We start from the raw sequence: 72,089 nt of genomic DNA, 5'->3' as shown, positions 1-72,089 counted from the left end.
GGCCATGGAACATCACGCTGAGCTCCCGGAACGACAGCGTGTTCCTGGCACAATTTATATTAAACGGCGCGATGTTCCATGGCCAGTAAGCAGTGTGAAAACAGCCCAGGTGTTAAAGAACTTACTGTAAAAGAAAGGGTTTTTTCTCCTACAAGATTAATATCATGGTTAATTTAGCATTTATTTCATTAATATCTTGTCTCATCCTATTCTTAAAGTAGATTACAGATTTAAAGTACCTTTAAAATGGTTGAAGACTATTGTCATACAAATACAAAATCATATACTATATAAACTGATATATTTCAAGTTGTGTAAAAATACCACCCCAATGTGGGTACAATATTTTATCAGCAGAGCAAAGGAACCGTTATATTAGTGGACAGACAGAAATCACAGGCTAATGCCAGTGCAAATTTCTTAAATAAATGAGAAATATCATTCAGGCTGCTCATATCCCAACTCCCCAATTAGCCCTCTTCTGTAATCTTTTTCTCTGCAAAAAGTTCTGCCACAGACAAAAACTGAAATGAAGAATGCTTTTGTTAATTCCAGTAAACCAGTTACAAGTTATAAAGCCAGGGACACATACAGTTCCCTTGACTTCACTGCAAATTAAATATTGTCCCAGTCCATGAAATCTGCTATATATGTCAGTCAGCTACCTAATTAGCAATTTTCTCTTCCTCATAAATCCAGAAGATGCAAGAGCCAAGCCACTGCCATTAACCATGCTTCAGGGCTTTGGAAAATTTTTGGAATTTGGTATAGAAATGGCATATCCATTCTAAGAAATTTAAGAGAGAGCCAGTTTGGTGTAGTGGTTAAGAGTGTGGGACTCTAATCTGGAGAACCGGGTTTGATTCCCCACTCCTCCATTTGAAGCCAACTGGGTGACCTTGGGTCAGTCACAGCTTCTTGGAGCTCTCTCAGCCCCACCCACCTCACAGGGTGACTCTTGCTGTGGGGATAATAATAGCATTCTTTGTAAACCACTCTGAGTGGGTGTTAAGTCATCCTGAAGGGCGGTATATAAATCAAATATTATTCTTATTATTAAGGGAACACAGATTCCCTTTATTTTGTACTAGAATGTCAATGCAATGTTGAGAAGACTCATATTTTTATAATTTATATTTGAAATATAAAAGGCATGCATTGGGGAGAGTTAAAAGCATGCAGTTTTGCTTTTGTTTTTTCACGTAGCTTAAAGAAATGTTTTTCATAAAGTTTTGGTACTTTTCTCAAAAAGGGGTTGGCAATTACTGCTTAGTCTGATGAGGCTTCTCCAAGCCTTGAGCCGCTCCACCTAGTTTGTACTTTTAGGGCTAACTTGGATGATGGAAAATTGCCCCAATGAAACATCATTGGACTGGCTGTGTTGTGCATGTGTGTTTTGATAACACATCTGCTTTTTTAAAACAAAGATTCTGTGTTGACAAAAGTGCAAACCATAATATGAAATTAACATTCAGCTTAGTTCTTAGCCATCTTTCTTTAGAAGCAGATTTTCTGCATCTCCTTCTGAAGACTTGGCCCTGGACAGACAGCAGAAGCCCCACAATCTTACCAAGATGGGTGAGATTTTAAATTGTGCCTCAAAAGTCAAAGACCACGCCCCCCCCCCAAGATTGATTGCCTTGACAACCAACCAGTAATAGTGGCTGTTTCCATACATCCTTAAAGGGACAGCCCCCTCACCAAACACTGCCAGCTTTTCCCCTTCACTCCACATGTCCTCAATTTCAAAATGGTAGCAGGCTGTTTGGCTTCTGTTTTTTTGGTGCCTTTTCTAAGAATGCACTTTCCTGCAGTCCCTGAAAAGGCTTCGACTGGAGATCACCTGAAATTATAACTGATCTCCTGACCATAGAAATCAGTTCCCCCAGAGAAAATGTCTGCTGAGGTCCCTTCTTCCCCAAACCCTGCCCTCTCCAGGCTCCATCCACAAAATCTCCAGGTACTTCCCAACCTGGAGCTGTTAACCATAGATGGGGAGCAAGACCTTTCACGTGAAAGATGTCACTTGTAGCGAGGCTCTCAGTGAGAAGCAAAAGCTAGGCGGTAGTAAGCAGAAGCTGGCAGGGAAAGCAGAAGCCTGAGAGAAGTAGGAACTGGGGAGGGAAGAGGGAGCAGAGGGGGCAGAAATGGATGAGGCAAGTGGAGGGGGAACCACATTTGGTGGAAGGGAATAAGCAGGAGCTAGAGTGGGGTAAGCAGGAGAAGACGATGAAGCAGAGCAGGAAAATAAAAGCCAGCAAGGCAGGGGGATGGGATCACCTTACAATTTGGGGGGTTGCTACGCAACCAAAACAATATTTTCCAGCCTTCCAAGTCTTGGTTTTTGAAAAGCAAAGCTGTGGAGTAGGGTTGCCAGATCCAGACTGGGAAATTCTGGAGAACTGGGGAATGGAGCCTGGAGAGGGCAGGGTTTGGGGAGTGGAGGGATCTTAGCAGGGTATACCTCCCTACGGTCCACTTTCCAAGGCAGCCATTTTCTCTAGAGGAACTGATCTTTTTTTCCGTTGTAATCCTGGGAGATCTCCAGCTACCACCTGGAGGCTGGCCAACGTATTCTGGGGGGTGAGCAGTGAGGCCAAAACAGCTGGAAAAGATCTCCTTCCCCTCCCCTGTCATGTATTCTGATGGAGGAGGACTTGCTGGGGGCAGGCCCTGCAGCAACCACCAGAGATCCACTAACGGCACAACTCTGCTGGGCCGACTGGCAGTGGCCTCCATGCAACTCTGGCAGACTTTTCCCAGCATGCACGCACTCCCAGCACAGCACGACTACGTCACTTCCGGGAATGGCATCCTTGTGCCCCGGAAGCGCTCTCAGGCTTTGCGCTGGGCTGATTTGGGCTCCCAAATGAGACCAATAGGCTCAGCACAAAGCCTGGGAGCACTCCTGGGGCCTGTGTGATGATGTCATCACTCCCAGAACACCATGCTGGGAATGTGCCCCAGGAGGCCTGTTCCTATGCCTTTCCCCCCACTGGCCAGGTGTGTGATGGTGGGGAAATGAGGCTGGGAGCAGGGGATCCGCCACCCTCACCAGGGGAATGGCAACTCTACCAGGGAATGAGGCAAAGATGAATGCAAGAGGCAGACAAAGGTAGGTTGACTCGTGGGTGGGCAGGAGAGAAGGAATCCCAAAAAAGGGAGAGGCCATATGGGGCTTTCAGGGAAAGGAAGAGGAAATAGTGGGGAAGGGGGAAATGAGATGACTCCTGCACGTTCTCAGAGCTCTCCCCCCCACACCTTGCTCATTTATATTTTCAATTAAGCCACTTTTTGCTCTCACCTGGTTCTCCCCTTTCTCCATTTATACCATCTTTGCCTGGTTTTCCTGGGTGTCCTGCCTCACCTAGCAGGGAAAAAAAAACCCCACAACATATTTCCAGTTAAATATTACATTCTCAAATATCTGGTTCTTAGTCTTTCAATTCAGGAGCACAACAGTTGGCTCTCACATTCTGCAAGAACATACGATTTCTATCTCATTTGGGAATACTGGATGCACACAAATCCAAGGTGGAATAGTTCATGGATCGGAATTACTGGCTGGGGTGGGTGACTCCAGCCCTGTGTGCTTTTTTAAAAATCAAATTCTAGCCACCTACTTGTGTTTTAAATTTATAAATAAAAAATGCATACTCAGGATTGATAAGGCATCAATAATCTGTGTTAAGTGACTCTGCAACTTTTCTTTAGGACATACTGAAGTGGGAAGTATGCTAGATCAGATAAAAGTCCACCTAGTTCAGCATTTTTTGAAAAGTCCATCTGGTTGAGCCATCAGCAATGCCTGTATGATCAGCTAGCAATTGGCCACTGGCCTACTGATGAACTGTAACCAACCTCACAATCACCTTTGGATTAGGTGACTTGTCTTTTGGGCAACATGTTGGCTTAGATGAGCACAGATTCTTCTGTTAACCTGACATTTTATTATTTCTGTTTGGTAGTCAACAACACACCTGTTTATTTAGTTATAGTATTTTAGCTTTCTAGCTGAGGCAGTTCTCCAAAGTAGGTAATAATGGGATTAAAAGCAACTAGTTAAGATTATACAAATAGAATGCGAGACAACAGTCAACATACAAAGATAACACAGCAGGCGGTCAAATGAAATTCTTCCAAAAAACTTGAGCAAATGTGGAAGTATTTAATAAGCACCTAAAAATAATCTAGTCATCTGATCAACCAGCTTCGACTGGTTAGCCAATTGCAGCCTTTCCTGGGCAGAAAAGATTGGGCCACTGTAGTGCATGCCCTAGTTACATCTAGATTACATTACTGCCATGCACTTTCTATGGGGCTGCCCTCAATAAGTGCTCAGAATCTTCAATTGGTACAGAATGCTTCATCCAGGATGTTGACTGGAGAGGATTGTAGGCACTGTATCACTCCAATCTTGGCCCATTTACGTTGGCTCTCAATCTGTTTCTGGGCTCAATTCAGGGTTCTGATGCTCACCTTTAAAGCCCTGTATGCCTTGGGACCAGCATACCTGAAGGATTGCCTACTCCCTTGTAAACCTACCTGACCACTATGGTCATCTTTCAAAGCCCTACTTTAGGAGCTCCTGCCTTCTGAAATTAGGCAGGTAGCAATCACAGAGAAGTCATGGCACCAAGGAGCATTGTCTGCCCCCTTCTGTTGCTGTCTTCCACCAGCAGGTAGAGACTTTTTTGTTTTGTCTGGCATTCCCTTAGTGAGCCCTCCCTCCTAATCTATGTTTTAATAAGCTGTTTTTATATTTTTGTGTTTTAATTGTTTTAATAATGTGTTTTTGTTTGGTTTTAATACTTGTTTTTGTTATGTATGTTTTTAGTCTTTAGCTGCCTTGATGGTCCTGATGAGGAAAGAAATCTTGTAAATAAATAAATCTTGTATATAAATAAATTATTGTAAATAAATCAGTCTTGTAAATCACTTAATGAAACTAGAGAGTGTATTAACTTAATGAATTCATGTGTGATCCTCGTGATTGCTGGAGCTTCTCGTGCTCCGCAGAACGAGCCGGGCCACCCCACAAGACCCTTCAGGCTCACAGGTACAGAAATAATCGTCCACTGACGTTATACCGCTGCAGCCTTAATGAAACTGGAGAATGCCACTATCTAGAATGTCCTGTTCTCCATGCCTCCAAAGGTGGGATACACATGAAACAGTGCCCAGTAGAATGAGTGGATTCACATGGGAGGAAGCAGCCCTTCCGATATCCTGGCCCTGGGCTGTTTAAGGCTTTATTTGGTTTTATATCAAGAGGCATGGTCGGACCACGCCGCACGGAGATGGTGGGTGCCTGGTTGTCAGAAGTGAGCTGTGACTACAGCCAAGCTCTCACGGCGCAGGAGGCACAAGTTCCTGCAGAATGGGTCCAGGTCATGAATTCCAGGTTGGGATCAGAGTAGAGGGCAGGTGGGATCTCTAGTCTTCCTAGGCAGGACTCCAAAAGCAGACAGAGGACAGAAGGGGAAACAAATATGAATGTTTGGGAGTACTTGCCGTGGACTCAACAGTCTGCCTGCTGGCCAGGCAAAAACACAAGCCTGACCCAGGAACATTTATATCCAGCCCCCAGGGCTGCTTCAGAGGATAGAGATCTGCCAGAAACGGGAAGGACGAGACTCCTGTTTCAATGCTATTTCTGCACTCACCAGAAGGAGCAGCAGAATATGAGCTCTCCATTTCTAGTCCTTGCTGTGCCTGACATGAGTTAGCTGAGGTGGTCCTGTTAGTTTGTGTAAGAGCTTTGCATGAATCAGAATCCAAACCCACAGAAAACTCTTTAAATTTTTAGGTATCGATTAAGACAATGCTTCAGTTGGGCAACCACTTTTATAGTGCAATCCTAAACAGAGTTAAGCCAGTCTACGCCAATTGAAACCAATGGGTTTAGACTGGGGTAACTATGCTTAGGATTGCACTTTTAGTATTCCATTCTGTAATCTGGATGTCATTCTATAATCTGGATGGCATCAATCAGGACTGCTCTAAGTGCCCCTATATGTGCTATACGCGACCCTGGGTTTCTATTGATTGGATCCCCAGGCACAGAATTTATTGGAAAAAAGCAGCTCTGGAGTGCTGCAGGGGAGGGGGGGGGGTGTTAAGTGCTTTCTTGCCACATAAGTTTTCTAACCAGTTGCTGCTTTAAGCCACAAAAAAGAAAATAATCACCCATACTGTGCCTGTTTCTTTCTTTTCCCGAGTTTAAAGCAGCTGGGAGTGGCATTTCCAATAAGGGGTGACAGCAGAGGGAGGGGAGACTTAATACACCCTTTTCCAGGACCATGCCTTGGGCTCCCTCCCCACTCAGGGTGACTGCTCTTTTGCCAATAAAAGACATGTCTGGAGATCTGATCGTGGGTTTCCAGGGCCATGTGTAGTGTGTGACCCTTAATATGCTGAATGAAAACAAATTCCCTTATGAGTGCAACCATGGACAATATTTGTATTGTAACTTGGTTAAAACTGGGTAGGACATTTAGTGATTATATTAATTAATTCGTTTTTATTTACCAAATTTATATACCCCAGTCTTTCTGCCCAGTCATGACTATATACTGGACTACACACTATTGGTTGACTATCAGTGCTTCAGGCGGAGGGGCTGCAAGTTCATTTGGCAGACTGCATGCTAATGCACCCATCACAAACACAAGTAAACAGAAGTGACCAGATAGTTTGACACCTGGGTCTCCCTTTTCTCCTTTTGTTCCATCTCGGCCATCCCGTCCAGGCAAACCATTGTGTCCAGGGCTTCCAGGCATTCCTGGAAACCCTTCAATGCAACTGTTCTGTTTTTGGATTTCTTCCGCACTGACTGCAACAGCCAGCAAAATAATGCAGAGTTTCATCCTACTTAACTCTGGCTGAAAATTAAAAAAACAAAACATGATTAGCACGCTGCACAAATAAATGTTAAGTGGCAATCATCATCGGCAGAAGGCATGTTGCAATGTTACCTTATTTTGAATATAATTGAGGAATGCAGGACAACATTAGGTCCTGCAATTCTATGCGAAGAAAACTGTGGACACATACTGTCACTTTTGAAGAAAGTCACGTTCGGTTATGTAAGTCCTCCCCTAATAACAATGTGAAGGACACTCATGTGTAGAGCTCATATATGGTGGCCCTCTACTACGTAAGATCAGCACCACATCAAACACACAAACTACATATGCATAGGATCCATTCCTGCAGTCTGGAATCCTGGAAAAAAAAACAGTATTCCTGATCATGATGACAGAGAGCTTGCAGTGGGTATATGTGTATGGTCTAGGCTGCCATTGCACTGAACGTGTGTAGTGGGAAGTGGGAACAGCAGGCACAATACTGTGCCTCCCTCCCTGCCATGTGTACAGGCTATAGGCATAGTATTTATTTACTTATACTACTTCTGCTCCATCATTCTGCTTTAAAAAAATCCATAGGGAACTTGCAAAATGCACAATTAAACAGATCCTAAAGAACACAACAATCACACTCCTGACAGGACACAACGCAACAACAGCATACAATGTGGCAAGAATAGTAAGCATCAGCAATCCTCACTATTAAAATTCCAACATAAAAACCATGAGAACAGTAGTAAAGCCACTCTTACCATAGACCAGATGAGGAGGAGCAGTGGAATAATCATAGCACCTACAGAAGTGGGCTCTAGTCCACAAAAGCTTAAGCTGAAATAAAATATTGTTTCTCTTTAAGGTACCACAAGACTCCTGTTTATTTTTAATGGGAAAAATCAATAATGCATAAACAAACCATAGCAACAATAATAACATGGGCAAATTAGTTAATTTGGGAGAGTGTAGAACAATCAACAATTTTTCAAAAACTCAGCGAAAAGTCTGAGCAAAAAGATGTCTCTCGACTGCTCTCTTGTGCATTCCATGTTCAGGGTGAGTTGCAACCCAAATGACCTACCTCTGGTGTTCACCCACCTTGCTTCTAAACTAAGGGCTTCCATAGCAGGCTCTGGATGGTGAATGGCGATCTTAATCAAAGGGCAGGTTCATATGGGAGGAGATAATCCATAAAATGCCCTGGCCCCAGGCCATAGAGTCTAGGGATCTTGGATAAAATTAATTCAGATTATGGGGAAAGTTTGTTGGAATTCCATAGTTCCTTTAAGTGAGTGAGAGAGACTTCTCTTAGGTTCATGAACTTTTGGAAACACAGCTCATTAAGAGCAGGTTTCCACAGTAGGTATTTTATTTTTACCAAAAAAAAAAAAAGGGAACTTGTTGGAGAAAACTGGCAATAACATGTCTTCTTTCCAAAGACTGGACTATGCTCACAATTTTTTTAAAAGGCCTTTAGCATAGTATATATTTATTTTCTCTCTCTTTCCCCCCACGTCACTTTTCAACCATAATGGTCCCTGTTAATTTTCATTCGTATGTGTAGTTGGCAAATCTCACAATAATCCTAGTGAAATGTTGCCTGTAATCTAGGATCAAATTCCATATAATAAAGTATGCTCTTGAGATATCTACACAGAAAAAGGTGTGGCACATGGAATTAGATGTTGATATACCCTAGTACCTGCAGTAAAAGGTGGATAGCCAGTCAAGGCCAGCCTATTCCCAATAATATTAATACTATTAATTAGAAAATTACCATTAATGCTCATGGAAATGAGTTGGCAGACCTTTTTTTAAAAAAAAATCTGCACAGGACCGTGCATTTATACTCCATTGAGGTTTCTATACGCAGAAGGCATTGCCTTTTCTGTGAACAGAAGAGAATGTCTTTATGAGGGTTTCACGGGGATAGCTATGTTGGTCTGCAGAAGATGAGCAAGGTTTGAGTCCAGTAGCACCTTAAAGAGTTTCCAGGGTATAAGCTTTCCGGAATAAAGCTCCCTTCATCAGATACAAGCAGGAATGAAGATATGAGTCTTTTTATCCCAATCAGAAGGTGGGAGGGGTTTTGCCAAGAAGTAAGATAGTGTGTGGAGGTACAAAGTGAAATGTAATCAGCTTGGTGAAATGTAATTAGCTTGGTTCGGGTTATTGGCTTTAATAGCACCAAGTGGGTTTCACTTTTTTGTTGGATCTTTCAGCAGCATTTGACACGGTCCACTATGAACTATTGACCCATCGCCTCGCCGATGTGGGGATCTGAAGGACTGCCTTGCAGTGGCTTGTCTCCTTTCTCCATGGTCAGGGACAGAGGGTGGCACTTGGGGAGAGCTTATCCACACATCAGCTGTTGGTGTGCGGAGTCCCGCAAGGGGCGATACTCTCCCCTTTGTTATTCAACCTGTATATGTGCCCCCTTGCCCAGTTGGCGTGAAGTTTCAGACCGGATTGTCACCAATATGCGGATGACATCCAGTTGTATCTGTTGATGGGTGGCTGGCCTGACTCTGCCCCTGAGGTCCTAGTGAGAGCTTTGGAGGCCATAGCTGGATGGGTAAAGCAGAGCTGGCTGAAGTTGAACCCAGTAAAGATGGAGGTCCCGTACTTGGGTCGGAGGTTGCCAGATTTGAGAATCCGACTCCCGACCTTTGGTGTGTCATGGTTAGCACCTGTTTCATTGGTCTGGAGTCTCGGAGTGATACCGGATTCCTCCCTATCGATGGAGGGCCAGGTCATGGCATTTGCCCAGTCTACGTTCTTCCATCTTTGACAGGCCACGCAGCTCTCACCCTATCTGTCAGCCCACGACCTAACTACAGTGATCCATGCAATGGTCGCCTCCAGAATAGACTACTGTAACTCGCTCTGTGCAGGGCTTCCCTTCGGCTTGACCTGGAAATTACAGCGGGTCCAGAACACTGCTGCACGTGTCCTGATGGGCATACCATACAGGGCACATATCACTCTAATTCTGCAGCAGCTGCACTGGTTCCCTGTGGAGTTCTGGATCAAGTTCAAGGTTTTGGTTTAAAGACCTAAACAGACTGGGACCAGACTACCTGCGGGACTGCCTTTCCCCATATGTACCCCGAAGAGCACTAAGATGGGCAAATAAAAACCTACTGGTTGTCCCTGGCCCCAGGGAAGCCCAGCTGGCCTTGACCAGAGCCAGGGCATTTTCAGTCCTGGCCCCAACCTGGTGGAACTCTCTGTCGGAAGACACTCGGGCCCGCCAAGATCTCATATCTTTTCGGTGGGCCAGTAAGACAGAGATGTTCCACCAGGCATACAGTTGAAGCCAGTCTTTGATTGTTTTAGGAGCCTCCCTACTGGTCTCCCGCCATGGAGGCGATGAAATCATCTGCCCCCCCCCAACAAGCACAGTCACTGGAATATTATTAACTGTGGCCCCCACCCCCCTCTTTTGTTTACATTATGACTGGGGAAAGTGGAGGTGGTCACCCTCTGAGATGTTGTTCCATATGTATTTTGTAGGTTTTGGATTTTAAATGTATTTATATGTTTTAATATGTACTGAGCATTTTATTGTACCCCTCCTTGAGCCCGTTCGTGGGGAGGGCTAAAAATTGAATGAATGAATGAATAAATAAATAAATAAATAGGGTGTACAACTGCTACCACTGCCCCATATCCACTGACAGACAAAACTAGCTTCATGTGTATTTACATACCACGAGAAGCAAGCTGCTTCTGCTGCCATTTGCTTTCATGTCCAGACAAAAAAAACCCAGACACCTACTGTCATATTCCTATTGATAAAATCTACATACATTTGCTCAATTTGATCACATTTCATTTCCAAACTACTAAACTTCTCAGAATTTTAAAATTCAGTACACACTAGCTATACGGTGAGAGGTCGTCCTTAAAGTACTTCAACATTTACAGTGCATTCCAAAGCAGAGTTGCTATCTTCTAAACCCATTGACTTCAATGAGCTTCGAAGGGTGTGTTTAGGATTGCTCTGTTATTGTTCCAGGGCACATAACTGCACATAAATGCCTGTATTTGGCACAAATCTCATATATTCCTGCATGCCTTGTGAAAAAAGAACATATAACCCAACACACCCAATAAAAGGGGTACAAGTAAAGAATAATTTGCTGCCCATTCCTTGAAATTCTGTGCCTTGATCTCTTTATTATTATCCCCAGCTCTGAGCAGCTGATGTATAGTTCCTGATTATTCTCCCACCCAGGCAGCTTACAGAACCAAGGCTGCAGTCCTTAAGGACCCTTTTGTAGGAATAAGCACCATTGTATAACATGGGGGGTTACTTCTAAACTGACGTACTTAGCATTGCTTTAGCAGAAAAACTGTATTATATTCTTCAGAACACTTTGTTTCCTTTTCCCTTGTGCTATACAACAAGTATGCCAAATAATTTTAAAGGATATGTTATTCATTTGATCTCTATAAGTGCCCTAATTTATAGAGGAAATCTAAGCAAATTGACTCAGAAGTAAGTCCAATTTTATTCAGTGGGGATCTTATTCCTAGGAAAGTGTTCTTAGGACTGCAGCCTTTAGTTACAGACAGGTGTTTAATTAAAGGCTTACCTTTTGCAATACATCCATGCAAGATACTGTTGTCGGGCATCTTTCATCTGCATGCAAAGATTGTACATGAAGGTGAGGTGAGGGCAGTTGTTTGGTTACTGAGTTCCAGAAGCTGTTACTCAGTTTTCAGACATGTTCAATCATTAAAACAGGAGGGTTATACAGAATGGTTGACATGGAATGATGCCAGCATTTAAATATTAATCACCAGGATGCAAGGTTTTGTCTGTTTTCCACTCTTACCTTCCTTCCACATCCATTATGATTAACTGTACAACATTTCACAAAGCTGTGTGCAGCCCACCAAACAGATTCTGACATCTCTGGGCAACTCAACTGGGGGTAGCAATGCAGTGTTACCCTAACAACACTTATCCAACACCGACATATGTTATCATGTGGGAAATAGATTCCTACTGTTTTTGTAAAGGCCATTTATTCCTGGAAAGGAGGGTGGTTATATGGTTTCTCAGAATATATGGTATCTCAGTGTAAAAGAGGCTAAATAATAGCTAATGTCAATAGCTGATGTCAAAAGAAGAAGAACATTTGATTTATATACCACCCTTCAGGACAACTAAATGCCACACTCAGAGCAGTTTACTAAGTGTGTTAATATTATCCTCATGACAATCACCCCTGTGAGGTGGGTGGGGCTGAGAGAGCTCTGAGAGAGCTGTGACTGACCCAAGGTCACCCAACCGGCTTCAAGTGGAGAACCTGGTTCTCCAAATTAGAGTCCTGCTGCCCTTGACCACTACAACAAACTGACTCATAAGAATGAAAGAAGTGCTTTGCTGAATGAGCCTCAAGCCTGTCCAGTCCAGCGATCTGAACCCAAGAGCAGCCAACAAAGTACCTCTGAAAGTCCAAAAGCAGAGCATGGTGGTTAAGGCTGTGCCTGTGTTTTGTTCGTGGTCCCCCAGCTTCTGTTTACAAGGGGTATCCTGTCTCTGAATACAGATATTCCTTGTGTCCCTGTACCAGCACACCTCTGCATCTTATGATTGTTTCATTCAAACATTTTGAAGTTCCCATTTGATTGAGGCAATTGTCCTCTTTGGGTTTTTTTTTTTAATTCACCTTATTTATTTAAATTATTGAGAGTTCATTTATACCCTCCAGAAATCTTTCTAGAGTTAGTGGTTGGAAAATAAACACTTAGGAGTCAGGTCCCTTTGGTCATCATTGGCAAGGGTAAGATTTTCAGAGACATTTAATAAGTGGGAACAGTTACAATCTGCCCTCTAAGAATAAGGAATGGAGAAAACCAGGAGATGTCTGCTTTGTTCCGGCAGAGTCTCCCTTGAGATGATGCATTATCACTTTCCAGGAAACTGTGATTAATAAATGATTCATGGGCCAGAGAGAGAGAGATATTTTCAGGAAAACAGAAACATGAACGAGAACAGAGGTACACTCTTCTAAATCCTTTGAAGCCAATGCTTGGGATTGCGCTACTAGTCTCCAAATAGGGTATCTCCATCTTGTAGCCAAATTAAATGGTATATGAAACTTCATTAGAAGCAAAGCCTCCTGGGGTGGGGGCCTGAAGTTTAATGCGATCTTTTCCTGCACAGCTTCTTTACTTGTCAACTATGATTAGCTGCTTAGTGCAACATTGCTTGGTTCCTCCTTTGAAAAGACACAACCCCTTGTTTCAGCTGCCAGTGTCAGTGGAAGAAGAGACAAAGAGCAGAACCACAAGTGACAAAAGGCACAGATTGGACACTTGTCTGCTTCCCTCAAGTTTTGATGGGAAATGTAGGCAGCTTGGCGGAATGTTGGACAAGTGACAGTTGGAAAGTCCATTGGACAGCAGTCAGAGAGCCAAGCTGCGAGACCAGGATGCCTACATTTCCCATCAAAACTTGAGGGAAGCTGACTAGTGTACAACCTGTGTCAGGCATCACTTGTGGTTCTGCTCAAAGACTATGATTTCTTCGCTGGATCAAATGAATACATCATCTAGTCGTTTCTATATGGTGTTCAGGGGTAATAAAATATCTTGAACTAGTCCTGCCACGGCCAAAAACTTATGGGAAGGATTCTAATAAATCAGCACAATTCCAGTTCTTCTGGCGAGGTAAAAGGCAACTGTTTCACTTCTTGTCTAGCTGAATCTAGGGACAACATGACTCTTGTTTAATTTTTTTGCATTCCTGCTTCTGGAGAGTAATCATGGTTTAAATGCTTATGTTGTGCAGTCCACCATATTTACTGCTGTTTCTCTTCAGGATGTTCTTTCATTAGTAGGGAACGTATTTGGCAGAACAGATGGGTTCCCATATTTGTCTCTTGAGCAAGGGTATTGGCTCCTAGAGGTTATGAAAGGTCTCTTCTCATGCCAATACATATTAGCTTCCTTGCATTTCCCCCTTTTTCTTAAAGTTTCTGAGATTGCAACCCTATCTGGTGTTACTCCCTTCCAAGCCCAAGGGAGGCAGTGGTAGAACATCTGTTTTGCATGCAGAAGTTCCAAGATTCCATCCCTGGAATCTCTGGTTAAAAAGATCAGGCAGTACACGATGGCTGCAATCCTAAGGACTCCTTCCTAAGAGTAGGCCTGACAGAATAGCATGGGGCTTCTGACTAGTATTGCTTAGGATTGCTCCTGATGGGAAAGGATATTCTGGAGAACAGCTGCCAGTAAGTACTTAGACAGTACTTACTTTGATAGATCAAAGGTCTGACTCAATATAGGTAGGGCAGCTTCATGTGACCTCAATGGACTTAGAAAGTGATGTGATTGGAGCACTGGATCCTGTCAACTCTGCATGGCAAGCAACACATGTATGCTTACTCTTACTAAAGAGGGCCACTTCTTACTTTGTATTCAGACATGGATACACAAGTACAAAATATACATACTGAATCTTGTGCACGTCAGTTGCCATTAAACTTGTCAAATAATGACAACAACATTTGATTTATTTTCCACCCTTCAGGACAACTTAATGCCCACTGGGAGCTGTTTACAAAGTGTGTTATTGTTATCCTCACGACAATCACCCTGTGAGATGGGTGGGGCTGAGAGAGCTCTGGGAGAGCTGTTAACTGACCCAAGGGCACCCAGCTGGCTTCAAGTGAAGTGGGGAATCAAACCCGGCTCTCCAGATTAGAGTCCTGCCCCTCTTAACCACTACACCAAAATACAGAGCAGCAGAAGCCAATCCTGCCAACGATGATTTATGTTCATACGTGCCATTTATGTTTCTATATGTATGCTGAATGTATACAATGTTGCATTCCTGCTTCTGGAGAGTAATCATGGTTTAAATGCTTATGTTGTGCAGTCCACCATATTTACTGCTGTATACAATGAATGTATACAATGCTGAATGAGAAGCAATTGGGGGTGTGCACTGAGAAAAAAATGGTTATGATTTTGGATCTGGGATTTAGGGAGGACATTAACCATTTAGTCCTGATTTTCAGATAGAACAGTACTGGTTCTGGATTTAACTTCTTTTTTTTCAGGTTCTGGAATTTGGAGGCCATTATTTTCATTGGAGGAAATAATTTTTGTGTGTGGTGCAGCCGGTTTTAACGATAATGGCACCAAATTTGTACAGAACACTGTCCTCCATCTAATCTGAAGACAAAGGGAAAAGTCAAAGGGATTCCATTTTACAGGCCTCCAAAGTAGGTGCCCCTTGGTGTTCTCTCCACTGTTTCCTATAGGAGGAAATGGTGGCCTCCCAGCAGAGGAGGGTGTGACTGCTGGCATTTTTTAAAGAATTCTCTTGGCTGCCTCTGATTTCTTTATGTAATCTTACAGTGACAAACTAACACTATAAAAAAATCACCTTTCCTCTGAAAATGCTAGCATTTCAGAAATCATAGTAACAACATAAAACAACGATTTTTGTGTATATTTTCCATTCAGGAATGTTGGGATGTATACCTTTAGAAGCAACCTTCAGGGGTTTGAACACATTTATCTCTGGATATTTGGCTTGTAGTACCAGATCACACAAAAAATGAACGTAAAAATAAACCATGTAATAGACATCCTTCTCACCTCTCTTACTACATTGCTATCTATGTGTAGATGGGTAATGGCTGGGAGAAAACACCCCAAATAGGAGATTAGTTACCTAAAAGCCACAAATACCACTAGCATGTTAGTATTCAGAAAGGATTTCAAAGAGGCTATGGCTCTATTTCACCAGAGATGGCTATGATCGCATTCCAGAAAAAGTTACAGGACGTTTGGCTTTATCTGCAGCTAAGGTTAAAATATGGTGCTTTCTCTGATGCATGGTAGGTTTTGTTGCCATTCCAGAGAAGCTGGTCGAGCATGTCAAAGTGGTTTTGTATCTCAGTATAGGGATGGAATGCAAGTAAATTTTTTAAAAAATTTCTTCTGACAGTCAAAGCTCAAAATTCTTATTGTTTTACAGTATATACCAAACCAGAAGAAAAAGTCCTAATTTTTCATGTGAATTAAGTGGGATTGATTTTTGGCTTCATATTGAAGTACAATGGATGCAGCTATGGGATAAAATAGTATTTTCAGTGGTTACTGGATTTGGACCTTCTGCTCTAGTTGAAACTGAAAAGGCAAATTATTCAGCTTTGACTGAGGAATTCATTTCCAGGATGAACTTTTAAAAGCTAATAGTATAACTTCAAATTATAAAAAAGTCCTGAATTCAATTATAAACCAATAAACAATAACATATTTTGCTAGCAGTGACCTCCAAATATTTAAAGCCCTTGCAAGTTTTTATAAACTGTGAAAAATCATAAAAATTGAAACTGTACAATGAAATTGTACACAGCCAAAATGTTAACTTATGCACATTATAATTAAAACAATATAAAATTAGAGCAAGATAAAAGGAATGTTGTATTCATTTCCAGAAAATAAGATTTTTCCCCCAAGAAAAAGCATATGGAATGCAAATCAATCTGGCAATAGATTACTTCACAGCAAATACATATGAAGGTAAGTGGATCCTATACACTACACTTCAGCTGTCAACAGCCCATTTATTTTTTTCTGAAGCCACAACCCCTGGCTTGCAACATATGCAGCAGCACACAGATGTTAAAATGCATAAAGTATATACAGAAGGGGGAAATGTTATAGAACACTTGTCAAAACAAAATATACAGGCAAGTTAAATGAGCAGCCCTAATAATTACCAATCATTTAAAATCACAGTCATTCAGAAGGCATCTCACATATGCAAATACTGTACACAAAGAGAAAGAAAGGCAGTTGACCATAAGATACTGTTTTATTATGGCTAAGGTCCTTTGGCTTGAATTCCAAGCTATAATTTAAAAAAAAGGAGGAAGAATGCCCTACACAACTAAATGACAAGTATTTCAATAATGAAGCTCCTTCAATTTTTCATATTGAAATGCAAGTCACTGTTAAAACTAGCTTATTTACTTGTAGAAAGAGGTGTTAATAGTGAACTAGAGGGATAAGGTTTGGTATTAGCTTAGCTCCATGGAAACGAAGGGTGTGCTTTTCTGCCTTTCATGCATGAAGGCTGAGGTCATTTGTACAAGCACTCTGGCTAAGCTACGCTTTAGTGAAATGAGGCACAATCACAGTCAGTAGTTGCACATGAATATGACAAAATAACTTTAAAACCATGCAGAGGTTGTTGTGGAAATGAAGAGTGGTTAGATTCTAATATTTTGATGTGGATGGGTGTTGATATGCAAATTAAGACCGCCTATCTTATTTAAAAGGATGTTGACTTGGGGAGACTCTGATCAAGGCATGCTTACTTACAGTGTGTTCAAAACATAGCACTTCAGAATATGTGGCTGATTCCTCCATAAACCCAGGGGAGGATCCAAAGAAACCTTCCACTTTGGATTTGTTAGGTGGTGCATAGCAAAAGGTCTTTGAAACTGAAGGGAGCTCCAAGTGCAGCTTGAGATATAACATAGAGGGACTTCCACAGGGATTATCTGCCCCAAATTCAATGATTTTGGGAAGCAGTTTTTTCCCTGCTTCCCTACAGCATTCATGCACTTCTGGGGGTTTCCCTGGCCTTTCTCTGATCTTTCTCAAACTTGTTTAGCTCTGAAGTTTTGGGAAGCCTGGATGGCTGCTCTATAAATGGATAAATTTGATTTTCTGGCCCACATAGCAACCATTTCCTCATACCATATGGCAGCCATTTCTACCCGCAGTGGGGGGGGGGCGGTTATTTTTTTTAAAATTCAGTGCTAAAATATTGTATCAATATACAATTATTATAAGAGGTATAGCAGGTTCTCTGGATCCCAAGCTTTTATTTAAGTCTCTAACCCCTTCACTTTTGGAGACATGCCCTTCCCCTTATATCTCTGCAAGGAAAGGAGCCTTCCTTTTTTGGAATGAAAGAAAGGTGGAGATTCAGACCATCTGCTACACCTATTGTCACAACAGTATATCAATATGATATTCTAGCACCAATTTTTTAAAAAATTGCAAACTCCCTGGCTGCCCAAATTGGGGCAGGGAAACTGTGAGGAAATCTGCCATGTGGAAGCCCCATTGCTGCTGTGCTTTATCTGCAGCTGCACAGGGAAACCACAAAATCCCATCCCTTGTGGAAGACAGACACCCAGAAGGATCTCTGTTGAGAAAAGTCTGGAATCCCATTGGGTAAATGCAAGCCCTGGAATTAACTTGCAGCACCTCATTTGGGTTCTAGTCTGTACAACTATATTGAAGGTCTTGGGTAGCTGCTACTTTAATTGGCTGAGAGTTGTTCGAGTCACATGGAATATCAAAAGGTCACAGAGTCTAGCCAATTTTTCTTGTCTTCAGATCTTTCAGAGACAGCATGTTCCCAAACCAAATAAAGTAGCCACGCAATAATGTGCTACAACAATTGTCTTTTTCGTACCAAGCAAAACCAGGCTGTACAAAAAAAAAGCCAAGACAAAAAACCTTATTAAAACAAACCAATTAAGTGTGCAAGATACTTTATATAAAATTGTTCCTGAGTAACCTGCATAATAATATAATTTCCCCCTCTTTTTGTAATTTTTGGGACTTTCCTGAAAATAGTAACAGCAGTGTGTTCATAAGCAAATCTGAACCTCCCTCCTCTGCACGCCAAAACCTCAGTGTTTCATGGAGGGAACAGAGGCACGGGGTCTAGTCCAGCAGAGAGCACAACTGTGGGTGGCAGCATCTCCCACAGAAGTCCATTCGAGCCCTTTCCTCTCTTATCAAGCTTATACAACGTGGGCCTCCCCTACCACGCCCAGGTAATTCATGTCGATGAGAGACTCGCCCATCTAGGAACCGCTGTACATGACTCTAGTCCTACTACAACACTACCCTGTATGTTGGGAGGGAGGAGAGGGAGAAGGGAAGGGGGGGGAAGAAGTCGCCTGATGCTCCTAGGCAAGTAGAGGAACGCCTCCCAGTGACACAAATTATTTGGTTGTGGCTTAGTGCATCCAACACACAAACAGCACATTTGTACGGCAGTGGCTAGGCTGAAGGCTTACAACTTGCAAGAACAGAGCTGGCCAATCTGTCTCACACCGATTCTTTGCAATCATGGGATGGGCATCTGGCCTGAGACAGGCATGGTTATGGGGATAGGTCCAGTCATGCCTTGAAGGCACTCCTAAAGTTTTGTGTGTGTGTGAATAGTGATAATGGTAAAATTTTAAATATTCAGAGAACACTGATGCAGGCACAAAGGTCAACCCCTTTTAAGAAATCATTTTAAGCCACATTGTTAGCATGTGAATGAGGCATGACAGAGTGAATGGTGAGGTGATACTCTCAAAACGCCCTTGCATGCCCACCTGCGCTCTGCACCTGCGCTCCTAAAACAAGCAACAGCACTAATCAAAGGGGTGATGAGAAGTTTTCTTTTTTGTTTCAAAGGAAGGTCTACTGCAATAATCTTTTCCAGTTTTAACAACTGAATAATTATTCAAAGTCAAATGCAAGCCTATTACTCCACATATCCGTTCTCAAGTATTTCATCTGTAAAAGTTAATATTGAAAAGCAAGCAATGCATTTCACAACATGCTGGTTAACTCAGTTCAGCATCAACAATACATCCTGTTTACAGCCATTATCAGAGCTATGTACAGAAGGAATCCTTGTCTTTCAAGGTATCACTCCAGGTTAAAAATGCATCTTAGTAAAAGATCATTTTTCATGGACATGAAAAATTCATACACAAGAATTACAAGACACCAAATGTACAGATAACAAATGTACCAGGGTGTATATTTTATCAGCATTTATAGTTTACCAGACAATAAGCTTTTATTGACTGTTGCAGAAACTGCCAACTCAAGTTTTTATACATATACGTTTGTGGGTACAATTCAGGCAAAGTTCAGTGCTTTTAAGTACCCATTTATTTCAACGGAAAAGGTTTTAGCATTCCCATCGAAATGGGACTCAAAAGGGCTGAACTTGAGGTCAAATTGCAGTGAGGCTGTTTTGGTGTACTCTTCAGTACACACTCTGAATAAAAGGGAGAAAGAAGCCAGAGAAGGAACAGCCCATCCCTTACCACATTTACCCAGAAGTTTTGTTGATTTCAAAGTGATTTGCTTCCAGGTAAATATGTTTATGATTGCAGCCAAAGAATTATTTCTCATAAGGCTTTTCTGCCAAGTGATAGAGGAGGTTAGCTGTAGTCCATTCTCTTTTACAGTCTGACATATACCCAAATACCGTTGCGCTCAAAAATGGTTTCTCAATATAACTTTGCTATGGCCATGATAGTTAGCACAGTATGCCAAACTGAAATTACTTTGGATATTTTTTGGAAACTAGTCTTGAAATACAAAGAGAAAGTTGTCCCACTCTGTTCTTGTTTATAATGCACATTAGTATACGTATAACCGCTGAGAAGAAAAAAATGTGTACCATAAACTTTAGTTTATGACAGTTTTGTTAGGGTAGAGTATTTTGTAAAACCTATATTAAAAACAACTTCATTTCATGAACAGAGCAAAATAAAAATAAAAGGAAATTGTTTTTTATATTCCATAAATAGGCTACATTTGAACCAAGTCTTTTTAAAAAGTCTCTTTCAATCCAACCACTTCTAATGCCACCATCTCATCCCTGCTGCAGGATCCTCTTGACATCGCAAAGAAATAACCCGTAAGTGACCCTCTTGCTTGGCTGCAGTATTCAAGGATAACCTCACACCAGCCCGAGAACCTTCTGGAGGCATTTTATAACAATCATATGAGCCAGCTGGAATGTGTATGCATATGGAACTTAGGGAAGAAAACCTCTGTTAATAGTCTCAGATTTGTGTTACTTTGTGTTAATCTTTGTATAAATCACATTAGTGTACTTAAAAACAAAATTTGCTTTCATATTGTAAATACAGGCACATCAGAAACCACAGAGGCAGTTCTCACTGGCCAACAGTTTCAAGTACCAAAATAAATGAAATTATTTTTCTTTGAAGTGCATACCATGTGTGCAGCAAAGCACTGCTTTCAGTAAGAATCATCACATGCATCAGAGCTTTCCTTCCTTCATTATTTGCAACAGCATGTTAAAAATGTGTGTTTTACAGTTTTATTTTACCAAGTTAAAATTCTCTCCAGCCTTTTGCCAAGAAGATGCTAAGGCCTTGCAGAAAGTCCTACTGCCATTTGGCAAAACCAGCAGGCGGTGAACTAAGACTAACAGGAAGGAATGAGATTCACCAGTTCTTGACCCAGAAGCTACTTGGTCATCAGATGGGATCCATTTGCTCGTTCGATGCCCACAAAGAAGATGAAACCTCTCTTTGCCAATATGCTGTGACAGGGAAAAATGCTTTCTGTCCTATTTCTAAATTTTGCCATCAATTAATTATTAAGACAGGCAAAATGATTTAGAGATTTTAACCCTTCCTTTGGTACGAATACAACATAAACAGTACGCCACTGTTCCAGAATACCAGCAATCTGCCCTTGTGACCAAGCGGCAGGCTCTTCATCAGCAATGTTTATTGACACAAGTCAATATTTGCTTCAGAACACACCATAGCCTTCTTCTCATAACGACATGGCCGCCATCATTCTCAACAAAGGTTACAGAGGAAGGTTAGGAGGAACCAAACATCTTCCCCTTTGGAACCGAATTCACAATTTCCCAGCTCTACTGTGTCCCAATGAATTCTTTGTTGCTGAATTGCTCTCCTTTAGCATTTGTCCTTCCTGTCCAAAGACTTTCAGCCACTCATTTCTTGAATGGTGTCAGTTTGTTAAAAGTATGCCAGAAAAGTGATGGCTTCCGCTTGGGTTCTGCCAAGGCAAAGACCTGCTGCTGTGGAATGCTAGTGGGCACTGTGATGTGACGCTGATGGATAGGATGTAAACTCTGGTGTGGTGGTGGTACTGGGCACCCACTATAGCTAACACCTGTAGGAAGAAAACATCAAGAATGTATATGGAACTGTTATGTGTAGGGACACAGAGAAAATTTAGAAGATGTTACACTCTACACTCAAGTTATCCCAAGTATCCCTAGGCATACACCCATGTGAAAAATACTGCTCGAGGACTGGACTATCAGTTGTAGTTTGCAACAGTATCAGCCATCTACTTAGCATCTTTTCAAGCCACTAAAAGTAATGGAATAGCTGTAGGCTGGCTCTGCAATTGCCTGATTCATATCTTTCACTCTATGAACAAGTGCCCAAGGACAATCAAAACTTCTTATGAGAAGGGTAATGTATCTTGTGTGGACCAGCCTTCAAAATATTGGAGGGAACAGGCAGATTCAAGATTCACCTTTAATCTTTCCATGTCTTGATTTTCGTGCATTCTGCATGGCTTGTTTCTTTTGGTTTTCTGAAATTTCCATGCCTGTAGTTGGGGGTAAATGAAATATATATAGTTAAATACAGCTCAGATACGAGATTGCAGTAATTATTTCAAGCAAAGAACACTTTGTCGTGCAATAATAATGCTTAGTTCAGCAATTCTGCAAACATATAGGGCTGTATTGAGACAAGATGTCTAATAGATTCCTAATCCTCCCGGCAGCACTGATGTTGCTCAGTTGCTATTTGTTTTCAGGAGCCACCCCACTTTCTGCATTCTCTGGAGGATCACCAAAAACAGGAAGTGCTATAAAATAATTTATGCTTGAGTTGGGTTTTGGTGTTCAGAACAACTGGTTTTGGATATTTCCATGTCTAACGCTGCAATCCTAAACAGCATTACACCCTTTTTAGCCCATTAATTTCAATGGAATCAGAAAACTATAACTCTGCTTAAGATTGCACTATAAGCTTTGGACATGGAATGCATATGTATTTACTATATATTTTATTTAGTCTGCTTTATTTTTGGACACTATTGTTGTATTTCATTGGGTAACCAACCCACCTTGAACTTGAGTTGTGTGGGAGCCTAACAGTAGTTTTATGTGCTTAAAAATGCTCCTCATGAATGTAGGTTCAGGGAGAAAATAATTTCTTGTATATGGTTTGGGTGCCCTGACCCGGATAGCCCAGGTGAGCCTGATCTCGTCAGATCTCACAAGTATGCTGGCAGGTGCTGTTTTGGTTTGCATTTTGTATGGATAGAATAGCTGGAGGAAGTACCACTGCATTCATGTGAATTGCTGCAGGAAAACGGTGCCTGTCTATGTAATTATGCAAAATCACGCCATGAAGATGCTGTCATCTGGGAGTTTTGTGCAAAATCGTGTCTTCCTGGAATGATTTCATGCCAGAAGACACTGTCTTCCGAGTGTTTTGTGTGATGTTCTGGCGGCAGGTAAGACGTGTGAAAATGGCCAGATTTCTCTCACATCACCACCAAAACTGCTTAGACCTGGATAGCCCAACCTTGTCAGATATCAGAAACTAAGCAGGATTGCCCCTGCTTAGTATTTGTATGGGAGACCACCAAGGAAGACCAGACAATGTCAAACTACCTGTTAGTCTCTTGCTTTGAAAACCCCGGCAGGGGTCGCCATAAGTCATCTGCGACAAACAAACCCATCACCAAAATAATTTCTTGTATACGGTTTGAGTGCCCTGATCTGGATAGCCCAGGTGAGCCTAATCTTGTCAGAACTCAGAAACCAAGCAGGGTCAGCCTTGGTTAGTACTTGGATGGGAGACCTCCAATAAAGAACAGGGTTGCAGAGGCAGGCAACAGCAAACTCTCTCTGATAGTCTCTTGCCATGAAAACCCCATCAGAGGTTGTCATAAGTCAGCTGTGACTTGAGGGCTCTCTCTACCACCAGGTTTGGGCAGACAAAGGATGAGCCTTCCTGCATAATTAACTACTTATTTATTTGGCTTTCTTCCAGCGCTCGCTTTCTACTACTCCGTTCTCCTATTGGTTAAAGGCAGAGAGCTGAACAGAAAAGCCCTTATTTACACAACTAAACTTTGTATCTGGTAAAGAATCGAAGCAACTTTGAATGCCAGGGAATCTCTCCAAGAGCAAAAATAAGAGAAGCGAGTGTACAATTTCCTTTCCTTATGACTCTTACCCATTTCTTTGTCTTCCTGCACTCGTCTCCTCTCATTTGCACAGGCTTCCAGCCACCTTTTCTTATCCCCCGGCTTTTTTCCACAGAACAGATGAACTTCTTCTGTGGCGCTATTCATGATTTTGAAAGCATTTTTCACATTGACATTGAAGTCCTTGTCTCTGCCATCTTCTACTTCCAGCACTTCTACCTCATCCATGTCAATGCGGCCCTTGTAGTACAGCATGTCCCTTCTCAATAGGTCTTTCTTACAGAACACAAGCTGATGATCAAAGAGAAAGAAAGTCCTCTGCTGGCTCTTGCCTTGCTTGGAGATTTTAGTCAGTTCTCCTGAGTGGATTAATTCTGAGCTTCGACCTAAAATATCTTGCCCCTAAAATTATTTGCAACAAAGAAAAGGTTTAAGGCTTTTTCTTTCAAGATTTTCTACTAGATTATTTAACAGTGATTTTGTACTATTATGGAAACTTTGGTGTTTCTGGACTAAGCCTGTTGGTTGCTATCCAGCCAAGAGCTAAATCCATTGAAATCAATGGACTTATGCACACTTTACTGTGTTTTGCCATTTGCTTTTTTTCTCCTCTTTTCAATCTCCAGTACATGATTAGAGGATAACTCTGTTGCTTTCTAAGAGAATCACGGCAAGAAAGAGGGACTATAAATAGCATTAAAACTAATATAAATAATTCTAAATCAATCAATCAATCAATTTTGTGAAACCCACAAAACATAGGCAATAAAAATTTATTTATTTGCTTCATTTATATCCCACTTTCCTCTCCAATGGGGACCCAAAGTGGCTTACATAATTCTCCTCTCCTCCGTTTTATCCTCACAACAATCCATGAGGTTAGGTTTAGAGTGTGTGACTGGCCCAAGGTAACCCACTGAGCTTCCATGGCAGAATGGGGATTTGAACTTGGTTCTCCAACACTCTAACCACTACACCATCCCTACAAAATTCCAACATAAAAAGAAGGGACCGACGCCCGACTTACCGGGCGAAGGCTTTGCAGCCGGCGGCGCAGAAGAAGGAGCGGCTGCAAGGTCCCGGCCTCTGCTTCCCGGCAGGCCCCTCGGTCTGGGCGGCCAATCGGTTTGAACCTTGGCCGCCCAATCGGGACTGCCGGGGAGCGGCTGCCGGGGGGGCGGGGCCAACCGCCGGACCTGGAGGGCGAGGTTCTCCCTCTGGTCCGGTGGCTCTGCATTTAAGCAGACCCGGCCCCGCCTTCCCGGCAGTCGGCGCCGGGACGCGAACCCCTCCCTCCACTCCCTGTTTCTGCAGTTTATCTGTCACAGCTTTGCGGGTAGCATTGGATCGGATCTCTATCCGGGGGACCAGGGCCACAGCTCTGGTACCCTGTTCAGGGGATTCCCATACGGAATCTTGGGAGTGAGGTGAGTGGCAGACCCGGACGGGGGTTGCGAGGTGCTCACTCCCAGGTGGCAGGCGAATCAGGCAGGGGTATACACCCATCTGATTCCCCCTATAATGTCACTCCTTGGTGCCCCCTCCTTCAGCGGGGGTCCTGAAGGGGGGGAGGGCTCAGTGGCTGGCAGGCGGGCCAGCCTTTGCTTGAGATCCGATCTATATGCTTGCCAACGCTCCTTGTTTGGTTGTTTCTGTTCGCAATAAAGTTGTGGCCTATTTTCCTCCAGCTCTTGTTGTTTGAGTTCTTTGCACGCCGTCCTTCCCACCGGGCTTAAGCATAGGCTGCAATGGATGCTGAATTAGGCATTATCCTACCTTAGGCCCAAGGAAGTTCATCGATCTTAAGAAGCCTTCCTCCTCTTTAAGTTGGACAGGAGGAAAGCTTCAAACTTTGCTCAAGGGAATGGCAGGATACAGGCCACTGTATATGTAAACATAAAACTTCACAGAAAACAATCTCACCTCCCAGCTGACTATGGAGACTTGCCAACGTGCAATCTTGTCTATGCTTTCTAGCCTTCGTTTGCGCTCATTGATCAAGCAGGCTACGTTCTTCATGGCCTCATATGCGGCCTTTATGTTGTTATAGTCACTGCAAAATGAAGGTGTGTGTCAGTCATTTTATCCATTTCACCACTTTCAGAAAAAGCTTTTGTATTTCCCACAGGCATTTGGCTAGCCATGGGTCTTTGGCATTATTCATCAAGAGTGAGCACAGAAATTAAAATAACGCTTTCAATCCACATGTATCCTTTACTTTTACCTCCTCCTTTACCCAGTCACAGTTAAGGCTTACTTTGGAACCAACCTAAAAGCAAAACCTGGTTAGCTATGATTTTAAACCAGAGAGTGAAGCTAACTTACATCAAGTCCTGTTTATTGTTGATTGTGGTTTAACAGAATTTTGGGTACCTGTGGGAGGGGGGAACAGGGCAGCCAAAGTCTAGTCCAAGTAGACATGAGCCTCAAGTATCAAACTCAAGATAATTTCCATCAAGCTTAATGTTCAATCTGATGAAGAGCTCTATTGAATCTGAAAGCCTGCTCACTAACTTGTTTGCAAACTTAAAACACACTGACTAGGGAGTGAGCACTATTGATCTTAGTGGGGCTTACTTCTGAGTAAACACATTCTGGGTTACACATACATCATTTCAGGTAGTTCTAATAAAAAGTATGACAGTATTGGTGCTTTAAAGGCTATACTTGAGGCTCTTACATCCTGTTCTAGCTTTGTCTCTTTTTTATAACTGAGAAATTTAGTGAGCCATTATAAAGAACACAAAAGAACTAACCATCATCATTTTATTTTATTTTTTAAAATAGCATTAAAAGACATAGGGAGAAGGGCGATAGAGTGAGAGAGGAGTCTGTTTCTCCTGTTGCTAATCTGGGATCTTCATGCTGAGCTGAGACTACTGCCCCAACAGCAGTCCTTTTGTATACACAGAGAATACAATTGAACAGCTCAGATGAAGGGAAAATCCCTGGCCTCTTTTCAGCACAAAGCTAAGATAGCTCTTTTCATAGCTGTCTCTGAAACAGCAATGAATAAAAAAAAAAGAAAGTTAGAGAGAATAAAATGGGTAACAAAGCAGCTCCCTCCCCCAAGACAGCTGAACCATGAGAAATGCTCAGGGAAAAAAAATTCTGAAGAGCATTTAATAATTTGAAAAGAAGTGTGTGGCATCAGCAGTATAACATCCTGGGCTGACTGCTCATTAACCACAGCTTTATGGCTGGTTTCATGGGCTCTGATCACATCAGGACACTGTTTTCTCCTCTCATCAAACTAGATTTTGCCTGCGCGACTATTCTTGGAGCTGTCTTTACATACTTAGGAGTCTGCTTGTCTGTACCAGGTGTTTGCTTACTATACAGTCCACACTGGTCTGAAGCTCACGAAGCCAAGGTGTTATCACATTCCTCTCAATGGGCTTTATTACTCAGAAAGCATGCTGGAAGGAGGAATCACCTGTTTGGAAAGGCAGAAGCCTTCCTTGCTGACATACTACATTGTTTCTTGTAGCAAGATTCTGACCTGGGAAATTTTTTGAACAATAATAACCTGTGCGTCTTCTGGGGTGATAACGTCTTACAAGAGGCCCATACTGCCTCAGCTGATTTACCCTTCTGTTTTCAATTCACCACACAACAACAATGCACAAGGGTGGAAACACTACAAATTAAATGCAACTGCTGCCTTTGGCCCAGATGATACTCATACTGGTTGTCTTCTTTCCAGTGTTGTTGCCAGTCTATGTATGAACAGAACACAGCAATCCATATTAGCGTTTGTGGCAACAGGACAAATGGATGGAAGTGATACTGGATTAAGTATCCACAGTGCATGGCTGTGAGTTTGTGAATGTCCCCATGAGGGGGGAAAAAAAGAGCTTGTCCTACCTGTGCTCCTGTGTGGTGTACTTAAGTAATTCTGCAAGCTGTAGAGGGTATTTACAGATTTTCTGCACAGGTGTGAGAAGAAAACCATCAATAGCAATATCAATCATTTGCTGAAGCAAGCGACAAGCCTCGAAGAAGTGGCGGTATTTGCTGTGTTTCATCAGATTGGATAGCTCAATGCAGGCACCAGGATGATTGTTACAATATTCTGAATAGATAGCAAAACCATCTTGCTAAAAGGAAACAACAAAACATTACTTAAAATATCTGTACATGTTTTTAAAGCCAAGCAAAAGCTTTAAAAGGGTGCTCCCTGCACTCCCCTGCCCCCAGCCACTTTGTCTTTTCTGCACAACCCCCCTTGTTGTCAGAAGTGCAAGCAGACCAGGAGATGGAGCTGCTTTCTTTGTCATGATGGGTCCAAGTTGTTTATAACATTTTATCAAAATGAGGGCTCCTTGATAAGCAAGGGGAAGGAAATTCCAAACTCGGCCATAACCAGAAGGGCCAGAGCCATTCAGAGGTGCCACCCAGAAAGAATTCCATGGCAGGACGAAGTTCAGCATGGCCTCAACCAAAGAATTAGGAGGAACTAGGAGAGGAGATGGAGCCTAACCCTAAAAGTTGTACCTGTATGGGCTGTATGTGCTCATGATTTTAAAACTTCCCTGTCTTAGTCCCCCATTTTTTGTTTGATGTTGTTGGACAAAATTTATTCTGGGAATGTTTTTCTCCTTCCATGAGGTTAAAGAAGGTACAAACAAGACAATAAAAAATGGGGCCTTATGTTTGGCCACTGCATCTCCTCAAATAGGAAATGTGTGACAACTTTACTCAATTTCCACACACCCCCTCCATGGCCATACAGTACAGAGGGAAGAGGACAGAAGCTAGGAGCAACAGCTGGAATGGCTAGTTAGGCATCTGCAGGGGTGGGGTGGGGGCTTGACATAATACTTCCCACAGTCTTTATTGGACATATTACGATGGGTTTTTTTTTGTATTGTTCTCTAATTTTGTAATCCTGCTTTATTACTATGTTAATTGTATATAATGTTTCACTGCATTGTTCTCCAATCTTGTAATCTCTGCTTTATTGTTAGTATTCTACTGTATTTTGGGGCAATGGTCTCTTTTTGAGGAGAGGATATTATTTTGTTGGGAGTATGTATTATACTGTTCCTATTACATTGTTTTTAGCTGTGATCTGTCTTGAACCTCAGCAAGAAAGGCAGACTATAAATGAAGTAAGCAAATAAATAATATGTGGGGGTGTATTGACAGGACCTGCATCTTGCCCAGACTCTCAAAGATGGGACAGAAAGGTAAACCAGTGGGGAGTGGTAGCACTCCTGTGGGGCTGCCACTCCACACTGTAGGGATCAAGATGAGTGAATATACACAACACAAATTTATACTATACAATCTGTACCCAGGAGTTTGCAAACGAAAGGATCTCTGGAACAGAAACCAGTCATAAAGGCTTCCCAGTGGATACTGAACACAGCTTATTCTCTTTCTCATACATGCATGGGACTGAAGTCATGTGGGAAACGTGATATCCAGGCAGCAATCAGCTGCAATGCCTGCAACCATGGCCATTCCAAAAAGCACTGCTGCACCGGCAGAAACAACTGCTGGAACTACATCACATGCAATCCTCCCACGCAATCCTTGTGGACTTTAGCATGGTTCATAGTGTGTATGTGAGGGGGAGGGGAAGCTCAGCCATGTGAATGGACCTCAAAGAACTGAAAGTTTAACTGAATTAAGCATTGTTTATTGGAGATGCTTAGAAGGCTAGAAGTAGTAGCAGAAGAATAAATAGTAGCGTTTCCTCCCACCAATCAAGCTCCGGAAACCTTTTATAAAGAATATCAGCCTAGGTACTTGTAACGACATTTCAGATCGTAGACTGATTCTAGCTTTGGAGCTACCATGCTTTATACTCAGTTGTACACATGCATGGATCAAACCAATTTATATGATGTTTATGGTGAAATCAGGGAGACTTTAAAAGATTATACTGAAATTTCATTTTGCAGTGTTGTTGCCCTGCAGCTTTCCTTACTCAGAAGAGCAAGGTTCATGCAAACAAAACAGCATTAACTAGCTTACATGCTGAAGAAAGCAGGATCCTATTTCGCTCAGGTGGGGTTCTTCTTTGTTGTACTGCTTCTCTAGATCTTTCAAGAATTTTCTTTGGAATTTGTAAATATCTTCAATGTTTCCAAAAATGGTGAGGAGTTGGGCTGCAGTGAACATCCCTGTATGTTTGCGACACTGACGAATGTACCCCTAAAAATGATACAGCAGGATTCTTAGCCTCTTTGAGAGCAGAAAATAAGTTCTGTTCTGCACGATGTCACTGTGTGGCTATACAATATATGAAAGTCCCGCCCTAAAAGTACAATACCTCCCCCTTCCATGGGTACAAAACTAATACTTTTTTTTTTTTGCAAAATTGTCCGTATTTAATTTTGTATCTAATCCTATCATCCCTCCCTCCCCAATCCTGCCCTCAAAAAATTTCAGTAAAAACACATTTGAAAACTGAGTCCATATTTAACTTTACAGATATAAATGTGCATATCTTCTTATTCTTCTGACTTACCGAATACCATTTCGTCAAGAAACACATCTATTATCCTAACAAATGTTACTTCTCCCATACATATTTGCTCAGTTTTCATCTCTGCTATGGCTGGATGCACAGCACCCCCAGTGGTAGGAAGAGTCACTGCAGGCACAGTTGCAAAGCTGTGACCCAGGCTGCTGCTGCTGCTGACCTCAAGCCCTGAACAGATGACCTATTTGCACATTGATGAACCGCATGGACAAGGATATTGGGCACGAGGGTGCTGGCCTCACCGCCATTGCCACAAAATTGCTGAGTCATTTGCACATGCAAACACGCAGAGGAAGTGTCTGTACAAAGCTCCTTCCTTGAGGTTATTGATGTTTGGAAAGAAGCATTACGATCTTTGGAGGAAGTCTATGGGCAGACATTTCTTCTGTGCATTCACACGTTGCAGATGACTCAGTGAGCATGCAGAGGTGGGGCCAGCATGCTTCGGCCTGCTCTCCCTTCTTACACAGTCAGTTAATATGCGGGTAAACTGTGCAGGGCTTCAGTGAACAGGTTACATTAATATAGCAGCAGCGGACAGCAAAAGTCTGTGGCAGCTGCCTGCTAAATGGGCTCTCAGGGAGCCCCGGTTCTGAGTCAAAACATTGCCCGATGTATGTTACATCATTGCTTAAGAATTCTCATGAAACTATTATCCCCCAGCAGGACCTCGGCTGGCTCCCAGGGTGATCCTAGCCCCTGGGATTTTGAAGCCATAGTCCCCCACCCCTTACACACACTTCTAGGCAGCCCTGTTGACTGCTATTGAGCTGCTTTACAATTCCCAGGCAGAGGAAACCTAGTACTAGAGTGATGGGATTCATACCTCCTTACAGCCTCGTTTTCTGCCTGGGGAAATGCAGCCATGCTATAAGCAGCTAAGATAAAACATGAGTTTCCCCTTCATAACACAGATAATTTTCCCCTGGCCTTCAGAGTTCATTATTACCTCATAGCTTACCTCACAGATGTCTTTGAGGTGTTTGATATAGATCCGCTCTGTGTTCATTATTTCCTGAATAACATTTGTTCTCATCTGATCCTTGTTTTCGGCAATTTTTTGGCGGTGTTTCCCAGGATCTGCATTTTGTTCCTCATCCTGAAGGCTACTGCAGTTTTCTGCAAGTTCTTCCTGATTGACTCGCAGCTGGATTCATCACAAGAGAAAAACAACTAAATAGAAGCATCGCTACAGCACAAACCCAAACTGTGCAATTATTGGGCCGTGTGTCAACATAAAACATTTTTTAAAATAGAATATGCTCATTAAGGTCAATGCAGCTCTCTTAAATTTAAGGTACTTTTTGTCTATCATCTTTCACCAGTGAATGAAAACTTTTTTATTTTCTTTTGTCTGGCGTTCTTCCATTGATTCTTACTGATCCTTTCTCCCATTCATGTGTTTATTTGCTTATGTGTTCTGTTCTGTTTTTAATTGTTTAATTGTGTGTGTGTGTGTTTAATCTTGTTTTAAGGTTTTTATTGTTCACTGCCTTGGATGGAATGGCAGCTTAAACTTTTTTTAAAAATAAATACATTTCCATCCTGCCTTAAAGTTTAAAAATTTCAAAGTCGCTAACAAACGAATGATCAAATAAAATCAATTATAAAAAAACAGCAGAAACATTGATTAGCAGAAGAATTCAATCACTCAAACTTTGAGAGAATAAAATCACTGTCACCTGGGGCATAAAAGCCTAAGACTGATGTTAAACAAGTGTATCTGTAGACAATAGTACATAGCCAACGTGCCATCACAGAAAGGCCCTGTCTACAACTGGCACCACCTAGCCTCTAAAGACGAAGGGCCTAAGAAGATTACTTCAAGGGATGGGCAGGTTCACATGAGACCACATGTTATGGTCTAGATCTGAAGCACTGCAGTTCTGTTTGTCAAGCGCAAGACCCCATGCCACTTGGTAAGCATGCTTTGAAAAAAGTCAGAAATGTACTGGACATGCTACTTCAGATGTCTATCTGAAGTAGATCTTCAGAGCCGAGCACATGGCTACAGCTACACAAAGTGAAGCCTACTGAAAACCACTCAACCAAACAAAGACTGAACTCACCCTTCAGCCTAAGGAAATTTCCTTCAATTTAAACCATTCTTCCTCCAATGGAAGAGCCACTTACGTCAGGGGAAAGTTGCTCGGGCTGGAGGAACTTCCAGCCCATAAGGTAGGTGATATATAGCTATGTTCAACCTTGAAAACAATTCACAAAAATCACTAGCCTGCTTTAAAAAATTGGCTTTGTGCTGCCCACAGATGCCTATACAGCTATTTATATGAAAGCAACAATCAGTTATTGTAACACTCCCTCCTTGTCTACCTGGAGGACATTTCTGTGCATTGTTGGCAACTAGGTGAGAGGCTACTTATAAGCCTGCTGTGTTCAGCTTTGTTGCAGTTTCACAGTAAACGGTTCTTAACAGGGCTTCCTAAAACAACGTTGTTATGTAAATCCTAGGTGGAAAAGTTCTCATGTCATTAACCATTCTGAGAGCCCTTGTTAAGCTATTCTTTAAGTTCCTCTTATGCACCGTACAGTCATCTCTGAGCAAATAGATTGGCTTGGACTCATGTTGTTCAATATAAGAGCTGACGTGGTTTAAATCATTGCCACTTTCTTTTAAAAAGTGAGCATTAGAAGACCACTTTGAAATGGACAAGATCAAGTAAGTGAACTGAAAGAGCAGTCTCCAATTAATATCAATGCAGCTTCTATAAGAAACCTTTTAACGTTTATACTGATCATTTAGCCTCTTGGTAGACTTTTAAAGCAGTTCATTATCTATGCTTCATGTTTTAAAAAAAATAGCCCCAAGGAGCAGCAATTTGGACTGTAAAGCAGCCTGGAAGTTCATCTGGCACATAGGAAACGATGTTGCCCATTCTGAAACATGAAGGGGGTTTGGGGGTAAGGCAAAGGTCAGCTTCGGATTCTGCACCATCTAGACAGCTCTCTGCTTTAGTTGTGGTCGTTGTAAGTGGAGTGCAGTGTATAAAGTGGTAACAGTGCCTGTTACCCTATGGTTTCTTTGCATTTACCATATAATTTGTAACGAGAATTGAGCGATGATTCTCATGGCAAAAATTGGGCAACAGGTTTTGTTCAGGAAGTGCAATTCCAATCTGAAACTACTGACTCATTACCCATTTTTGTGCCTTACCCACCTATTCCCCTTTTTGTTACAGAAAGAGAAGCATGACACAGCCTCAAAATTAACGAAGCCAGACAGATCTTGATCCTGTGCCTGTTTATCTGGAAGTATCCCCTGCTAAATTCAGTGGTACAGTATTCACAGGACTGCAGTTTTATTATGCTTAAGAATGTGCCATCCAACACAGCATTCCACTGGTTCACAGGAATGACAAAACTTAGAAGAAGGGGAGGGGTAGTAAAGGGTGCAGGTTTAAACTGACTAGCTATAACTAGCTAAAATTGAATTCCTCTGTGATACTGGGGAAGTTAATTAATTTTCTCATAATTTAATCAAACTAAAATGTTAGCCTAAGGATAAAAGTCCTGCACTGAGGTCCTCGGAGGAAGAGAACAATAAAAATAAAATCAATAAATACATGCCATCCTTTATAGTGTCCTTATCAGTTCTCTCAGCGGCTACATTTTTAATGTTACAGTGCAAAAACATACACAAGCAATTTTTTAAAAACAAAACCAACAAAAATAACAATACAGGGTAGTATTTTTTAATTTAACCTTAATGCATCCCCAGGGATGAATACCTAACCATTGTGGGAGCCACTCCTGAGAAGCAGGGAACCTTGTCCTATAGACACAAACAGGTGATGCAAAGATTTTCTGCATTCTCTTTACTCCCTGAAGGGAGAGGAACAAATAAGGAAAATGCTACGAGTGGCTTTCCCATTCCACTCTTTATTGGGTTTGTTTTCCACCACAAAAAAACCTTAGTTGCATTGCAAATTGTAATGTGGAGGAGGGGACCAAATATAACAGAGAACCTTGCACGTAGCTCATCTGCTTGGTTCCTTTGAGGCGACCTATATTTGTGCACTTTGCATAGAAAGAGCTACCATATAACCTGAAAATGCAAGGAATAGGGAAGCAGGATATTCTGGACAGTGACAATTCTAGCAGGCTTAATTTCTTTTAGTTAAAAATAGGAACTCGTGGAATGATACATGTTTCACTACAATCCTGATATCCCAGTGAAAATGAAAGAAAGTACTGTTCAGCTTTGAGCAATGTACCAGCCATGCAAGGCCACCTAATTGCGTAAAAGGCAGAGATCTTGCCTGACTCACCCTGACAAAGCTTGCTGGAAACCAGGCTTCCTTGTCTTCACTTCTTCCCCACCACCAATCCTTGTTGGACGCTTCAAGGACTTGAATGACATCCCCAGCTTTGAAGGCTAGCTCCTGATCGTCCATGGTCACATGATCCCAGAGTGCCTCTGCATAGACCATGCTCCCATCACTTATCAGCTGCAACAAAAACATTTTGTGAAGGGCAAAGACTCTACAGGGAGTGCCAAACACTGACGGGAGAAGTGGTTCATCTGCGGATGTAATGCAGGTGCCACAACAGAAATACAGAGCCAGTTTGCTTCGCATCTTGATGGAACCCATGGAATATTCTGCTGTGACATGGTAATCAATGAATTAAATAATCAGTATGTTTTCAGCAACAAAAAAATGGACTGTGGATCAATGGTTCTCCTTCTATAAAACTTAAATGGGGGATTATCCAGTTAGCTGGAGGGATTCGTGCAAAGGTTATCTTCTCATTACCTCATTAATGGCTAGCTGTTCCCCTCCAGGCTGCAAGTACCTAGGGCTCGCTCGGCAGAGCTCCTCGTAGCTGTAATCTTCCTCACTACCATTGTCATCCACTAAGGCAGAAGATTCAGTACCACCATCTGCAGTGCCTGGCACAAAAGTGAAATATGGAGCAATTAAATATATTCAAAGCCTGCCTGCTTATAAGTAACACGAATTTAATCATAACACTTGTTATTGAAAAAACAACCGGAATACATTCTTCTTTTTCTAGAAAAACCCCACTTAGAAAAACATGGAGCCCTTATTCTCAGCTTCTAGGATCATGAGAGATTTGAACCTAGAATAAAAGCTAATGTACACTTTATACCGAATGAGCTGGGAGGATTCTGGACTGTATTTTTGAATGCTCCACCACAAAGAAAAGTTCCTTGCATGAAGTAAAAAGGGACCTTTCTACCAGTGCAATCTTAAGCAGAGTTACAACTTTCTAAGTCCACTGAAATCAATGGATTATAAATCTCTCTCACACACTGGTTTTCTATGAACATGAAATAAGGCCTTTTAAGAGGTAGCACCAGGGCCTTAGAATGACTTCCTTCCAATGACTGAGCCTTTGGCTCAGTCACTGCTTACCTCCTGTCACACAGTGAGAACATGACTGTTTAAGAGAAGAGATGGAAACTAAGTAATGGCCAGAGATACTGTTGGTTATTGATTGGGCTACTGTGATTCTTCTTTAACAGTGATTTCTTTTCATCATTTGCTTCTAGTTTTGCCTTGTTCTTATCACCAAAAAGGTGGGACATAATCAGTTTAAACAATAAATAGAAATGTTTTACATGGGGGGGGGGAATTAAAATATGACCACCACCCCCACTTGCATCTCTGATTTGGTACAGCCCAGAATTCTACCTCCTTTGTCTACAACTTCAGTTTGTATAATTTTTTTATTGAAAAGTTTTTTTAGCATGTCTTTGCACCATATGTGGCTCTTGAAGCAGCTTACAAAATCCATCCCAAACCACAACATATATATACACATTGAGCTGGGTATTGTGTAATAATATAATACGAACAGATCGGCTCTCTGATTAGACCAAAAACTCTTTTAATCTTCAGAGTGCTGGCGGACTCACCCCTTTCCCCTGACACTGATACATAAAAGGAAACTCTTGCTGCACAGAATTCAGCCTTTGTACAACCTTACATAGTCATCTACAGTACAAGCTCTTTAGCTTTTTTATTGTTAAGTTTTGTGACCATCTTTCCTACCCCAGGTATACAACATTTATAATATAAAAATGGTGTATAATGTACAATATTCAGAATATAAAACTACTGCAATTTAAATATCACAAAACATTAAAAATAGAAAAATGTAAGTAAACCTAAAAAAATTTGCGACAAGTAAAATTACTGGTTGTTATATTCACAGACAGCTGCAATGAAACATCAAAAGCTCAAATCTTCACCCTCATCACTCCCATCTGGGTACAGGATAGAACTAGAACAGAAAGTAGGGCCTGGGTTGGGGAGGAATGAAAAGGCAAAAGCACTCCTTCATTAAAAACAACAACAACATTCGATTTATATACCTCTAAGTGCAATCCTAAACAGAGTTACACCCTTCTAAGTCAATTGAAATCAATGCGTTTAGCAGGCTGTAACTCTGGTGAGCACGGCACTGTAGGATGCCAATCATCTGTATGTAGCCAATCACTTAAATATTGAACACAATGTTGGCGGAACAGTTAAGAAGCTGTGGAAGAAAGTAGGCCAGGAAGACTGATCAGTACAAAATAGGCAACTATGTATGTTTGTTATTTTAGAGAACAAATCTAGAAGAGGAACTAATTCATGCAGGGGGCAAAGAAGATGGCACACTTCCAAACAGGCAGCTGCCATCGAGGTGTGTGAAAACATGCCTTTTAAGACAAACAGTGTTGGCTTGAGCCTTGGGAGTCTTGGAGCAACAATCCTAATAGAAAGGACAGTGGTTAGTCCCAGAGAGGAAACACATAGGCATGCCAAATGCAGAGAGGGAGATAAACTGAGACAATTTTAAATATCATAAAACCAAACCAGAAAAGTCGATTAAATAATATTCATGGTAAAGAAAAAGAAAGAAAGAAAGACATTTTCTAAAAAGCCAAGCAAATTAAACCTTGTAAAATGATTTCTGAAAAAGATGCATCAAAATGATGCTGGGAAGTTTCACATCTAGCTCTGGGACAGAAAGAAGAAGCTACTACCCCATGGATCCAATTAAAGTCAAAATTCTGCTATTAAGTCCCATTAAGTAAACTGTTTCTGTCACTAATAGATATGGATTACATATTTCATATAAAGAAGAGAGTTTGAATGGCTTCAAAACTGGATGCTCTAACCTTTCTTCAGGGGCAGGGAGAGGGCAAACTGCGCTTTTTTGGATCACAGTTAATAGCAATCATAGTTTGCTGTATGCTGGGGCTGCTTGGGATGTTGACTGAAAAGTAGGAAGGCTCCTTGCTATACACTTGTACAATACAGGTACCACAATGTGCCCCAGGCAACTGCTGGGGCAACAAGCAAGGCTTGTGGGTCTGGCTATGCCACAGAATCAGGCAGCACAGAAACTGATTGGCTCCCCAGCTCAGTAGACTTAGAGGCAAAATCACATCAACGGATGGAGGTGAGTTTAGTATAGACTGTTGTACTGATCATTCTTTGGACTTGCTAAAAGGTTGAACTCTAAATTCTCTTGATGACATAACGATAGAGTACCCCAAACACTTGTTATATAACTGCTAGTCTAGGATACCTAACTTTTCCAAACCTCTTCTTGTAAACCATGCTGATTTTTTTAAAAAAGCTGAATACATATCTTGTGGATTTTGTTCTTTGGAAGTGTAAAACTGCCTTTATGTGCAGTCATCTGAGGCTAACAATAAATCTTTAATTCCAAATTTTGTTTAAACCTGCATGATCTTGTTTCTAGTTGTAGTCTTACAAAAGCTGAAATATTCCCAAAATACAGGAATCATAAACAAAGTGAAAGCTAATGAATTGATAAAAATGCATGCTTTTTATACATAGCAGTCATGCTGGAAAATCACTTTCATGAAGATCTGTAAATAGCTCCCAGCCTAAAAGTACATGGGGAATATTTGCATGCTGTGACTCAGTTTTACAGCCGTGTTAAATCATGAATTCTGATACACAAATATACCAGAACAAATACCTATTTGCAATAATAAATGTGGGGCTCAGTCCTCTTTTGCAGAGCATCAGCTTAAATTCTGCATAGCCAGTTTGCTGTCTCTTGCTGTCTGTAGCCATTTCTCTATTGTTTACTGCCTGGAGAAAACAGGCAGGCATGAATGGGCAATCTTTATCTCTCTAATGGAATGTTCAGACTAGAAGAAAAACCTGCATTTTTGGTCATTCCATGGACTGGTCTAGCTGCTCACCTAGCTAGCACAAACATTATTTTATACTTGAGTCAATCCCTGCAATTGTAACAGAGTTTAAAACATAAATGTCACACAGAATAAACGGAGCTTATCTCCTACTCACATACCTATCTGAAGGCTCTCCAGGCTCCAAAACCGGGCCATTTCCCTTCTGGCTACCATCCTGCCATCCAAAAAAACCCCATACACACAGCAGAGCTTGGTTCTTAACAGGTAATGCTTAATCCTTCAAAAAAAATACACATCAAGACCCAAGGACGCTGCAAGCTACTGGAAATGCTGAAAACAGCTTATTCATCGCTTTGAGCGCCCGTTTGTGCATTTCAGGCCAGAGTCTACTTCGAAACTGACAGCTCACTCCCTGGATCCGTGAAGCTGTGAGTTTAGTGCCTTCAGTGACATCATGGGGTACCCTTAGGGAGGAAGTTACAGAAAAGGAAACACACACACACAAGCATGAATGCAGTGCTCAGCTACATAATGCATGCAGAGCCTTGCAGCACTTATCATGCCTTAAATGCTTACAACACAGATTTGATTTTAGTCGAGAGAAGCACAGTATGAAATAAGACTTGCTGGACACTATGAAAAGTCTCTCTTTTTGTCTCAGGCCACAGGAAAGGACTCCGTCAGGCTAGCTGCAGTATTCTCCCCACCATATGAAAAAGCTTGCCACCCACAGCAAGCTCTCCAGCTAAGACATTACTTCATACTGTAACTGTTCAATTTACGACTTAATAAATGCAAAAGAATATCTCACTCCTAAATAGAAATACCTGTTTAGACTAGCAGGATTTGAGTCCAGTGACACCTTAGAGACCAACAAGATTTTCAGAGTGCAAACTTTCTAGAATCAAAGCTCCCTTCTTCAGAAAATCTTATTGGTCTCTAAGGTGTCACTGGACTCAAACCCTGCTGTTCTACTGCAGATCCACATGGCTACTCATCTAACTAACCTATTTAGACTGTGTATTGAGTGTGGAGTGATGGAAGCCATTACTCCCTTAATGTAAGGGTAACTCTATCCCCAATCCAGGTGGAGACAGAAGGCATCTTAGAGCTAAGCTACAAGAGACGGATTACACAAAGAAGAGCACATAAAGGAAATTGCAATGTTAGCTGGTAAGCTGAGTTTTAAAACAGATTGGAAGGCTTTGTCAATTTCCTCTCTCCAGATCACTGCTCAGAAGATATGTTTATTTCTTCTTCACCTCTTAGAAGGGGAGGTGAAATTGACAGAGCCTTAGGAGGCAAAGAGGAAATTAACAAGCCCTCTGAGCAGGATCTCCCTGGCTCTGTAGATAGGAGAAATTGACAAAGCCTTCCAATCTCTTTTAAAACTCAGCTTCCCGGCTAACATTGCAACTCCCTTCACATGCTCCTCCTCCTGTAATTCATCTCTTGTTGCTTGGCTCTTAGATAAGAGGGCATGGGAGTAGACTTGATACAGAGTAAGAGAAAGCCTGTTTGCTCCTTTTTAAAAACAGTTTAAAACCCAGAAGAAGTTGCCTCCGTTGCAGGATAGGAGAAAGCAAAGGATTTCCCCACCTTGAGCCACAAGGAAAGGTGAGATGTATATATTTTAATACATAGTACATAAATAATGACACAGCAATTATTTCAAAATGATTGTGCACTAGAGTGGAAGAGTAGGTATTGTGCTTCAAAATTATTTGCAAAACTGGTGAAGGGTGTGGCATATTATTTGACTTGAGCGATTACTTCAACAGCTGGAATATTTGATGCCATTGCTGGCCAGTCAGCCTCCACAACATCTGAATACATAGCAGCTAACTCAGCCTCCAACAACTTACTTAAAGAAGGAATTCACTTTTTGCAGTTTCAGCTTGAAGCGCATTCAAGAGTCATTCTGAGCAAAGATTACAGCAGAATGGAAAGTGGGTTGGATATCTAGTGTGTTTATTGTGGGGAAAAGAGCACTCTACAAACCACACCAAAATAATTAATTTGCACACAGCCATAGGAACTGGAACCGTTTCTGTATCCTGTTTACTGACACCTTTGTTGTTGCACTTTGCTCAGAAGGGCACTTCTCAGAGCACAGCCTATGTGTAGAATGCAAGGGGAGAATTAAAAGCAGCTAAGGATTAGGGAGATAGCACATTCAAACATGCAATTTTCCCATAGCCCAGTGAAAACACCATGTCTGAGATCCTGTTAAATGTGAAATGTTTTTATGAGGAGCTGTTCTCCAGTACAGGGCATTTCCTTTCCTAGGTGTAGCAGCACCAATTCCATAAGGCACAAACAAGATCAGTTTCCTTTTTGAATGCTTATTGTCATACATAAGTTTGGACTCATATATAGCTTATATATTTGTATGTTTTGGGCACTGCCTGCATTTGGATCATCATCCTTTTAAAACTACTTTCTCCCCACCCCCATCTCCAATTCAATTAATTCAAACTGGAAGTGCCCTATTTCTATGACCTGCAAAAATTGGACCTGTTTCTTTTCAGAAAAGAAACAATGCTATTTAGTTATGCTGGTTCTATAATAGGAGCATTTCCTCCCTTCCATTACTGACTTGCCTTGAGGGTGCTGCTGCTACTGCAGCAACAAGCTAACAGTATCAAAGCACCCATAGAAATCACGTGGCTTCCTAAGTGCTACTGGCTTGAACGGAAAATGAGAAGCCAGACAACGTTACAAGGCAATCTCCACACTTCTCACTTTTCTTAATCTTTGCTTCTTTATTCTTTGAAGGCAGCTGTACAATTGTGAAGAAAATACCATCTATCCTTCTGCACCAGGAATCTGCTTAGCATGTAGAAGGTCCCAAGGTTCCATCTCTGGCACCTGCAGTTAAAGGTATCAGGGAGTAGCTGATGTAAACACCATGACTGGAACCCTGGAAAGCTGCTGTCAGTCTAAGTAGACAATACTGACCTTAACAGACTCATGGTCTGATTCAGTAGAAGGCAGCTGTGTGTGTGTTCATGTGAGCCCGCATCTCCTTAATCAGACACACTAATCACCATGCCACCAGTATGCTTAGAGCTCTCAATGTGTGTGTGTGTTTTCTCCCCTAAAAAGTAGCTGTATGGGGGAATGGCATGGGTTAACCCCTCCTCCTGGCCTTGTTCTAAATTGAGGAACCCCCCCCCCCACACACACACAATCTTGTGGTCTGCTCCCAACCCCTATACCACAATTTAATGTCAGCCTAAATTGGTTAGAGCTCAGAGCCCACAAGGTGGATGGAGGAAGATATTCTGGATGGGGGAAAAATATTTATTTATTCCCCGCATCCTCCCCCTCCCCCCCCCCCCCCCGATTTCTGAGCAAAAGAACTAGTCTGCTGGGAACCAGCATGTTTTGTGTAAGTACTTGATCATCTTCCAACTTTATATATGCAAATCAAAGCAGGATTGTTTTCCAGTGAGTAACACAGTGAGAATGTTCTCAATGAAGATTCCTAAAGCAAAGAGTACATTTTGGTTTCCAAGCCAATATTAATGAAAAATTAGTAGCTACTGATGCTCTCAAGTATCTGAGAAAATGGATGGCATTTAACCAGAGAACATCTTCTGCTAAATGATTCATAAGTAGGCATTGAGGAAAACATGGTAAGCCAATATTAATATACAACTAGGGGGGTGGAAATGCAAGAGAACGCTAATATATTAAAAACAAGATATATTTCTGACAATACCATTCCTAAGCAGGTGCTTAGAAGATGTAACTAAGAGTGTAATCCTAAGCAATACTTCTAAACCACTGACTTCAGTGAACTTAGAAGAGTACAAGAAGGGGATCTGCAGGGCCTTGCAGGGGCATCTCATTCTCCTCCCACACTATTGTCTTTTTTGTTCTCTGAAACCCCCCATTGCCTCTCTCTTTTCCTTCCTCCTCTCCTTATCAACCCCAGTCAATCTACCTTTACCTGCCCCTCTATTTTCAGCTTTCCCTCCTTCTCTCTCCCTGGGAAAAGTCTGGCCCAGCAGCATGGTAGGAAACCTGCAAGGACTTACAGGGGAAGGAGCCCCTCATTGCCCCCTGTATCCAGTTTGATGTAGTGGTTAAGAGTGGCAGGACTCTAATCTAATCTGGAGAACCGGGTTTGATTCCCCACTCCTCCTCTTGAAGCCAGCTGGGTGACTTTGGGTCAGTCACAGCTTCTCAGAGCTCTCATCTCACAGGGTGATTGTCATGAGGATAATAACATACTTCGTAAACTGCTTTGAGTGGACATGAAGTTGTCCTGAAGGGCAGTATATAAATCAAATGTTATTTATTATTATCATCCCCTTCCCCATACTATTTCTTCTTTCCCTCATCCTGGTGGCCCCCATCCTCACCTTCCCCTTCTTCCTTCTCTCCTTTTCACCTAACAACTAACCAACCTTTTATCACCCCCTCACTATCTTCAGCTATATTTATTATTTATTTACTTAATTTATGCCCCAACATTCTCTACAACAGGAATTCAAAGCAGCTTACATTGTTCTTCTCTCCTCTGTTTTATCGTGACCAACTCTGTTAAGTAAGTTAGGCTTACAATGTGTGACTGGCTCAAGGTCACCATGGCAAAGTGGGGATTTGAATCTGGGTTTCCCAGATCCTAATCCAACACTCTAACCACTACGCCACACTAGTTTTTGTGGGAGGGCTGCTGTTGAACAGTTGTAAGCGTCTGGACTTGGTTGACTCATGCAAGTCACGTGGTATCAAGTCCCACCACGGTTGCTCCTAGGCTTGGCCCCGATGAGTATTCCCTCAAAGGCCAAAACAGGCCTAGAAAGACTCTGCCCCTCCCCCGCCTTTTACTGACAGAAAGCAAGGTTTGAAGGCTGGCAATACTGTTGTAGTTGCCTAGCAACAGCCACCGAGGGCATTGATTTCTTAAAGGTACCAGATTTTTTTCCGGCAAATCTGGTGCTTTCTCCATGTTTGTAGAAATATCTGTCTTGTCTGTCCATGTCCCCAATATCTGGATATAAGTATTTGCAGATAGGGCCATGATGAAGATATATTGATAACTGTAATTAAGTCTGCAATGTTAACGCCTCCCCCCACCCCCGGCTAATATTTAGTGTTGTAGTATGATTAAATGGCAGGAGACAAGTAAGCAGGAGAAATCAGACTAAAATGGACTAATTTTGTATGCCACAAGTACACAAAAGAAATGCAATGTAACTGTAGCAGGAAATAGATCCTGAGGAGTTAGCCGTGTTAGTCTGTAGTAGCAAAATCAAAAAGAGTCCAGTAGCACCTTTAAGACTAACCAATTTTATTATAGCATAAGCTTTCGAGAATCAAGTTCTCTTCATCAGATGCCTGATCAAAACATCAGGCATCTGATGAAGAGAACTTGATTCTCGAAAGCTTATGCTATAATAAAATTGGTTAGTCTTAAAGGTGCTACTGGACTCTTTTTGATTTTGTAGCAGGAAAGGCAGCTACCAAGAAAGGCTATTGCACTCCAAGATTTACAAATTATGTTTCTTCTACTACCATGTGCAGTCAACACAGAGCACTTTAAATGAACAACTTTTTCATATTTTATTCCCTTGTTTGCCCTTGCATTATAAAGGTAGGATGCTATTCTGATTTTACAGACAGAGAACGTAAGCTGAGAGATGCTTCTAAGATCAGCCAATGTGCTGATGGCTGAGTAACAAATGTAGGATTCCTAGACCTCAGTCTACATTATCTGCCCCAATTATCTTTTAATACAATGTAATCACAAGAGCTGTAGTTTAAAGGAAGACACAAATGCAGAAGTAGAAGAGCTACAGTACTGTTACAGAATATTGGTAAAAAATATGCGAATATGAGATTGCTGTAGGACATAAGCCCACAATGAGCTTTGGATTGTGTAGCCAACACAAGTATGAAAGGCAAAGCAGCAATGTCTAAGACCAAAGGGATCAAATTATTTGCTTGCTTCATTGTTTTGAATTTCACCCACTATCACACCGCTGCCTGCAAAATTCACTGAATGAATGCTACCATGCCCTCCACCCCCATTTCCTAATTCTTTTTTCTGGTTCTTCTATAGAGCTTAAATCACTAGTCAGGGTGTTGGAAATGCCTCTATTAGTTTATTTTTGAACATCATCATAACCTGCTAAACATATTGTAAAACCTCTTGCTGCACAATGACTGACACATTAGTGTGATTCCAATAATTATAAAACAGCTGCCACTGTTCAATTTTTAAAAAGCAGAAGCAACATTTATTTACTGATTTGATTTATACTCTACTTTTCTCAAGAGACTGAAGGTGGATTTTGTGCCTTTGTCCCACCAATAGTCACCACCATCAAGCTCCTTTTATCCCAACAGGGGGGAAATTTACTGGCACACAGCCTGACATATTACAGCCCAGGGCACAAGTGGCTTCATGTAACTTCCACCAATAAGCGTAATACTTGCAAGGGTTGGTGGGCTTTTTTGCTTTAGCTCCTTGATAGACTCACCATTGGATGTTCTCATTTGCCGCCTGCATCCAACTCTGTCCAGGCCAATGGGTGTACTTTGAGAAAAGGTGAACGGACGAAATCTGGCTGAGATGGCTTTATAAGGAGGAACCTGATGGGCTGGTACGGGAGGGCGTGGCACTGGCTAAAAAAGAAAGAAAAGAAAATTTGTTATCAGAAAAGCCTATTTGGAAACTGAAGGCAGATAGCAAAAAACATTTATTTGGAAATGAAGGGGTTTACAGAGGTATAAAGTGTTTTTTCTGCAATGTATCATGGTAAATTGGTATCAGAGATCCATGCAGTCTTAAATATTCCACAGGTTCATTTCAGATGTCATGCAAAAACACTCCGCTAACTATGGATAATTAACGGTGCATCAAATCAGGATCTGAAACCATAGTATAAAATTGGTTTATTAACTGCCCCACCCCCCCATTGACAGTAGTAGTGAAGAGTACTGCCAAGTCATAGCCAACTTATGGCAACCCTGCTGGAGTTTTCAAGGCAAAGAGACTAACAGAGATGGTTTGCCATTGCCTGCCTCTGCATAGTGACTCTGGTCTTCTCTGGAGGTCTCCCATCCAAATACTAACCAAGGCCAACCCTGCTTAGCTTTTGAGATACATGATATACAAACTTAGACATCCTGGCTTGACCCTGACTTTTCCCCCAGCACCATCTTCCTACACTCCCTGGGCTAGAGAGATGCCTGGCTGGAGCACTCAAAATTAAAACCTTTCTCATCTTTCACTGCCTGTCACTAGCAGATGATACCAGCATTTGCAAAAGCAAACCAAGATCTGAATTACTGCCTGCTAGCTGAAACCTCGTTTCACAAATTTACCACAGTTAAAAGAATCCACGATTTCACATTATATCTGATCCTAGCCAGTGTTTTCAGCCTTTTATTTGAGCTTAGAATCTTCACAGTGTATGAGACCCAGGGTTCAATGCAAACCAAGCTGAACACAGTAACACACACTTTTCCTCTCTTCAGCAGAAATCATGCGGACTTTAAAAAGCTTCATTTTGGCTCCACAGTCCCTTTCGTTTCTAAATACTTGCAGTCTACTGCATAATAGTATACACTGATATATAACACAAGAAAGGAAAACATTCTCAAAATCTATCCTCCCTAAAGGCATCCCCTGTGAAGTGTCAAAGACAAACAATTTGACCACGCTAGACCAGAAACAATGAAGCCCTTGTTTCCCTTGCTTATTGTTACTACCAGGGCTTTTTTTCTGGGAAGAGAGGTGGTAGAACTCAGTGGGTTGCCCTTGGAGAAAATGGTCACATGGCTGGTGGCCCCGCCCCCTGATCTCCAGACAGAGGGGAGTTTAGATTGCCTTCCGCGGACCATTTTCAAGAGGTTCCGGAACTCCGTTCTACTGCGTTCCCCCTGGGAAAAAGCCCTGGTTACTACTACTACTGTTCTTTTTATTATCAGGTTCAGAGTCTTCAAAGCAGTTTTTAAAGATATTTGATAAACTTAGTGGGAGGAGGAATGACTGTCATGGTGATTTGGGGCAGGGAAAATGTGGGTGTCAACACACCTCCACCCTTTAAGGGACTAGAGAACTTATGAGAATTGTTGCCATGTGGAAGTTACCCTAGAGTCGTTATTTTGAAAACTATATACTGCTCACTGCCATTTTTATAACCTACTGAATTTCAATGGACAAAAAGATATTTATAAAAATACATCTTAGGCATCTTTGCATTTTTGTTTATATGTGCTACTGATTGACTTTTCTTGTTTCAATTAAGAATCTAACTTTAAAGAAAATCTTCCGATATATCCGGAATCATCTTGTATTATATAAATGCTTCATCAAAAATCAATAGTCCCATGTTTCAATGTCACCATCAAACCAAACAATTCAATTCTGAACATGTCTACTTGAAAGTAAGTCCCAATTTTCAGTGGGGCTTACTTGTGGGTAAGAGCAATTATACACCTTTAAGAAACCAATTGACACATGGAAAAGATGACTATTTTGCATTATTTTTACTTTAGATGTCAGCCTCCTTCCTTTCAAAGCAATTAATACATTTCTGATGAACTTCAGTAGGAGCAAATTCCATTACTTTTATCTGCACCAGTAGTAACAAGAATGTACCTACCTTCAAAATAGTCCCATGTTTTTGAATCTGTCCCTAGAATTCTAGCAATGCTGCAATACATGCTGCAATAAGAGAAATTTAAAACTACCAATAAATTCAGCAGACTTGCTGAATGCTGTCTATGAAAACAGTGCATGTTCTCATAGTTGTACACTGCAGCAGACTAGTTTAAAGAGGAAAGAAAATCTTCCACCTTGGTGAAATGCTTGAAAAAAGTAATAAAACAATGTGAAAACATTCACTATAATAGTGTTAGAGAGCGCAGCTTAAGGCCATCTTTTTAATTATAAATTGACCATAGAGTTATTGTGAAATATAAGCCAAGGATCCACCACAATAGAAGAGTTAATGAACAAGGAGAAATTTTGAAGACCCCATGCTGCAGCCCTTTTAAGCAAAAGCATCCTTTTATTTCATATTTTGTTGACTAGTGTCTTCACCAGGGAAATTTATTCAATGGTTGGCTAGGCTCAGTTGCCTCTCTTTCTAATATAAAATATTCAGGTAGGAGCAGACAGTTTAAATGGCCCAGGAACAAACCAAGCTGAGTGGCACCTGTGATACTGTCAGCCAGCACAGCAAGGACCACTCAGCTTAGCCCCAGTCAGCAGTGCAGACAATGGGCATGGACGCACTCTTTATTTCCAGGGTGGTGTGGGAAGGGAACTTTTCCAATAAGTTAAATGGCTAGGTTGCCTCTGTCCCTGTGTGGAAACGAGCTGTGTGTCCAAGCATGGCTTTCATGGGCCACAGCCTGCCTCATCAGATACATGACCTATTCATCTGAGTACTGGTGTGTACAGACACACATTTTTTTCTTCTTTTCTCAATACTCAGATTAAATATATCTTCCCACCTAGCGGACTAGTTCATGTATTTTCATGCCCATTATACTCCCTTGCACCAAATTCACTGCTTTAACAATTACCTCCTTACATATACCCTCCCTTGGGCATGAGCTAGGCCTGCATTTCTGGAATAGCCTACCTGTCGAGGTATGGAGGGCATTGTCAGTATCTATTTTCTGTAAGATATGCAAGACTGCTTTATTTCAGAGGGCCTTCGTGGGAGGCTACTGAAGTTGATTTTGTTGGCAGGGGATGGTGGACAATAGTGGCTACTTAAATTTTGTAATTCATAGAATGTCAAATTTTGTAATTTGTAGAATTTTGTAATTTGTATTTTAACTTCTTTTTTGCAACCTGATGTAGTTATGTAAGCTGACTCAGAAAAAGGTGAGGATAAAAATATTTTAATAAATAAATAAAAGTGTCTATGACCCATGAAACTGTATGTCACAACAAATTTGTTAGTTTTTAAGGTACCACAAGACTCCTTGTTGTTAATGCTAAATTTTCTCTCTGAAAAGTCTGTTTCAGATCCTGTTTATATTGCCAATGACATCACAGACTCTTTCCATGTTTCTAAAAAGCTTTGTGCAAATGTTAAATTAGTGCACATAAATGCTTCCATATTTTAAAAGGACTACCAAATGTTCTGTCATATAAATATTTTTACTTATATCCGACTATTATTTCTTATACAGGCCATACCTCAGTGCATTTGATAAACCAAGAAAATTTTTAAACCTAAAATGAAAGTATCAGTACCCCAAGAAGGAAAATGTTAGTACACAATGCAAGCAAGAATCATCCATGTAGTTATTTTAGTTGACTGGATTTAATTTTTTAAAAAACAGCATTTGATGATGGTTTGGAAGAAGCAGAAGGAAGAAAAAAGAATGTCCACTATTTTCTAACTTGAAGGTTATAGGCAAGGAAGAAGAATTGTCTTTTGAGGTTTGCAGAAGATGCATTTTAGGTCTTACTTGTGTGAGAAGATCTGCTATTTCTTCAGTTTGGTTGTCCCCATAGAAACTGACCCCACCAATGACAGAGATGGGTCTTCTTTTGGGCCCTCTTTGGTTGGCTACTGTACTGGTTCCAGATTCAACAGAAGGCAATCCATTGTTGTCATCTGCATATTCCACCATCTGAGACTCCACCGCAATAGAATCTTCTGGTATTGAGAAACTCCTAATGGCCAATTGGCCATAATCTGAGAGGGGCCGAGGTCGGGATCTTTTTCCAGAGCCCCATCTCCGGGTAGTGACCTTTTGTGCATCTGTCTTCTCTTCATCTTGGGATGAAGATCTCTTCCAGTGTTCACCAGTAACAACCTTTTTAAATGTGAACAAGTCAAATAAGCCACAGCACTTAAAACAGTAAACTTTCATCCTTCAAATTCCTTAAGGTTTTAATCTTCCTAAGGAGTGTTAAAAAGCCCATAAACACCCACAAATAAAATTGTTACACATTAAAACCAAGAACTTTTAAAGTAAACAGATGTGATTTGGTATTCAGGAACATTTTAAAACTACCTGAGTTCAACAGTGGTGGATTTTACACTATTATAACTAGAGGAAACCAGAAGGCCGATACTAATGTTAACAATGTGTGATTAATTTTTCCCCAAAGGGATATTTATTGAGAAACTGAATAGAAATAGCTAATTTGCTATCCGGTTTGATAGCAAAATGAGTAGTAAGAACAGACAGATGAGTCAGCATGGTCTTGTGGTTGTAATGTCAGAATACACCTGGTAGAACCCCAAAACGTCCCTTTGGCCCTGAACCTCACTGGGGTGAATTTGGACCAATCTCCTTCTCTTGGGCTCTTTAAGAACGAAGTACACAAATTGGAACAGTTCAGGAGAAGGCAACCAAGATGGCTGGATTAAATGGCCCCTTCTAAATCTACGATTTTAATGTACTTTATGGGGTTGTTACAAGGATAAAATGGAGGAGATGAGAACCATGTATACTGCTCCGAGTTCTCTGAAGAAGAGCAAGATGAACATTTATAGCAGGCCAACACACAAAGCAATCCACAACTTAATTATGGGAGTTGATTTCAAACAGGACTACTGAAAAGTCCCATTTTATTCAACTGGGTTTACTCAAAAGAAAGTGTTCTTAGGATTATAGCCTTAATAAACTTCCTGCATTGTTTCATTAGTCTAGTCTTTTACTGGAAAGTTACTGTGGCATTCTAACAGTGCAGTCCTATGCAGACTTACTCCACTCTAAGCCTATTGACATCAATGGACTTAGACTGGTATAACTCTGTACAGGATCACACTGTAAACCATACAGAGTACTTTTTGTTCTCTGGGGTATAATTAATCTTATTTAAGAATGACAGCCTCTTTGGTAATTTACTTCACTGTTAACTTAAGTTTCCCCTAACCCTTTGCAGGTGAAATATATAAATGCTACTGGGTAACAAAGGTTATTAGGGGAGAAACATTTTAGTAAAAAATTATATTAATTCTTTTGACACATTTATAAAACCAGTGAAATCACTAGTATATAATTGTAAATATATGTTATTTATGACTCTATAATAATTTAGAAAACATACTGAATGTAATAATTGTTTATAGATACCTATTCTTGTAAAAGTTATTTGTATTGTTGGCGATTTTGAAAACAATAAACAGAATTTGGAAAAAAATTACTAGTATATACATATATATGGCCAAGAACACATGTTCTACCTGTACATTAACCCTTTTAATTTCTCAAGTAAAGATAGTAACAATTAAGTGCCATCAAATTGCAACCGACTTATGGCAACCCCTCACAGGGTTTTGAAGATAAGAGATGAGCAGAAGTGGTTTGCCATTGCCTTCCTCTATGTAGCATCTTCCAAATACTAACAAGGCCAGCCCTGCTTAGCTTCCACACTCTGATAAGTTCAGGCTAGTCTGGGCTATTCAGGTTTCTCGTGAAATAAAGATAAATAACAGTCATTCACACTGCAAGTAATTTGTAAGGTACTATGGAAATACACAATTTCAATAGAACATTTCCTAATTAACATGTTTAAGGATTGTGATGTCTGATATTTTTGCTATAAAGACAAATTATTCATATACTTTACAATGGGTGATTCAGACAAGACAACCTTCTTCCCCCACAGATTGATGGCTTTAGTGCAGCACAACTGATGGGGAATCAGAAGCAATGACTGAATACACAGGTCCAATGCAAGATCTACTCAAGGGCTTTGATAAGCTATGAAAGTTGACAGAAAAAAAATGAAATCCACCACCTGTTGGGCACCTCTTCAAAAAAGATAATTTTTACTTGACTGCCACCAACCTCTGGCTACAAATTTCACTGCATAATTTGAAAAGTTTTGAGTAGTTGCCCAAATCCTCCAGTCATTACAGAGACTGTAACTGCTCACACTGGGCAGCATGGAAAAATTTAGCTAATGATATGAGTAGAGAACTAGTGACTACTGGACAGTCTATTGATCCCTAATGTAGTGGGTGTTCTACTGCAAAGCTTAGCACAGGGTTAAACCTTAACAGGTTGAAGATACTTTCCTTAACATCAGAGGGATTTGGGATATGATTCCCATTGTGTGGGTTAACAATGAAAGTGGGTCAAACATACATTTAAAATTCCTCTGTAAGTTAATGCAGCCTGCCTGTCTGGCATTCAGCCTGCTCTAGTTCATGACACAGGCAGGAAGTTCATATGCAACCCACACTCTGGGCACACTACCAATAGTTGGACAGAATGGAGCACCAGTGATAGTAGGAAGGCGCCTCCTGGGTCTGATGTTTTTCGATTACTGTCTCACATTGGAACTTGGAACTTTTCAAAAGAAGAGCCGCTCCTTGCAGTGTTCTGCAGGCTATTTCCCCCCACCTTCAGACCTTATTTGAGCTGTATCTCACAAACAGTTCATGACCCCAACTCCACTGCATTTATCATATCTGCATTGCTCACATCAGAGCCAGTGGGTTTTAAATTAATTTCCCATTGCCTAGGGTTCTTTAATTTAAATGTATATAAAAATGAAGGAGTCAGGAAAAGTTACGCTTGTAACAAAACACAGCACAAAACTACAAAAGCACAACCACCTAATTTTACATGCATCAAGATGCTCTTTCTAAAACTATAAAAACACTTCTTATAAACTGCCATGTTCTGCAATAAGAACTACCACTATGCAGTAATTTGTGTAGTGGATAAGTGATTTTTGAAAACATGAAGTGATGACTTGCACATGAGTAGGAGCCATCAGAGATTAAACTCACCAGGCAGAACCCACATATCACCTCAAAGATATTTCCAAGTAGGTAGTCTATACGTTCAGTGGAACAGAGTCATCGAGTCATAAGAAATCAAGTAACAAACACCATTTGGAGTAAGAACGGGTGCCTGATGACATTGCCCACAAAGCAGCTACCTATCTCTTTAAACATTTCATCCCATTCACCCAATATTCTGTCATACTTCAACCCTACCTGGAATGAGAATTTAGGATGGAGAATATGGGCAGGCTTGGTTCTCCACACACGGGATCACACTTGGGATAACAACAAGAAGGGGGCAGGTGAGCTCCACTCATCCCAGTGGAGTTCTCAGGTGCACCCCATTTGCTTTAACCCATACTATTAAAACATTATATTTTCCTACCTCTGTAAAAAACAAGAATCTTTGTTCATAATGAAGAATTACTTTAAGAACAAAAAAATGAAATATTGTTCACTAATTCTTACTCTGTGCCTATTCAAAATATATCTCCAGGGAAGCTGTAAGAACTCAACTTCACACAGCACAGTGCTGAGCTGACTCATAAAGTTTTGGGAGATTTTAAGAAAGCTTCTTTGCGATTGCCATCCTTGTTCTATGTTCATTTCATAGAACCACACAGAGCCACACAGAGCATCAAAGAGCCACACAGTTTGCATCACTCACTATTTTCTTCAAACAGATCTATCACCTGGTAGAAATCTGAATAACTCTGCTAAAGTTTTCTAGTGAGTTACGTTGCTTTGCACCAGCTAATGACTGGCCTTCAAATTATGCATCTTGGCAGAAATCAAATACTAAGCAGTTTTGCTGGAACCTACCTTGTCATCAGACATGGACAGCGGAGCCCTGCACACACATTGAAACATCAAAGAGTAGACTAAAGTCATTCTGATGCCGTTTTCACTTGATTTCACAAAAGAGCCACAAGAACAAGCAGGACTTTTAACGTAGCTAGCTGGACATAGTGTTCATTTCCGTGACCTTGTACCTTTAAACTAAGGTAAAGAACACGTCACATGTTCTCTCCTGGCATGCTGTTCATTGCTCTATCTTAAGCAATAAAACTTGACGAGCAATTGGAGTGATTACAGCCTACAGCATTACGTCCAAATTACAGTAGCAGAATTAAGAGAATATTCAGTTCTGATTTAATATGTGCAAGTCTCGTTGAATTCTTGGATTCACTTAAACTACTCGTTCATTGCTTAACGCAGAAACAAAAGTGCCATATCGACTGGCTAGCCAGGCTTTATCAGAATCTGGGCATACTACCAAATACCCATTTGATCTATAAGCTGCCCTGGAGTCTAACTTTTTTTTTTAAAGCAAGTCTCTAGCAGTGCAATTCTAAGTAGAGTTATATCCTTCTAAGGTCACTGACTTCAATAGATTAAGAAAGGTATAACCGTGCTTAGGATAGCACTAGTAGACCTGAAGACAGAAGGCAAAATGTAAGGTCAGTTTTTGGCCGAATTTATGTAGCGGAAGTTTTGAGGATGCAGTATATTATGCATACTTGTTTGGAAATCAGTCCGATTTAAATGGATAGGATTTACTTCAGAATAATTTAAGATTAAACTTTAAGGCTGCAATCCTATTCATGCTTCACTGTCAGAGAAGGAAACCAGTGAAACCCAACGGAAATCAACAGCAAGTAGGTGTGTCTACAGAACAGCCGCCCAAATCTTGCTTCAGCTGACTGTGAGGACTTTCCACTTCTACTAAGGCTGAACAGTACCAGCCAAGGGCTGTTTGTGCATGCGTATTTAGTTTTTAACAAGGATCAAGACCTGAAACAAAAGCAAACACAAACCTCCTACATTGGAGCTTCTACCTGTACGTTAATCGAACAGAAGCAGAACAACGTGCTGCCGGAGCAACAAAATTAGAAGATGGACAAACTTTACTGTTCTCGCAGAACAGATCTCTTCTGTTTGCTCAGAAGAGATCCTGAGCAAATTCTTGCATGTGCAAAGGATTAAGTAAAGTCAGGTTTTCTATAATCTTTCTTCGACATGCCCCCCAAAACACGCCCTCCAACACCATTTTTTATGGCAGTTAAGAGGCGACACAAAGCAACTGATGGATAGCACAACGTACTCAGTTTGCACAATGAGCAAACATTGCATAATATTCAAAGGAGGTCACCTGGCTTGGGGAAACAGAATGTGTGAACCAGAGCCACAAAGGATTCCTTCACAGGGAGAATTCCTAAATTACCACACATTCAGTCGTCCACCTTTGAGTAAGGAACGGTCTTGTGCCCTCTGTGAGAAAACTTATCTGTTGCATATGCTGAGGGACAAGCATTGGGGAAGTGGTGCCCAAAAGTCAAGGTGGCCAATCTACCCACAAACCTCTATTACCATGATACATCATTTCAGAAAGCACAGAACTATGACTTATAATGCTGCACGTATGAGATAGGATTGTATGTGTGTGGGTTATGTTACAAATCTGCAGACAAATTTTTGGACTGATAAATTCCTACCGACTCAAACCCCCACCCCACCCCCCCCACCCCAGCTACTTACTTCCCTAACACAGTATCCAAAATTTCCCTCAGAAGTTCAGCCTAAACCACGAACACTAAAACACCACTCCACAGGTCCCTGAGCAGTGCAGGATCTTTTCTTTAAGTCCCACTTTCTAAATGGCTATCTAATTATTGACTATGCCTCTTTTTTTAAGCCCCATATTTCACTCAAGTCCCCATTTCTCAGCAAAGGGACTTCTGTGCACATACAAATTTACTGTAAACAAAACCAACGCAAGTCTTAAATCCATGCCCTGCTCAGAGTTTCATTTGTGCTAGAACATAGCAGGGATACGATCTTTTTAAGGACCAAGGCTGAGTCCTGGAATAACTGAGGAACAGTGCACTTGAGCATGAGGAGACCACATTTCCCTTAATAAGGACTGACTACAGCTTCCTGATACATCATTGACTTCTGTTTGCTTCAAGTTAATTCCACAAAAATCCCTTTTTAGTTCCCTGTTCCACACCCAGCCCTTCCAGTAATTCCTCACAAATGCTCCCTCCTTCCAAACTTCTGAATGCCCACTCCCAGCAAGTAAGCTCTTTATAACTTGCTCTTCTCTAAGCTCAGCTACATTTTGTCTAGGCTCAGCCCCCAAATCTATTTTTTTTATACTAGGACTGGCTGATCCCAGAAGGTCCCTCTTTCCACAAAATTAAATCCATTTAAAGGCTCCCCCTCCTGCTTGATGATCTCATGATGCTCTGTCCTCGGCAAGGCTCCATTGACCCAAGACATGAAGCTGCCTTATGTTTAAGTAGATTATTGATCCATCTCTTCCAATACCATTTTCTCTGACTGGCAGAGACATTCCAAGGTCTTGGGCATAGGTCTTTTCTCACATCTGCTACCCAAAATAGTTTCAAGTGGAGATGCTATGAACTGAACTTGGATTTTCCTGCATTGTAGGAAGATGCTACATGTGACACATCATTGTCAGATACTGCAGTCATCAAGTGATGAATGCATGTATCAATGAGCTCAGAGATGTGTATGCATGTTGTGTATGTTTGTATGAATCAGCTCTTTGTGTACCTGCAAAGGTGTGGTTTAAAGTCTTCATAAACTATATCTGAATTGTCAGATGCACATTTCTATTGAAGCTGGCCCACATCTGGTATGACAGCCCCTTGAATTCTTGTCATGCTACCAACTAAAATTGTGCTAGGAACTCTGAATGCTATTCCTCCTTTGATTTCCACCATAAAAGAGGGTGTGTGTATAGGGGGGGGGGAATTATCATGCCTACATGCAGAGTTCTAATGTCTGGCATTCATACCTGTACAAAAGTTAATTGAGAAATTGAATAGTTCCTTCAATGCTTGATGGTTTAACATTTTGTGTATACTAGCCCCTTTGTGTACAAAACATCAGGACTGTACTCTGAGCTTTATATGAATAAAGGAAATTCCTGCTGAAAACTTCTAAAACTAGAGAAAAAGAACAGCAAGAGGTCAAGGTAGGAGGAAAGATAAAAATTAAGCTTAAATGTGTGTACAATTATGTGTAGCCTTAGAATAAAAGAACTGTAGCCTATGATCAAATCAAAATCCACCTGATTCACCCACTTTCCCAGCGACAAACTGAAACATTTTCACATTTGAAATGAAAAAAAGTGTGTAGGCATCTGCATCTCTCTCTTTCTCACACGCGCACACACACACACACACCTTGCTCTGAAGCAATATTCACAGGTACTGAAAAAGGAAGAGACATTCGTAAAAAATAAAGGTGCCCCATCTGGAATTTGCTGCCTTAAACCAACTGCTTACTGTATCATATGGTTGGCCTAGTACACTTCAGAATGTTTACAGAAATTCAGCCTGCCTAATGAACTGCAAAGGATAACAAAATTAATGAACGTTTATGTTGTTATAAATATGTTGTATTGAACAGAACCTCAGTGTTAATGCTTTGGATCCACCGAAGCATTTCCATGGACAGAAGGATTTCTACCTGTGGAATGTGTCTTTCTTGCCTCTTCTTCCATTTCAGTCAAAAGTGCATCCCCCCCACACCCAAATATCACAGGCAGGAACATCATTTCAAGGGTCATTTGGGGCTGCAATAGGAGACAAGAAAGTTATACTCTGCAGATGGAAATCTTTCCATCCATGAAAGAACTCCAGTGGATCCAAGCCAACACACCTTGCCTGTAGTTGGTTATGGTAATGCAACTCTGACATGCGCTGATAGCTCAAGATCCAAAATTACTAACATCAAAATTATTATTTCTATAGCAAACATATAGATCCATCATCCTTAATTTAAGCAGGATCGATCCTGAGGTCCTTGTACTGCAAACCATAGCTCAGCCTTATTGGGGAGAGATCTTATGTGATGCAACCATTACCTTGATGAAATAATCTAGTTCTTGTAGCCAAACCCATTCAGCTCCAACTTAAGTGAGTGTTTTTGTCTCCAAGTTCAAACTATTAAAATGAAACTCTTCTAACTGCTGGTTTGGATAACATGAGAACTCCAGATCAAATTCATTTGTTCCTCCCAGGAGATAGCGAGTATCTTCTTTTCCAAGAGTTTATGGCTAGATGTTCTTCAAAGATCTTATTTGTTGCATCACAATATTTCAAGTGTTCCCGTTTTAAGCTCATGAGAACACAAACACATCCATTAGCATTTTTCATGGTATGGCATACTGATATAACTCTCTGCATTCAGGGTTGGCATCAAGCAGACAAAGATATTCCCAAACTGAGTCTCCTCAGAGTAATGAATTAATTCCTAGCATTCAATATCTCTGGGATCTTCAGGACTTTCCATTTCAGCACCCCCGTAGTCCAATACAGTGCCTGTTTTCTCTTTGTTGCACTCTTTGAGTTAGCCCTTTTTTTCAGATACGTTCTCTTTCAGCTCTCTGATTCCCATGCACTTTTCATCGTCTTTTTTGGTGGATGAATGTGCCAAGGAATGCAACCTTCTTAACATCCAAAGCTGCTAAGGCAGAATGCAAGAAAAAGAACAATGCTATCATTAATGGGCCAAAAGATTTCTTTTTGCTCTGGTCACTTCTCTAATCTTCTGAGACAGGAACGCCATTATTAAATTAATGCCTTTAATGTTGCATTTTGGTCTGATGAGAAACAAAGAGCTGATAGATTCATAACCTAAGTTGCAGAAACAGCCTTGCCTCCCACACTCCAGATGGCTTAAAACAGCTCTGATGAGAACTATTGTTTATTATCTATTCCTCAAACAAAATACTTTTAAGATAACAGGCAAATAATTTGAGGTTAACCATTTCAAGAGCTTCTGTTGAGATGAAATTATGTTAGTATAGGCATGGATGCCGTAAGGCGAGGGGAATGGAGTTGTCTCCAATGTAAGGGACAAGCAACAAGGTTTACTTAGCATGACAGAAGCACACCGAGCAGATACACCTCAATGAGAGGCTATACCGACTTCTTTTGCAAGACTGCTCTGCGCTCTGTTTAGCTCAGAGCTGGTACAGAATTACACCCAAAGGCAATTACTAGGCTTTTTCCTCTTCCCTACTTATTTCCAAATCACTCATGGAACAGGAGAGATGAACCATGGCTTGGATCCACTAATAATTTTCACAAACAGAACGGATTTCCGTCTGTAGATCAACATTTCCTCGCCTTCCCCTTCATGCTGCCACCCAAAATGCCACTCCTGGAAGACAAGAGACCCCCCCAGGAGCACCATGGGGGGTGGGAGGAGGCAAAACTCACCTCCCCCAATATGCAAATGTCCAAGCCAGTAAAGCATCCTCATTTAATACACTGCAAGGCTGGTGTATTATAATAATGTACTGGTAATGTTCTGATACTTAAGACATCACAGCACCTACAGTGTATAGCACTTGCAGTGCAGTTTTGTTTACTTTATTTATAACCCACTTTTCTCCCCAATGAGGACTCTAAGTGGCTTACATTGTTCTCCTCTCCTCCATTTTATCCTGAGAGTGTGTGACTGACCCAAGATCACCCAGCAAGCTTCCACGGCAGAACAGGGATTCCAGCCTGGCTCTCCCAGATCCTAGTCGGACACTCCAACTACTATACTCACTCTAAGTTCACAATACGGAACTCATAGTCCAATCCTAAGCAGCGTTTACTTTCTCCTGATGTACCTCTGCTTGGGACCGTACTGCGAGTTCCTTGCGGGGAGGCAAGCCTACGTACTATATATCATAGCGGGAATGTAAACATGGGTGAGCCTTGTAGTCACATAAATGAGTTTTATCACCAATGCTTCTGAGGATAAGAGTCCAGGCAATGTGACTCCACGTTCAGAACTGATAATGCTAAACTTTACTTTGCTGTCTCCCTGCATCAGGCTAATAAACTGAAAGGAGAAGCTATTGAGATACAGGCAGATGGCCTCTATCAGTAAGTTTATGAATGGATGTTTCATGTGTTTGCTGGATATGGTATCTGCCTTACAAACAGCAACAGGTTTGAAAGTTTAACCAAACCTCTCCCTTAATAAGGCTAAGCTAAGAGTTACAGTGACATCTACTGAACCAATCGTTTAATTCTGTAGTTTAATTTTTTTAAAAAACAGGCATTGTGCAAATGCTGGGTCACACACTATGGAGAACACCAGTTGCATCCAGAGTCTCTATGCTGTGTAACATCACAAGTGAGTTGCAGGTGCTTCTCAATTCCTGTTTGCATGATGCCAGATTCAAATTGTGACTGTGGCACATGTGGAGAAGCAGCTCAAAGAGCTCAAACCAGTGTTCATGCTCCCCTCATCCCAGTGAAGTAAATTAGCCTGAGCAGCAGTCACTCAGTGAGCTTCATGGATGAATGAGGATTTGAACCTGTCTCTCTCTGCTCTGCTTAAAGAGATTTGGTCATTATCTTTACATTGTAATTTTCTCATTTGATAAAAATGTTTCTATTTTTTTTGGGATTCGGTTTCGTTTTCTCAGCCATGCCGGACGCTCCTCTCGGCTGGTCCGGGAGGAAACGACCGGGCACCCTGACCGGGCGGCTGATCCGCAAGGATTAGCCCCCAGGACTCCCAGGGAGGGAGCCAGGGTCCGGGACGCGGCGGGAAGAACTCCCCGAAATCAATGCGGGGGGGGGAATTTCCCGTTTGTCCCTATGGAGGCCGGCAGATGTGTGCGGCGCCTCGAGTGCCGCCGGGCAACGAGAAACGGCAAGTAAAAGAAACAGGCGGAAGCCTGTAAACAAGCGAATCCCTTCTGTTTTACAAGCGTTTGTGAAGGAGAGGTTGATCTGAAGAAGACTCGCTCTTCCCCTTCGTTGAGTTCCAGAATTTTGTTGGCGCCCCCCCCCCAAATGGCAGCAAAGAAGCAAAGTCCCGCTCTCGGTAAGTCAATCTCGGCTACTTTGAAGGGGGAGTCGCTCGAAGAGTTGGTGCGCAGGGCGGTGGTGGAAGCCATAAAACCCTTTGTTGACAAGCTGAACAAAACTGATCAAAGGGTGGGCTTAATTGAAAGCGAGGTGAAAACCATTAAGGCAGCAGCGGGGTCACTTGTGAAGGCTACATAAAAGGAGCTGAAGTTGGTGGAGAACCAGCTGATCGGGCTACAGGTGGAACGAACGCAGACAATTTTGCGTCTCCAAAACGTGAAAGAGGAGGAAAATGAGGATCTGTGGGATTTGGTCTCGGAACTACTGGCGACACCCGCGAGGACGACTAAAGAAGAGGTTAAAAGCGCCATTTTGGAGGTCCGTCGGGCTTCTTCAAAATATGCAACAAAGCGACAGTTGCCTCGTGAGATCATTATTGACTTTTCATCTAAAAAGATTCGGGACACCATCCTATATAACTCATACAATGCGGATTTGGACTTTATGGGTTTGAAAGTCAAGATTTTGAAGGACGTTCCATTTCTAGTCCGGAAACGGCGTTTTAAATATAAAAAGTTTGCAGCTCTTCTGAGGGACCATGGAATAAAGTACAAATGGTTATTCCCGGAAGGAATATGGTTCAGATATAAAGATCCGGCCTATAAGATATTATCAGAAGATCAACTAAAGGATTTTGAGAATAAAAACCCAGAACTCTGCTGCACCAAGAACGAAGAAAAGGAGGAGCCGGAGGGGGGGGGAGGAGGAGAGCATCGCAACAGCAGTTGCACAGAGAGAACTGCGTCCGGGACCTAGAAGGGGGAGGAAAGTTTAATCAGAATTTGAAATGTTTATTCTCTGTATGATTAACCACTCCATCATTACTCTATGGAGCTATTTTTGTATTACGACAGTATGAAGGGAAACATTGAAGTGTAGTGTTTAGTGTTTGTAGTTCATTTCCCCCCCCCTTTTCTTTTTCCACCCCCCTTTGTCCCTTCCCTCTCCCCTTTCCTTGTGATAGTCTGGTGTAGTGTCTTGTAGTTATGAAAATAAAAAAAAATTATAAAAAAAAGATAAAAATGTTTCTATTTTTTAAAGCATTTGCCGACATTCACTTGATTTACGTTTAGGGATCCTTTTATTGCTACTTAGTTATGCTATTTTTTAAAAAAATCATAGTGTGCACTTCAAATACTTTGCTCTGAATGTATTTTTAAAAATTTTGTTGGATATCCTCTTGTCACAAGTGCTATTAATAAATAATAGCAAGATAAATATCAGCTGTCAACACAAGTGGATACACAGGTAGTGAAAAGATTAAAATGTTGTGAAAGAATAGTGCTTGAATCTCCACCACAACGTAAGGTCCAAGATAGAGGAAAAACGTGACATTTCCTACTTGTGTAGAGAGGGGTAACAAACCCAAGATGACAACAGCTGGATTGTGACTATAGAAAAAGTTTTGGTACTGTGTCAATATTACATATTAGTAACCTCAGGCAGAGGCACAGGCTTAGTGCATGTATATATGGCAAGGCTGCCACGCACACACACACACACAGAGTGCATCATCTGCTACCAGATACTTGCATACCAGAGATGCATCAGATGTATATTTGACCAGGGCTTGCAGCAACCAGGCTCCTTGCACCTCACTTTCTGTGCCACCAGTGCTCTGTTTCTACCATGAAGCATCAATACAAGATGCAATCTATTGAATGATCAGTGAAAATTATCAAGATGTTGGAATTTTCCACCAATTCTCCATCTTAGTGACTAGGCCCTTTGTACATTTTCCTATAAAGTCCTGCTCTCAGAATCTGTTTTCTATCTCCGGAGAGAAGACCCTACTAGGCTATGCTCCTCCTTCCTTCCCTTACACATCAACCTTTTAGTATTCAACTTCCTCCCTGTCTTGGACTACATTACTTGACTCTGGCCCTTCAGTCCTGCTGCTTCTGCAACTTGACCATTGGTTGTCCTGGCTTATGCTACTTATCTCTTTCACTGTTGGAAGTGATTGCCATCTTTCCCTAGGACATGACATGAACACATGAAGGTGCCTTAGACTGAGTCAGATTGCTGGTCTATCAAGGACAATGTTGTCTGCTCTGACTGGCAGCAGCTCTGCATGGTCTCAGGAAGAAATCTTTCATTCCTCTGCTACCTGATTCTTTAACTAGAAGTGCTGTGCACTGAACCTAGGACCTTCTACATACAAAATGAATGCTCTGCCACTGAACCGAGGCTCACACCAATATATACGTGTGCTTTCTTGATCTGTCCAACTGCCTTTTTTGTGGCAGACTGATTGTGCATACACCTAAGGTCACACATGATGGGGTTCTCACTTCCAGACTCTCTCCTCTATAAAGTGGTTCCATTCATTCTCTCTCACTATGCAGCTCTCTGAACTGGGAACATAAATATTTATGTAGAAATTGGGATTGTTGCTGAGATTAGCAGTGCAATCCTAAACAGATTTCAATGGGCTTAGACTGGAGGAACTCTGCTCAGGATTTCATAGCATATCACTCAAGAATTGGAGCATATACCTAGCCTTCTTTTTCTATCACCTTTCAATATCCAGCAACTGTTCATCTGGTATTGCTATTTGAAAACTGGAAATTATTTGACTACACTTCTACAGAAGTTGAATATGGTAGCATATACTTCATACTTTTAAATCACACATCTATATCATTTCATTAAAATTGTTTCTGTGCTGCAAATAATATATTACAGTTAAAATTCTGTGCATAGTACGAGTGCTAAACTTGTGCTAGATTGCAAACAATAACTACTATTATTAACAAACAGGTTTTTTTTCCTCCATCAGGATTGTATTCAGAGTAACTGCAACACAGTTGCATGAAGATAGGTCAATATATGCATTATTGTTTATTGAAAAATTATGTATATGGTGATTTACAGAACATATAATGCAGCATATTTTGCCAAGGAAAAAGAAAAATAAAGCAAACAAAAATAAAATGTTCTTTTTTTCCAAACCAAAGTTCAATCTTTATGCCATAGTTCTGCAATTCAGAGAAGTGGACAACTAACTCAGCATGTACAGTGGAGCTTTGGAACACCGATCTCCCTTAAAAATCTGTCTCAGATTCTGCTCTAGAAACACAAGGGACAGTTCTGATACACAAAGAAGTGGCGGCGGGGGGGGGGGGGAGTCAGAAATCCCAGGAAGTGCAAGTAAGCCTATGGTTCAAAGGGATTCTAGAAAAAACCTGGAAAACGCAGCACCTCTGGTTTTATGGTATGTCACCACTAGATGGCAGTTTGAGAACACAAATGGACTTCTCCATCAAACTGAAAAATCAAAAAGAGTCCAGTAGCACCTTTAAGACTAACCAATTTTATTGTAGCATAAGCTTTCGAGAATCAAGTTCTCTTCATCAGATGCCTGATCAGTTTTGATCAGGCATCTGATGAAGAGAACTTGATTCTCGAAAGCTTATGCTACAATAAAATTGGTTAGTCTTAAAGGTGCTACTGGACTCTTTTTGATTTTGCTACTACAGACTAACACGGCTAACTCCTCTGGATCTATGTCCATCAAACTGCTGTCTTGTCCCAGGATCTTTCCAAAAGATGTACTTGACAGAATAAATCAACAGCTGGTTTAATTTCTTATCTCTTTAATCAGCTTCCAGGCAAGAGTTTGCACATTCACTGACTATGAAAACTGTATCATTCTCTTGCAGCCTCAAGGTGAGCACAGAGATTCATCTGCACGTACACGTGCAACCACAGAGATCAATTATCTGTATTCTTTTCCAGAATCAAGAATGCTGAGCTGTTCAGTTGTCATTTTAAAAAATGTTTCTTGGTCATGTGGATGCAAAATAGCTTACTGATTTATATTTATGACTCCTTTGCCCTTCTCCACCAAAACACATAACAAAGAATATCATTTAGAACAGAAATTATAAACCAGAAAATCTGGTTCTGGATACAGTAAAACAGAGTTTTCAAAACATGAACATACGAAGTGGCTTTGTATAGAATAAGGCTATCAGTGTCCATCTAGCCCATTATTGTATTCTGATTAGCTGCAGTTCTGATCTTTCCAAGACTTGCTATAGACTATTTTTTTAATTGAAAGTGCTAGTAGTAGAACCTCAGAATGTCTCCAAACACATTGTGGCAGCTTGGAAGAGCAGGAAACTGCCTTTGTTATCTGATTGGTACAAGAAGATATGGGACATATTTGTAACGGAGACAATTCTAGATCAACAAAAGCAGATCGAGTCAGACTAATGTATCTCTGATTTTAATGAAACATGGCAACCTGTAACTGACTTTATAACAAGAAATGAGGCAACATTCCATTTCACTCACCCCAAACAGTTCCTACTTTTATGATGTAGATATGTTAGCTGTAGTTCTATCCATGATTGTAAATTTAGTTTACCCATTGTTCTTTAATGACTTAGTAATTCTTGTGTATACTTTAATATTTAGCATCTTTCAATGTTTTGATTTCTAACTTCTGATGTATGTTGTTTTTAAGCTGTTGTACAATTTTTCTGTTTGAATAAAGTTTATTTAAAGGTGAAAAAAGTCTGCAAGCAAAGCAAATACTCGGCTCCCCAAAGGGGCATGGTATAGGTGTGGGTGAGAGAGAGAGAGAGAGAGAGAGATATTTCTATGTATATCTGTCCAGGCTGCACTGCCTATTCCAAGGGTAGAATTTGTACCTTCTATGCATGGTATTCTTTAGGACAGGTGAGAATACACAAGCATGTGCAAACTCGCTGATTTCAAGCCTGATTTCATTTTGAAGCCCCAACAGTCATTCATCCTTTCCCATTCTGAAGTAGATTATGAATGGAGTATCCCATCCCACTCCCTTCCTGTTATCACTGGATTCATCTGTACCGCTGGAAGTAGATCTTTCTTTTATATTTGCACATTTTTAGTATCAACTATTTTAGGTTAAATATACTGTCCAACAGAATAAAGATGCCTGCCTATTTACAGTTAAACACTACAAAAACTACACCTAACGACAGTGGCATGGCAAAACACTGAGCTCTATGAAAAAACTATAACTTGTAATTTCTGGAGTCATGCTATATTGTGATAGTTTGCATAACAATACAAATGGAAAGTGGAAGTTGCATGAGAATCACCTTATACAAAGTTCCACTTGCTCCTTACAAAGCTTCAGTCAAAGATGTATTTTGAAGAAAACACAAATGATGCACCAGGCTAGTCATCTATAAAACAGTTGCATTATAGTCACAGTGGTGGTGGTGATGATGCGGGGGGGGGGGCTCAATGTATACAGGAAGCTTGGGGGGGATCGCTCAATCTTCCTGCAATAATGCAATGATATAGCTGTTAGCATGTTTTGCAAGTCAGGAAACAGGAAGCATTTTTTAAAGAGTCAGTCCTGAGTTAAGCTGAAAACTAGAGTTAGATAATGCAAGTTCCTTTTGCTATTCTTCCATATACTCTTTTACTAAAAATAATGTTCTTGAAATAAGCAATGGGAATTAAGCATATATATTTTTAACGTTCTCCTTGGGGGGCAGGGCTAGGAGGATGAAATTCAGGCATTCCTGATGACGAGAAAGGTCCATGATGTTTGGTTGGTGTGTATGTGTTGGAGGGGGCCAATCACTGTCTGGGGTCTATAGGTGGTTCTTGACAGCTCTGGCTCTGCTGCCAAAGTTCAGTCAACTCAAAGTATTTGCAAATTTCCAGGGATTGGGGGGCGGGGTGGGGGGGCGGGAGGGCTGCATGTTCTTTGTTACAAGGATGGGATATAAATACAGTAAATTAATAAAAGCAGACAGCATAAATTATGCAAGGTGCTGCTGCAAGGCAATTGCACTCTGCACCAGAGAAGTTCTGACTACAGCTATATGTAATCAGACAAATAGTCCATACAGCTTATACTGTTCTGACTGGCAGTGCCTGGCCAGTTATCAGATGATCTTTTCCAAAACCTTTTGACTCAGAGCCTTTAAGGGGAGATACAGGGACTGAACCCAGGACCCAACGCATGGACGGAATATGCTCTACCGCTGAGCCATGATACCTCCTCTTACTATTTGAGCTTTTGTTGGACACTCTTCTAAACTAATTCCCACATCCCCAAGGACTAGAAGCTGGAATTTAAAAACTAAGAATCTGAAAGTGTTATGTGCAACTATTAATGCCTGTATTTATATGATGAAAATGCTAAAATAAAAACAGCCACAACACTTTCTCTATTACCACAATATGCAAGAAATGAACTAATCATTGTGAGGCAATTAGGCACAACGTAGAATAGGGATGTCAAAGGAGGAAGTGAAGATTTGGAAAGCACCTGAAACAGTTAACATGAATAAAAAATAAAACCATTCCACGACAACTTGGTATTTATTGCCACCATGTTATGTCGCCAATTGCCATTTTATAATCAGACCATTACATTGCCAGTCTAACTATACATACTTAAACACCAACCAGCGCTGCTCATCAAAGCACAATAAAACTGCAATGGCACATTAAGGTTTGTGTACGTAGCATCTGCAACATGCAGCCTTACGTATAATTCTCAGCATGTTTGGCACTGACTCCAAGGACACTCACCAGCCTGACACCTCTAATCGCTACGTGGCTGCACTAAGTATACCTTACCAGGGCCCCAGTAAGAACTCTCCTAGCTGGATCCTGCTCTGTCTCGCTTCTGTCACAAGGCAGGTAAGGTTGCAAATTGCAATAAAGCTGCCCTTGAAAAGGTACACAGGCAGTCTCTTTCTAATGCTTTCTTTATCCGTGTTCACAGGAAGCAAAACAACTTGAAACACTTTCAAAACATAATTCTTGAAGACAGGGATAAATGGCAATTATCTAAGCCACCTGCCAGTATGTCTGAATCCATACATATATTGCTTGGGCTTATGTGGGTATTATTGCCTGCCCTAAAGATATGGGATGCTTTCTTCTTACCTCTTCCTTCTTTTCATCAGCACTCGGAGCTAAATTGAGGCTCAGCTGAGAGTGGCTGCTGATGCCGCTATCTTCATTTGCTTCGTCGTAATATGCAGCTTGCACAGAGTCCTGGAAACAAGCAGTATTTTTCCCCAGCTTGGAAGAAGGCCCCTCCCCTCTTTCCTCACTTTCCATTGAGCTGAGCGACAAGGTGCTGCACTGATCAGGACAATGGAAGTTAATATTGCACTTAACCTTTTCAGCACTAGGGCTCTGAGGCTTAGGGACTGCAGGTCTAGCAGGGATGTTGGAATGCTCAGTGCTGCCTGTAAACTGAATGGAACTTTTTGGTTCATCCGACTCTTCATAAAACACTTCATTAGGAATTGGGCTAATATCCTTAAAGGGAGGTGATGAACATACTGAATCTGGGGTGTCGCAGGAAGATATCCCGTGACTATTGGTATTGCAGCTCAGTGTGTCAGTTCCAACACTGTCATCCTCCGAGCTTCTTTGGAGACTAGCTGCAGGAAAAGCAGAGTCTGGGCTACATTTGGGAGGCTGACACCTCCGTCTGTCACTTTCATTGCTGCTAGACACCCGGCGTGAGTAATCGTCATGTAGTCTGCTGTTTGATCTTGTCCTCTGGTTCTGCTCACTGGATGATGGTGTTTCCCTCTTAGGATTGTCTTTCTTCAAGGCAACGTCAGCAACACTGCTGACAAGTTTCAAAACTCTGTCAAAATCCTTCGCTCTAATTGGGCTCTTCCAACGTTTTGATCTCCGCTCTGAGTTCCTGTTGGTTTTATCTGAGTCGGCTGAAGAAGTGCTTGTTGTTCTCTGTGGAGTTTGCTTTTCACTTGCAATTTTGAGGTCGGTGAGGTTTGAGGTGGACTTCCGTTTGAATGAGCTCTTTTTCAAAAAGTTCAGATTATCTATACTTTTGCTCCGCCTGTACATGACTTCATTGCTTTCACAATCTTTCACTACAATTTCACAAATCTGGGACTCCTGGCTGAGGGGGGATATTGTTTTGGTATTGTTCTGATGATCCTGAATTTTATCTGTGTCTAGTAAATTTATGCGGCCAATGCCATAGGCGCGCCTGATGCTGCGTGATCGGCGAGTGTTCCTCAGGAAAGAGTCATCACTTTCCTCACCATCAGAGTTATCAGAAGCCAAAATATTATCTACTGTGCTGTGCAAATCATGTAGAGGTCCTGAGTAGGAATACCTGTTTGTCTGAACTCTCATCACTGTACCATTTTGGACACGCTTTCTTGTATCGTTCCCCAATGTGCTGTCATTTAAGTTGTCAGAGTCTTCCTTGGCTTGGATTCCTTGGAGAACAGAAGATTTTAACTTCTTGAAAGATCCCATTTTTCTAATGGAAGATAAAGCATTCCATGTTGAGGGGTTCCCCATAACTATCAGGGAACGGGGCCTTTCTACATTGGAGCCAGATCTTTTCCGAGGAGTGGAGAAAAATTGCATGATTTTGGAAGGGCTAACTTTGTTTCCCTGTCCTTCATCTTCACAACTGTCACTGGTGTTGCATCCCCCATTTTGAAATAATGAGGTAGTGTTGTTCTGTAATTCTTTATTATCCATGACTATACAGGTGACAGAGGTGCCATTTCCACAGCCATTCTGACATGCTGTCATGTTTTCAGTATCATAAGCATTAGGACAGAGGGCTTTACAACTCACATCCAACACTTGGCTTTCTTCATCCTCTCCAAACCCAGGTTCTTCTTCAGCTGTGCATCTTTTGGAGTTATTATTTTCACATCTGTAGGGTAAATTTAATTCTCTAGAAGTCTGTACAGCCTGCATCAAGAAACAAAGCCAGCATTTAGCATTTTTCTCTACAGCAAAATAATATACAAGGCATTCCTAAAACAAGGCTTTCTCATAGAGTTAGGAAATGCTTTGAGAATGATACCAACATTAGCATAGCTATTAGATAAAGAAATTATATGATAAATATGTGTTCTTTATGAGTTTGGTTACTGCTACTAAGCAGAATCTAAAGACCATGAGGAGCTACAACTATGGAATTTTTTCTTCATTTGAGGCTCCTACTAAATTTACTTCACCATTCACTATCACTGTGCCTGAACTACAAATAACCATATGATCCTAAGCAGAGTTGCACCCTTCTAAGCCCAACAAAATCCATGAATTTAGAAAAATGTAACTCTGCTTAGAATTGTACTGTAAAAAACTGTAAGTCCGCTTTCTTTGGTCCTCAGATTTTTAGCCATTGCACATACCACTTTGCCACAAATAATAATAATATTCAATGTATATACGGCCCTTCAGGATGACTTAACACCCACTCAGAGCGATTTACAAAGTATGTTATCATTATTCCCACAACAACAATCACCCTGTGAGGTGGGTGAGGCTGAGAGAGCTCCTAGAAGCTGTGACTGACCCAATGTCACCAAGCTGGCTTCAAGTGGAGGAGTGGGGAATCAAATCCGGTTCTCCAAATTAGAGTCGCACGCTCTTAACCACTACACCAAACTAGCTCTAATATATTTGGTGTAGTCAATTCTGACAGCAGCTATCACCTACTGGGGAAGAAAGGGGGAAGGGAGCCAGGATTCATAACCCAATTACACTGACCATCTGTCAGGTGATGTGGACTTGATCTACCAAGGACTATAGAGTGCACAGTCCAAAGTAGATACAAAGAACTTTACTCCACACACTCAAGTCTTTTGCATGCATGGAGAGCATCCTGGAAGGTGATCTGCAAATAAATCACTCTTGCTAGATCAACATTTCTCATTGGAGAGCAGTCTTTTGAACATGTGAACTGTCTGGGCTAATCTGTAAAAGGAAGAGCTCCCCCCCACCCCCAAGTAGCTGTGAAGAGGCAGTGCAAAGAAATAGAAGACAAAAAGTTCACAGGCTTTAAACAGTGCATTTTCATCACAGTCCATAGTTTAATGAATAGTAGAAAGTGTATAGGGGGAAAAAACTAAAAATGAAACATCCACCAACAGACACAAACAAGCTACACATTAACATTCCACAGTGAAGTCTAAAAATTCAAACAATTATTAAGCTTTTCAATCTTGTTTTCATTCCCTGAAGAAAGATACAGTCAATATGTGATGCATGGGTGATACAAATACTTGGAATTTATAATACCTTCCATCTCACAATTTAACTCAGACTTAGTATGTTCATTCTTTTATTTATATATGAATCTTATTCCATTAAAAGAACACAATATATTTCAATAGTGGTGCTTTGGTAGTGAGACACTTCACATCTCACCCACTAACCCCCATGCTACTCTATTCAAGCATTCACAAGAGAACTAATTTGTTCACACGAATGCTAACTTCAATCTAAATATTTACAAGGGGGCTGCTTTAAAATGGATCCAGCACAATACTGCAAGAAACTTCAGACTCCACTATTCCCTCACAAGCCTACACTCCTCTAATTCTGATTAGATTTTAAATGTAAAGACAGGGACTGGGTCAAGCTAATGGTTTTCACAACATAAAAAACACACACTTCAAAAGAATAAAATGCAAAGGGTGGAGATGAAAGATGTGGAGAAGGGAAAGGAGGGGGGATTACCCCACACACTGCATTATCAGTGCAATCCTCCAGTCTAGCCCATTGAAACTTTGCTTTGTTTAGGACTGCACTGTATATCTGGTTGATAGCCACACCTCTAAAAACAATGCAAAAATACAATGTAAAAAGACGCCCCCCCATAAGGGTCCATTGCTACCAACCTACCGGTTTTTTAAAAAACTGCTTCAACTAGTCATTGTCTCCCTAGCCGGCAACGGATCCCTCCACATCTCTTTGGGTTCCGAAGTTCAGCTCGCGTATAACTTTCTGTGCGGCAAAAAGCACCTGCTGGCCTCCGGAGCGCCTCCTCCTTTCTTCATCTCACAAAATAAAAACGGCTCGACCTGAGGCGCTCCCCGGGGCCAAAGGCGGCCATGCGCCCGCCCTCCCCCAAACCGGCAGCCGTTTACCTGGAAAGCCGACAAACTTCTGCGCGCAAGTCCAGCCGGCCGAATCGGAAGGCGCGGCACCCCGGGCCCTCCTCAGTCCGTCACCCCGACACTGGAGGAGGAGGAGGAGCTCACACCCCTCCTCCCGTGGCGGCGGCGGCTGCTTTCCCCCTGGGTGTGCGCTAATCCGCTTCCACGCATCACTATGGTAGCCACCGGAACAGAGGGAGGGGAGAGCAAGGCAGCAGCAGGAGCGCCGGGGCGGGAGGGGAAGGAGGAAAGTAGCTGGCCGGGAAGGCGAAGCGCCTCAGTCAGAGGGACCCGCTGGCTCGGGAGAAAGCAGCGAGAACGAGGTGGCGCTCAAAAGACTCCCCGCGCTTTTCTATCCTCTCTCCTCCTTCGGCTCGTTTTTTCTTCAGAGAAGGAAAGGTTCGCCCCCTGTCCTTTTTCCTCAGAGCCGGTCCGAGGTCCCCACCCGCCCCTATAGATGCCCCCCTCTCTGGCCTCTCATGAATCCCTGCCCGCTTTTTATCTGCACCAGACGCCGGGAGTTTGACCCAGCGGGACAGCTAAGGAAGCGGCGGGAGGAAGGGCTCCATGATAAATTGATAATGCCTCTCGCTTGGCAGAGCCATTTACATTTTCAAAGCGCTGGCCCCGCCGGCAAACGCTCGCTCAGCCAGGCGTCGCTTTTTCCCGCCTCCTTTTCCGGGCTGGGCAAAGAGAGGCTCTCAGGTGATGGTCGGACGGAAGATCCTGCTAAGAGGGGGAGCGGATGGGAGTAGCGGGATTGGAGTCCAGTGGCACCTGAGGGACCCACGAGATTTCCAGGGTGTGAGCTTTCCAGAGCCAGAGGTCCCTTCATCAGAACAAAGGTATCACTTTGAGCATCTGAAGAAGGGAGTTCTGAAGGCGGAGAGCTGAAACCCTGAAAATCTTGTGGGTCTCTCAGGTGCCACTGGACTACAATCCTGACGTTCTTCTGCAGACTAAC

At 41.5% G+C, this 72,089-nt stretch overlaps 2 protein-coding genes across 3 annotated transcripts in view; both read right to left on the bottom strand.

The window, feature by feature from the left end:
• The window catches only part of LOC129325447 (complement C1q and tumor necrosis factor-related protein 9A-like), a 17,908-nt gene extending 6,372 nt beyond the window's left edge, over positions 1-11,536 (bottom strand). Inside the window, exons 1-3 of one of the 2 annotated variants that reach the window (XM_054973096.1) lie at positions 11,465-11,536; positions 6,704-6,884; positions 3,305-3,367 (exon numbers count right to left, since the gene is read on the bottom strand). In XM_054973096.1, coding sequence (XP_054829071.1) covers positions 3,305-3,367; positions 6,704-6,884; positions 11,465-11,482 — 262 coding nt within the window. In that variant the 5' untranslated portion in view covers positions 11,483-11,536. Of the gene's footprint in view, positions 1-3,304; positions 3,368-6,703; positions 6,885-7,621; positions 7,694-11,464 lie in introns of those variants that run through there. The other variant, XM_054973095.1, reaches the window with a different exon arrangement.
• A 4,901-nt stretch (positions 11,537-16,437) lies between these two features.
• Positions 16,438-71,178, bottom strand: SPATA13 (spermatogenesis associated 13). The gene is made up of 13 exons (XM_054973524.1): positions 71,117-71,178; positions 67,119-68,930; positions 49,013-49,363; positions 45,055-45,199; positions 35,166-35,302; positions 34,680-34,859; positions 31,355-31,540; positions 29,883-30,062; positions 27,765-27,997; positions 25,821-25,950; positions 23,927-24,299; positions 22,206-22,280; positions 16,438-21,833 (listed from the first exon to the last, which is right to left on the bottom strand). The coding sequence occupies exons 2-13, from the start codon at positions 68,763-68,765 to the stop codon at positions 21,652-21,654; spliced, it is 3,819 nt and encodes a 1,272-aa protein (XP_054829499.1). The 5' UTR covers positions 68,766-68,930; positions 71,117-71,178; the 3' UTR covers positions 16,438-21,651.
• Positions 71,179-72,089: the final 911 nt, after the last annotated feature.

Source organism: Eublepharis macularius, chromosome 3, assembly GCF_028583425.1.
Source record: "Eublepharis macularius isolate TG4126 chromosome 3, MPM_Emac_v1.0, whole genome shotgun sequence".
Lineage (NCBI taxonomy): Eukaryota > Metazoa > Chordata > Lepidosauria > Squamata > Eublepharidae > Eublepharis > Eublepharis macularius.
The sequence above is the reverse complement of the archived record's forward strand: the minus strand, read 5'-3'. Positions and strand labels throughout refer to the sequence as shown.

What these genes read in the sequence shown, in the direction of transcription:
- SPATA13 (XM_054973524.1), bottom strand. Translation starts at nt 68,765, where the DNA reads ATGACAGCATGTCAGAATGGCTGTGGAAATGGCACCTCTGTCACCTGT. An exon ending in CTGATGAAAAGAAGGAAGAG is followed by an intron (nt 49,364 to 67,118) that starts GTAAGAAGAAAG and finishes ACATTTAAAAAG; the next exon opens with GTTGTTACTGGTGAACACTG. An exon ending in AACAGCTAGCCATTAATGAG is followed by an intron (nt 34,860 to 35,165) that starts GTAATGAGAAGA and finishes TTTTTGTTGCAG; the next exon opens with CTGATAAGTGATGGGAGCAT.